Source organism: Ixodes scapularis, unplaced genomic scaffold (assembly GCF_016920785.2).
Source record: "Ixodes scapularis isolate PalLabHiFi unplaced genomic scaffold, ASM1692078v2 PGA_scaffold1__304_contigs__length_218370807, whole genome shotgun sequence".
NCBI lineage: Eukaryota > Metazoa > Arthropoda > Arachnida > Ixodida > Ixodidae > Ixodes > Ixodes scapularis.
In genome coordinates, this window is record NW_024609846.1 from 60,678,902 (window position 1) to 60,750,990 (window position 72,089).

A 72,089-nucleotide genomic window follows, 5' to 3' on the forward strand; every position below is an offset into this window, starting at 1 on the left:
TGCAGCGACAGTCTGCAGCGGCTCATGACCAGAAAAATGGTCCCACATCCATTTCTGTTTAATCCGTCCGAGGCAGTCTTCAAAACTCCAAAGGAGAGTACTTATTCGTACAGGATGCAGCTAAAACAATGCACCTTCTTTGCTTGTCAGGATAAACTCTTGTCTTTCAGTTTTGTTATATTGTCACGGATTCTTGGTCCAGTCCTTCTATCAATCTTTAGTATTCTGGAAAGTTCCAGGCCATGCTTCGCTATCATCGAATGTTCTGGTGGAGGTGCTGGGTGTTTTACCTTCAGCCCATTGCTCTGTCTTGACCATGGCGGCTCCTCAATCGAGTTTCCCAACAACTGGACACAGGTGGCGGACTGTCGCGCGTTTTACACTCCCGGCGAGGCGTGAACCGAGTTCAATCCCGAGCTCGGCAGAAAAACCGCAAGACGAGCGAGTCCCAGAAGGGCGCACCCCGCAAATACACCACTAAGAACCTGAAATCCGAGACAGTCGTTGCTACAAGGAAGGACCACCCGATTTTGGTCTCCTGCCAGAGGAACCAAAGCTGACTATGCCAACGATGACAAACCCGTAGCGGCAAACCGTTATTTGCACCATTATTTGCATTGCCGTCGCACCTCGCACTCCAACGCTCTTTCACGGAGAGGTTTTTAAGACGTGGAGGACTGGATTGAACAATATGACCGCGTCGCCCGCCACATAGGGTGGACAGATGACCAGTACCTGCAGAACGTATACTTGTCATGGAAGAAATGGCGAGGCATTGATTTGAAAACGACGCATCCTTCTCAGTGTCATGTGAAGTTTGCAAGATCGAGCTAAAGGTCACGTTCGACAGCCAACATCGGCGAGAGAGAGTCGAATACCTAATTTGGTCGAGGACATGGCCCCAACAAGAGCATTACCGCCTTCGTGGGGGATGTTTTTCATCTAATCGAGCGCCCCCGCCGACCCTCATGCTAAAGACGACAATTCTATGGCTGCCTGCACTTGAAAATATGATTCTAACATCCAATCCTGCATATAAACACGCACACCCCTAGCACCCCACAAAGTGGACTTCGACACCCTGTTCCATATCACCCAGAAATTTGTGGTACCACTCCAAAGTGAGAATGAACCTATTGCGTGGGAAACTCAAAATCAGTCAAGGGTGAAATGGTGCCAAGGCATGCCGTACCAATTCCAAAGTGGCGACCCTAAAAGTAAATATCTGACATTTTAAAAAGCGAGAAAACGTAGGCCATTCAGAGTGCTCTCAAACCAAACACCAGTCATACGTTTGGATATTGTCTGGAGAAACTCCACTGCTGAGGCCTAAATAGCCAAGAAGTGATAAGAAGAAAATGGTGTAAATCTTTACAACCAATGGGCATGTGGCCACAGTCGCCTGGAAAACCAAAGACTCCAGAACGATACTCCATAGTTTGCCTGCCAGCAGTCTACTAGGGGAGAGACGACCAAAATCGGCTTGACGTGATGAAGAAGAAAAATGGGGATAGGAAAACAGAGATTAATCTGGTTTGCTAGTCCCGGTTGGCTACTCTGCCTAGGAAGGGGGGGGGGGGGGGGGGGGGGGGACGGGGGGATATGAAAGCTAAAAGAGAAAACTGAAAAAAAGAAAAGAACAGTTTTGTCCTTCAACATGGAAGCAGACGTGAAAGCACAGGCCAGCTGGAGTACAAGTCCTCATCACAATCCTCAGATCGGGAGCAATGAAACGACGAACTATCACACACGTCTCAACCAATTTATGCCTACAAGAAGCAAGCTGGAAGAAGCTGTCAAGACAATACACAGAATGCCCGATCGAAGTTATGGTTTTGATCAGTTGCACAACGTGACTATCCGCGGGTACATCGACTGCATAGTAACCGCACATATGATTCCCTAAAACGGTGAAACCTGAACTAGAATAGCACAAGCAAAGAGCATAATTCAACTAGCTGCGGAACAGAAAGTGAGCTCGGCGTCTTTGTTCACAACCACTTTCACAGTAGAGAGCACTGCCATAGCGATGTTGGTTATGCGTGGAGCAACGGAACACAAGGCGATTATCGGTTGGCACACATCGTAAGAACGTAATAACCAACAAACGTAATAACCAACAAACTAATAACAGGCAGGGTCTCTGCGAAAATGGATTTTGCGGTTACCACAGTCCGGGGCTCACCGTCGAGACGCTCAAATAAATTCAAGCAGACTGGTGAGACCGTTACGCATCCACCATGGCCGGTGTACGTAGCACCATTTTGGAACTTGAGGCTTCATAACGCCTTCGTTCACTTTTTTGATGAAATTAATGGGAGAAACCAGTACACTGCTCGGCGTTCTTGGGAGAATATATATGGATGCCCTGTCGTTGACATAAAAAAGTGCACAATTTCGGGTAACTTATAGTGCTGAATGGGAATGCGCGGGCGTAAAAATACTGGTTATCAAACTGCGCGTGCACTATGTTAGCAAGAAAATAATAAAGTCATAAATCCTAGAGAAACTCATGAAGATAAGGTGGAATAACTTTCTTCCCGTCAGTCTCAGAAAGGGGGAAGACGCCTTGTACTTCCCCGCTTCTCGGACCAACTTGGGGGCGCGTCAGTGAAATGGAGGAAAACACGCTGTTGCTATCTTTCTGCTTTAAAGTGTGCAGTCACAACCTGTGACACGTGGAGCTCGGCGCTGTCCGCAGTGAACGCATCTGGAGCGAGGACCTCGGGGTCTCTAGACAACGTGTTGGCAGTGGCGAGGCTCTTGCCAGGAACACACTGCACCGTGAACTGGTAGCACAGCGGCCGGATGCGGAACCGCTGGACGCGGCGAGGCACGAGGTCGGTGGAGGCCAGCAACCGGACCTGCGGCTGGTAGTCGGTTTTGACAAAAGAGCTCAGATTGTGTGGAAGCTTTTTGAACGTCCGAATAGCCCACAGGACTCCCAGTGCTTCCTTCACGATTTGGCTGTACCGCTGTACCGCGACGCAAAGGCAACCGCTCGTCGCTCACCAGATGTTGCTCCTGCAGGAGGACGGCGCTCAGGCCGTATGAGCTGGTACCTGCAGAAATGGTTGCTGGATACTGTGTTCTATAGAGGCACGCAAGATCTGGGAGCCACCATCCTCTTTACCGCGTCTAAGGCTGAAGCTTAACCTGCGTCCCAGGTCCAGATCGCGTCCTTGTTTAGAACGAGCCTGATTTTCGCAGTGGAGGCGGACAAGCTCAGCAAGAAATTTCCAATGTGCTTCAGCATTTCCAGGATGTGCCGCACGCCTTGCACGTCTGTCGCAAATTCCATACTCGTGATGGCGGAGGTCCTTGTCGAGGTCTGGTGCTATGCCGTTGGTACTCAACACCACACCATGAAACTGGGGGGAGGACACCCCGAGATGGCACTTGGAGGCATTCGGCGTAACGCCCATTTGCTACAGTCTCTCGAGGGCCAACTAGAGTCTGCTGTCGGGTTTAGACCGGCCTCTGCGATACACCAGGATGTCGTCTACCATGTTCGCGCATCCTTTAATTCCCTCAAAAATCAGTAACATCGGGTTCTGGAACAGATGTGGGGCCCAAGTAATTCCGGAGGGCATGCAGCGACAATATAATTGCCGAAGGGTGTTATGAACGTCATGTGTTCCAGGCAGCTTTCGGAGAGGCCTACCTGGTAAAACCCAGACATCGCTCCCAGTTTCATGAAGACGGTGGTGCTTCCCAGCAACCCGAACGCCTGGTCGACGGTTGGCATAATATGCTGCTATCGGAGGATGACCTTGTTCAGCTTGGTTAAGTCGACGCGCAGTCGATAGCCTACCGGTGCCTTGGGATCCCCGACAAGGCGGGCGCACCATGCCGTAGGAGTCTCGACCCCCGACCACTAAGAAACACCACTGTTTGAACACAAGGACACGCCTCCTTTCCGCAGTAATTCAATGCTGTTCAGCCTTCTTTTCCGAGAGCACACAGAGTGCAACTTGCATGAAGTGACACGCAGACGACAGCGACATTGGCCATAGTACGATCGCAGTTACGGTCTAGATCAGCGTCACAACATGAATATTCGCAGGTTGATCGATTGTACCATAGTCGCACAAACGGTTCCCTCAAAACGCTGAAATCCGAAATAGAAGAGCAACAGGGAGCATATGCCATCTTGCTGTGAAACACACTGTGACCTGAGCGACGAGTCACGTCTTCTTTCACAACCAATTCCAGGATAGACAGCACTGTTTTAGCGATACTGGTGATGCAAAGAGACACAAACCAAGATGATCATGAGATAATAGCGCTTCATGCTACAAAGGACCGCAAAGGACGATACGAGTCACCGGAGCCATTACACAGCTCGGAGGGTGTCACGTGCCCTCCCGGTTGGGTAGAACGACGCGGGAAATGAGAAGTCACGAGACAGGTTACGAACTATGGATAGCCTCGTGTAGCTCGTAGCATCAATCGCAGTACGTCCCCAGGTGAAAATCCGACAGGCTAAATATCTATGAACAAAAAGTAAGGGCGCAAACGAGCTGGTGTACATTGCACATGGCTGAAAAAAACCCGAGACTGCGGGTAAACCACACAACACTAAAAGGTCTCTAGTGTTGTGTCGTTTACCTACAGTCTCGGTTTTTTTTCAACCATGTAAATATCTATTCTTCGTGTGGGCGTGTATCAGTGTGTGTGTGTGGGTTGTCTTGCTGCTATGCAATATTCCTCAAGGAAAGAAAAAGCGAACGTAAACATCAACATAAAAGCAAAATTTGCAGCCGTCGGCACGTTTGTTCCGCGGTGGCGAAATCTGGAGGCGCCAGAAGGCGAAAGCTGCGACGTGTTCGATACTGCGGCACCGGTCACCGGGACGCCAGTCGCCCAGACCACTGGACGCGGCTTGAACAATATTTTTTTGTGTTTGAGTTTTCTAGAAACAGGAAGTCGCCCCTTGTCTCTCTTATGTTCTTTCTTTTATCGTCTTTTGACCAGGCATCTGCAGTCTTTCCCCTCTTCAACTCAGTCGTTCGAGCAAGTCGTTCGGGCGTGCGGTGTGGGTAGTGGCCCTTTAGATCTGAATGAGCATCGTACTGGCGTGAGGTCGTTATCACTCAGTACTGCGTAGTGCCCTTTGAAGACCCCAGGCTATAGCAGTCGTACTGCACTGGCTAAATTTCTAATCTACATTGGGTAACAATGTCGCCAGACTCTCGCAGACTAGATTCCTGCGGTCTAAAGAACTAAACATCTACTTTGTTTTTGCGGGTAGTTTGCGAGTAGGTGCGTGCTACCATCATGGCGTCACTGTGTGTGCTCGCTCATTGACTTCACATGTGAGTACTGTATTTTGGCTTTTTCCAAGTGCTTGTATAACCATCTTTCATTTTTATTGAACGGTGTTTGCGTTAAGAATTCAAGATCACAAGACGAAATTAAGCATATACTTGTTTTGCTCTCCATGTTTCGCCGCGCGGCTTCTGATGACCTATTTTTTTTTCTTTTCTTTTTAAATATAGATGACGCTGCGTTGGACGCACCTTTTCTTCTTAACAATTGGCGGGGATTGTGGACTTGATTTTTTTAAGAACTGGTTTGAAGTGGTTCGCGCTTGGTGGAACAGTAACCGAACCGTTATTTCAAAAGCATCACTGAGCCAGATCCGAACCGGAACAAAATGCAAAGCTACTGAACTCAAACCCGAACCGAACCGTAATGATGACCGGTTCGACCCCTTGGACATTAAAAAAATGCCTGCGCGTTTACTTACGCGTAAAACACTCAAGGAGCGAATCTCTGCAAATTACGAAATCAGCTCAGCGAATGATGAGGCGGAGCATCCCTTTAGACGTAATAATGAAGTCTGCGCTGCGTCACTGCGCAATGCAAAGCGTCATACTTGTATTGCGCAATTCCGTGTTTTTTTCGGATAAGTAGATGCGCACTGCGCAGGCATTTTTTATAGTGTACTCTTGACCAGCCTATCGTCTAGTTTGGATGGAACACAAATAAAGAACTGGACTAAATGTGTTCAGAAATGGCAAGCATCGTACAGCAAAGGTAAAAGCTTAGGTTTTAAGGCACGCCCCATATTACGGTGCCACAATCCCTTCTGCTGGCGCCGTATACCAATTCCACTTTGTCAGCGGAATTCTGTTCTTGCCGCAATGCATGAAGATTAGGTCTGCTACCCGCGGCTTCGCTTCTAACAGCGCACTAACGGTGCTCTTATGCAGGTGTTCAAAGCAGAGAGCAAGATAGCTTCTTGCGCCACCCACGATGCCTCAACGGCGACTCGCCGACGCCAATTCATGCTGTACATAGGCATTTTATTGTTATAGACCTGTCTCCATGTCGTCGCTGCCATTTGTTTTGTCAAAACTGAGCCGCTCACACCACCATCGCGAATATTTATTTACTTCTCGCCATCAACTGCAAGGAAGGCGCGGCTCACATTTTATTACGCCGAAACGTTACCAATGAGCCCGTAACCGTCACGTGAGATTACGTTTCTGTTGCGCTTCGGGTTTAATATCAAATGTTTGATTTGGGTTGCAGTTTTGTTCCGGCTAAGTTAAAAATAATAATTTTGCTTCGGTTTCCGGTTTGGGCTCGGTTGGAAATTATTGTTAAAATCTACCTGCTAATTTCGTATGATTGTAACAGCCGCTTTGTCGCGTCTCGCGGCGGCAGGAACGGCACCTTGTTCGTCTGCAACTTTTCAGTCTTGGTTGCTTCACCGCGGACGTACCATTGTCATCCTCGAAGGAGCATATATTAGTGAAATGATCAAGCCGTCAGTCACCTCAAGTGCAATGGTGCTGTAGCAACTTTCCATGCTCTAGCGAATTGCGCCATCAGCACGTTGGCCCAAAATGAAGGCCGACACAGCTCGCATCAGAAGTGAGCCCCATTCCATCTCCTCTCCATTCCGGGAAAAAAGCATTTAATTCCATTTTCATTCCGCTCTTCGCAGCGCTGCTCTCATTCTATTCCCATTCGATTCCGGGTTTGCGTAAGTGTAGAATCATTTCAGCATCATTTCAACCTAGGACTGTAACTCTGCAATACCGATATGAACACCTCCGTTCTACAAAAAAAGAAAAAATCTTTATAAGGTAAGTTTTTCTTCTTTTTTTTTCTCATAAAAAACGAGACAAAAAAGGCATGCATCAGACCAGTTCGCACCGAAAAATGTTGTATATATAACGGGGTGTTCATGTTAACCGGGTGCGTACAAACGAGACGCGACTGTTTGAGGTCTGACAATAGCTCATCGTGACGCACATCCTGTTCATCCCACACATGGTGGGTAGTGTAGATGCGAGCCTGCTATTTTTTTCCGCACATATGAAACGAGTGGCATTGAAAAGGGTCTACTGTATTATAGCGGCGGTGTTTAAGTTTGAAAGCCAGCACGGGAATCAAGCTACATGGAAAGCGCCAGGTAAGTTTTATGTTTAACGTTTGCTCTCTTTATTTTCCCGCCAGCGAAACATTTGCATTAAATGGCATATACATAACGTCTCCCTACGTGTAGGCGGTCGCCATTCAACACTGATAACACGCATTTTGTGAGGAAAGCAAAATATGTCGTGAAGCAAATTACATGGGCTGATCTGGGTGCTATAGTATACAAGAACTGGTCACACGGGTGATTGTTATAATTCAAACAGACTAATGAAACTTCACATAGGCAAATGAGGAAAATTTTATTTTTCCGGCTAACACCAGGTTCAGCAACGACCGCGCTGTCGAGAGGTGCAGAATTTCTATAAAAAAGCATGTTGTGGATATATTGTTATTGAATTTATGCCGTGAAGAAAGTCGTGATTAAGACTATCAAGTAAGATGCTCGAATTCCAATAGGAGCGGTATGGTACTCCTGAAACGAAAGGGCAGTGGTATTGCCAGCTGGACAAACAACAAAGCAACTGTACGTGGCTAAGGGAGCTGTCAGCTCGGAATTAACGCGCGGCTCTATCTCCTTTTGTGTATCCACTTGAAATTAGCGCTTTGTGTGTAGGTCTCTCTTCCGCATTTCTGCCGTTGTTTGTCCCTACAATTCTCGAAGATTCCCTAGATTCCCGGTGTCTTAAATACGATGCGCAGTGGTGAAGCGATTTTAGGGAAATGAAGGTGGGGGGGGGGGGGGGGGGGGTAGCGTTATACACGCTTGCGAGCAGTCCCACTTCTAAAGCTAGTTTGGCTACCTTGACTAGGAATTGCTTTGTATGAGCGCCAGTCTGGAAAACACGAACACGCTTTAGCGAGGCTTGACTAGCAAACAACCTACAGACGCCGGCAGCAAGATGGCCGCTCCCGGAGGCAGCACTTGGAAACCTACAAAGAGTTGCTAAATCACTGATTTGCGAGATAACTCAAAGGAGAAATCCAGAGCGACGGTGTTTGTTTCCAGGCATCTATCAGGTGTTTCAGTAAATACGCTGTCCTGGTGCACTTCCGGTATGTTGTTCTTGGACACAAGAAGCGCCTAGGTTTCACATTGTGTACTGCGTCATCTTTCAGCGTGTACTTGGATCCAATCACCCGCTTCTGGCTGGAAACTACGTTCCCTCTATGAAAACCGCCAGTGTTGCTTGACGGGCATAGGTAAAGCGCCTACTGAATCATAAAGCGCCCATTGGAAAGCAGAACCGATTTGATGGCCAGTTGAGGAGATCCTTACATTAAAATAACACAATATAAGCGTCCTTAAAAGATACAGTAATGGATCGTCAATATAGAAACCTCCAATCACCCCCCTCCCCTTTCAATATGAGTGTTGGATAATAAAGAGGTAGGATTGCGTAGATATGCCCAGTTTTCCCCGGAAACGTCGCCCATTTCACGAGGCAGTCATATTATATATGTCTGTATCAACTAGACATAACTGTACATAGCTTGTTTATGACGGTAAGTGTTTATGATTAAAGTCTTTTACAATGAACCTACGGCCCCAAACAGCTTAGGAATCGCAAAGCGTGCCAAATTACGTTCATTCTTCATGCTCCGGGATTCGTTCTTCCCCATAATGTTGCAGTTTTACTGAATGCTAAGCGGTATTAAGATGACCACACATTGCTTTTTTTTTAAGTTGATAGTATCTAGCGTAAAAATCCTTCATTAACATCTGAGTTCTTTCTTTCCAGGTCGTGCATTACAATGCCCACCCTAAAGACACCCTTAAAAGCCAACAAGACAAACAAATATGTTCCGAGTGTGGACAACTGTTGGCATGTGGCCCTGATCACCTTTCTCATACTCCTCGTGGCGACCTTCTTGCTGAAAAATTCAGGCTTCATTCTGGTTGGAATGATGGACGAGTTCGGCGCTGATCGGGAACAGGCTTCGTGGCCCACAAGCGTTAGGGTGGCATCCAACCTGGCTTCAGGTCAATTGAACCTACGTTGAGAGCCTATATTTAAGAGAGAAACCAACTCGAAACTTAAAGAGCGTTTAGAATTTAACGGCGGACGCCTATAGCTCAGATTAGACACAAACGCGAATGCGGTGCCTTGCCGCGAGGCGAGGAGAAAACAGAGCGTAGAGGCGGAGTCGCTCTCGTCTCTTCCTCGCAGCTCGCGTTCCGAACGCGGCCTATAAACCACGTAACACCGATGAAGCGGTCGAAAACACTAAATTTTAGGTATACTAAACACGCGAATCCTGTCCTGGGCCGTCATATTGAATGAAAAATTATTCAATCGAAAATTCGGGCGATGGCTAAATGTATAGTTCACGCCCTAAAATCACACGTTATTATGACAACCTGAAAAATTTGTCATTCGCTTCGAAATTACAAACGAGTGTCTCCTATCTTTTAACGTAACTAAAAGACAACCGCAAATTTGCCCGATAAATTGTACCCTTAGCACGGTAAAAAACAGTATTCAGGGAATATATCAGCACTGTTCCTTAAATTTACTTTTATAGCCAATTACACTCCTTGTCACATCAAGAAAAAAAGAAGTCTTGCGTATGTCCTTGCCCTAACGAAGCAGTTTGTAGAAGATTTGGTTGCCAGAGGAAGAAACTATGCGCTTAGCGTTTCAAACGTGCACCTTTTGGTAAAATAACGGCAAGCCAATCTAAGATGTACTCACGTATATCTTAATTCAAGACATGAAGTAGTAATTCGGTAATAATCCGCGAGAAGCCAGACTTGTTTTACTATGTTTCTTGAGGTGAATACGAGTATGCGGAGCGCAAGTTCGTCTGCTTCTTGAGCAGGGGCGGCGGTGACGTCAGAACGCCGAACTCTCATTGGCTCCAATTGAAAGGATAGTTGGTAGACCTCACGGCAGGTGGTATTGAGGTTTAACCATCATCGCTCCGTCGGGGCCAACGAGAGCTCGGCGTTTTGTGTCATTGCGGCCCCTGCACACGAAGCAGACGAACTTGCACTCGGCATAGGCGATGACGGTTTAAGAGACGCATGGCGTGGCTTATTACGTTCACATTTCTTGTTTCCTGATTACTTCCTTGATGCATTGACCGCCTAATGCCGAAATCTGAGTAGAGAGTTTTAGGAATCCGCTTTTGAACGTTCGACACGGTACGACACGCCCTCCGGTACGAAATGAGCATGTGTGAGACTACCGCGGTAACACATACGCAGTTCGTACCGGAGGGCCTACCGCACTCTATCGGACGTGCAAAGAAGGTTCCTTAAGTCCCTCTATTGACTGCGGAGCGGCAACGAGATTCGTCGGACTTCCCACGCTCCGCGTTTTTCAAAGGTGCCCTGGGGAGCTTTCTGCCATCGCCTAAATATGGCGATAACCCGCTCTGCTGGATCTAAGCGTCCTAGAAATACCTAAGTCATGACAATACGGGGCTGATTTCCGTATTACAAGAAGCAATCAAGGATCGCAACACGAAAGGTCATCTCCGGTGAGGGGAGGAGCTTGTTCCGAAACCAGGACCACTGTCAGCCAGTAGCGAGTGAAGGTTCCTAGCGCCTCCGGCCGGTAGAACCGCGGAGTAATATCTCGAATGCGTGCGGCAAGAGCCTCCTTTCTACTGACAAAGCCTGGCAGATCAACCCAAGAAGCGGCTGCCGAAATTGAAAAGGTAGAGCGGCAAACAGCGGATGAGAGAAGAGCGACGTGACGGGCGCCCCGCTGCGCCGAGACGCCGAAATGCACTTCTCCCGGGAGATGGAATGCCCGGTCGTGCTCCTCGCGTTTTCGCGATACGGCTTCTTTTCTCGTCCGGGTTTGAAAACCATGTTTCGGGTCCTCGCCGCCGCAAAAGCTGTGCGCTGACGTCCAGGTTCCCCGAGAAGTGCTTTGTGCTACCAGATCTTCGCGCTCCAAATCTGCGACCGGGCACTCTATAGGGCCACCCACACTAGCGAGAAAACGCGCGTGGCACGCCGATCGCGGCAAGTAACAAAATGTCGCCGAAGCACAGTCAGCGCCAGGAGCGCGTGCAGAGACACGCCCTTTATCTTCTCGCTTAACCGATTTATCGGCGCGCCGGGCGCGTTTTCTCGCTAGTGTGGGCGGCCCTTATGGCTCCGTCATCGAACTGCCGCGCTTTGTGATCATAGAGGAGGCTATGGTGCGGCTTGTTGCCCATACAGCCCGGACAATGATACAACCAAGCGAGCGCGCGCTCGAGAGCTGATGACCGGACGCATCGCTCCCGTGGAAGACAAATAATATACTGTAAACGATTTTCGCAAGGGCCTAATTTTCGCGAATTTCGCGAATAGCCTACAGTTCGCGAAAAATAGGTCCCGCGAACAATTCCGGTAAAATGTAAACACATTGGAATCTATATTGAGATCCCACCGCGTCGCGAAATTTATAACCTGCGAATTATTCCAAAACTTTAGCTTTGACCTAAATCGCGGAATTTTGAGCCCGCGAAAAATAAGTCATTTAAAGTGTATATAAAGACAGAAACCTAGTGCGCTGTTTTTCAGACAATTGTTTCGGTGTTATATTTCCTCTCGGTGAAAAATTAACATTTTTCGACTGCCTCTTATTTCCTTTTATCATTTATAAATGCATGTACATTTTGTGATAACAGTGTTTGGAACCCCAACGAACTGCCGCATTTTCATTGGTCGCACATCGTCCTGGCTGCCGGAACAATGCCGCTACCATCGCTGCAGATGACCTCGGTGTGTTCGATCTTTGATCGCTTTTCAAAAGGGACATAGGCCGAGCATCGTTATAATTTATAAATTTCTAGGATGCTTAGTGCCCGCAAAGTGAGTTATCGCCATATTTAGGCAATCTCAGAAACCTCCTGATTACATCCTTAAGCTGGCATAATATAACTACATATCAAACCCATCAACTTTCTTAGTTCGATCTTCCAACCTCAAAATAAAATGAAGCTCACTGCACATCTATGTAGCACTACTTATTCCAAGATTGTATGGCGAAGGGGCGGTTTGTTTTAACTGTGTTTAGGCTAGAGGTGCAAAGTGGCTTTAATGTTTAGATAAGTTCAAAGACATGTTCTTTTTTTTTTTTTACATTCTGTGGTGTTCTTGATTGGGTCCATAATTCCTGGTCTTTCGTGTTCAGTTCTTTTAGTGGGGCTACTTCTGCGATGGTTTCGAGCCTACAGAGTTGCCCTTATAGGAAGCGTATTCCTCTGGGCTGGTATGATGGCTGCCGCCTTTGCAACGAACGTGGTCTGGATGACGTTTGCCTTCGGGCTTCACGGTAATTACCTTCAATTCTCACATCCAATATTTGGCGATTAAGCTTTTCCTGAAAGTATAGTGGTTTTCTACCAGCTAAAGCCCAGTTTCAATCATAGCATACTATTACTATGTATTTCAACGTATGCTTAGTTCGGCACCAGTGTGACCATCGCACCTCTTGCACGATAAAACCCGACACAAAAGCATTGTTCGCTATTAGGGTTGTAAATTGTACGAGTATGGTTCAACTCGAGGTTTATGTGCACAGCGCGTAGGCGTTTCTGTGGGGTATATCGAGGGTAAAATAATTATAGAAAATCAGTTTCTCACACACTTGAATGAAGTCAAAAATTTGCCTCATAAATTAGTACTTTATTTCCCTATTTGTGGATAGTACTGCCCTCATCTCATAGGAGGCCTCTTAGGAACGTTTCAACAATTTGGAAAAGAAACCCTGCAGGATATATACATAATGCATAAAAGCCTAATAGTACAAGAGCTTCCTAAATTTATTTCACATAACTTTTTACAATATTAAGGACCACTTTACTGTGTAAGATAACAATCATAGAGTCATTACTTTTTGTCAGATGTTTTAAAGCGATAGCTTGATATGGGAACCCTCCAGGGTCCTTTCTTTGTTGTGTTGGTCGCACCCATGACCTCAAAATGTCACACGACTTCAAGGCAGAACGCTACACCAAAGGGTCCCACAACGTCATGGTTTCACGTAACGTCAAAATGTATCGTGATGTCATGGGGTGATATGACTTCACATCGTCTCGTGCGTCCGTCCCACGTGACGTAACAGTCGCATGTAGCACGACGTCATGGCGTTATGAGGCATCTCATTGTCACGTGGTGTCACACCCTTACGCGATGTCAAAGCGTCACGGGACGTGACGTCAAAATGTTATCGTCTTATTTAGGAGGAATACTTCCTTTAAATTCCAATAAAAAATGCAGCGCTCGTCAAAAACCCTATCTCGTGTTACGGCACGTTCATTGCATTTGACGGAATGTCAAAACCAGCCGTTTTTTTATGACCGAAGTTGTTGAAACTTCATCAGGTTTCACACGATCGTGAAACCTACTTAAAATGCCTACCAGCTGGAAATCACTTTTCTTTTTTTTTTTAATTCTGCATGTAAGCGCGTATACTGACAACCTCATTAAAACGGTTTGTTAATATTCATTGATGTGGAATTATGCATTCGTCCGGAAATCTTACAGAAAGTAATATTCATTGAAAAAATGTGTGCTTATGAATGTGGTCTTACATTGAAATTTAAAAAAAAACATTCGACATGATTCTAAATTTAAAGCGTACGAAAATTTCACATGCAACCTTTCTACATTAAAATATCGAATTATTATGTCACTTTACTGCAGCTTTATTTCCCTGTGTCGTTTAGTCTGTTTGTTATATATATATATGTGGAATGTGTTTCCGCAGATAGTTGAAAAAATGCTTCAATATAGGCCAGGGTGGGCGGTTAAAAAGCATCTTTTTGTGTACAAACTGTCAGCCACGGCGATTATAAGGGATTGCAAAAACTCAGTAATGTCCTAATTAACTAAAAGTTTACTGCGTAACATTTTACGAGGGCTGATTGTTGGGCGAGTTGGTATTGTACATGAGAAAACATGATTGCGCTTTAAGGCAAGGAGAGAGGAAGAACAGACACCACAGAGCGCTAGCTTTCAAGTGATTTAATCCTAGAGCCTCAGCGTAAATACACACTACGTCACCAAACCACATCTCAACCAATCCGTAGCCCCGCCACAGACCGCAAGTACACTATCTCTCTTGCTGCAAAGGGAATTGAAGCCACGCTGGATACCACACGTGCCGGAACTATTGATGGCGTCCGCCTCAATAATCTCTCTAACATTCTTATCCTTGTGCCTAGCGAAAACACTGGAAGAAGCAATTAATGGTTTGCACCCGCAGTCATGACAGTGGTTTTAAATTAGTTGAAAGTTAGCGCTCTGTGGTGTCTGTTCTTTTTCATTGTCTTAAAGCGCAATCATGTTTTCTTACGTATAACATTTTATTCAGCACAATTTAGCGCAACGCCAAGTTTGTAGTTGCGGGCAAAGGGAAAATAATTCGTTTTATAGCGGAGAAAAATTCTCCCAAGCCCTGCAACATTACTGCGGGAGTTTTCACTGACGGCGATAGTAGTGCGTGCGACTGCTGGGCGCGTGCTGGTGGCGAGCTTCCACAGTTCTTTTGCAACGTGCATTCCACACCATCTCGATTGTATGTCTTAGCAGCCTATTAATATTAGCTTCTTTTAAGCTTGCACTCTCAACAGTGCCCTCAAATAAGGCGTCCAGTGAATACTCCCTATTCGCGGCAAGATGTTTGGGGTATCGTCATTTGGGGGAATTATTTCACAACCCAGAGTAAGGATACCTCAACTTCCTCTGCTGGTGCAAGCACGTGCGATGCCAATCTTCTAAGCACTATGCAAGTGAAAACATAACCGCGTTAATATTATGTGCACTACTGATGGTGAGGAAAACAGAAGCGCCCCTATTGAGCTTCTCACCGCGACAACATGTTTCCATAAAAGCGTATGAGGGCACGTTTATTGCTGTGTTTGTATGTTATGCACGCGCACTTTCTGGTTCTCCGTAATTGGGAGGTAGCGCTGGCTGGACTGTGAATTAGAACGTGTGGACTGTGCTTTTTGTAAATAGTTAAAACGTGTTTTGGGGGTATTTACCGCACTCGATATTTCAGGGCGATGTTTAGAGGGCATGTTCAGAGCGACCTTACATCAACAGCCTGCTAAGACCGGCAATATTAGACAGTTTTAGTATAGCGTTGCTGGATTTTACGTACGCAATATGCAATAGTATAGCGTACGCTAAAAATGACCTGCTCGGACAGAATTCAGTTGTGCGTTACGTTTTCGAGTGAACACCGCGCATGATCTTGGTTAAATTTGCTAGAGCTGTAGAATTACGTGTGCTTATAGCGCAACCATGCTCCTGGGAAGAAATATTGAAAAAGAAAAAGTGTCCAATCATTTTATTTTAGATTAAACCAAGCCACAGCTGCCTCGTCAAGCGCGCTTTTCTGCGGGGTACAGAGGCTACGAGTACGAGTGCGTAGCCAAATTCGATCACGGAGCCTCCGTCAGTCGTCCCGTGGAAACAGCACCTTTTATCAGTGCTATCGCGGAATGAAATTCATGACATACTGATGTCCAGTGCATAGAGAGAACTTCGGCGATTTCTTTTAGAGTCGTTCGTCCGTCGGCGATGAACTGTGGGAATAGGCTTAGCGTTGAGCAGATGGCAGCGTCGACGCACACTGCGAGCGGCGAACTTTTTCACTGTGCACTCCTTCAGCTGCAGGGCGATCTGATTCGACCGCGGTAGGTCCCAGAAAGAATCGCCGAGCTGAACACCGCGCATTTTCACGTAACACAGAACTTCGAAAACACCACGTCGCCCTTGCTGCGCCAGTCGAGGCAACCGCCATCTTGAAACTGGCGCTCTCGTTGGGTCCGAGATCTCTCGAGAGCGTCCCGCAAGGCCCGCTAGCCAGCAAAGCAAAATCCCCAGCGTTGCGTGCGTACGCAATACGCTAGCCCTTCTATTGCGTTCTGCGCATGCGCACTCATGACCCGTAATCTCCTTGCGTACGCAAAGCTATAGCGTACGGTCCACTAAAACTGTCTATTGATGGTGCGGAACGCACGTTCCAAAGTAACTGCGGAAGCTCGCCGTCAGCACGCGCTCAGCAGCCGCGCACACAGCTATGGCCACCAGTAAATACACCCTATGCTCTGTTTTCTACTTAGCATACAACGCTGTCAAAGCCTAGTAGTCTTTGTCAAAGCTACTGGCGCTAGCGCCTGGCTTAATCTATGGTTTAGTTTGCGCGAGAAGGGGTGGGAATTATCCACGAGATTAAACCCCATGCTCGCGCCAGCAGCTTAGACAGTGTTGTACGAGGTGTGGCTATGAAATATCGGGACTGGGCGCGTTGTGGGCGGTATGCTTATAGCAGTGGGAAGGGGATGCAAGTTAAGTTATTTCGAAGCTTTCCGAAGCAGACGACACAAACCGGATTCAGATCATACGAGCCGGGACGACACAAGCTGTGACAAAAGGAGACAATATAGCTCATTTTAAAATGGAGCAGCTGGTCAACATTAAATTTCTTGCGTAATTGACGTAATCGCAGAGTGGGTGTTTGAAACTGTTGCACGAGGTAAGCGGTGATAATGTGATATCACGTACGCGAGTAAGTATTTCAATGGTACAAAACAATTTACCGCGGGACGAAAAAACGTTGCAAACGACGAGTGATTGGGTCGCCCTGTCGCGACAAAGACTCAACAGAACACTGTAACAATTGGTAAAATGGTTCGCAACGATCCTCGATTAAGCACTCAGATGATAGAAAACATGTTGTATATTGATCAAGAAACTGTACGACAAATTGTACATGAAAAATTGAACATGCACAAAGTCTGCTCCAAAAGTGTGCTAAAAAAACCTGAGTGAGAACCAGAAGGACGCCAAGACAAACATTTTCAATGACTTCATGAAACGACACGCATCGTAACCTGACTTATTGGAAAATATGTTCACATATGAGACGAGACGTGGATTGTTCGATACGATCCAGAAAACAAAGGCAATCGATTCACTGCAAGTCTCACATCGCCAGTAATAAAAATGGCAATGATGAGCAAGCCGAAAGTGAAGGAAATGCTGATTGTTTTTTTATATTAATGAGGTGGTCATAGTTGAATGGGCACAACTAGATTAGGCAATTATTCAGCAGTATTACCTTGAAGTTCAATCCGAGCTGAGAGGACAAGTGAGGAAGAAGAGGCCCATGCTGTGGAAGAACAACGCGAGGATTCTTCACCAGGACAATTCTCCAGCTCACAGTCATATATCCCTAAAGCAGTTTCTAGCGAATAAAAACCCAGTGCTGGACCACCCACCTCACTCGCCCATTTTAGCTTCATGTGACTATTACCTGTTACCTAACGTAAAACCGCACTAAAGAGAACCCATTTTTGGACTTTGGACCAGGTAAAGGAAGAAACGGCAGCGCGTCTGATGAGCTTGACAGATGATGATCTGCACCGATGTTTCTAACAATCAAACATCGTATGCAGCGGTGCATAGATGGCAGAAGGGATTATGATGAAGGGGATTACTTTTAAGTGATAGGAGTTGAATAACAAATTACACTTTTTCCACCAGTCCCGTTATTTAGTAGCCACAGCTCGTACACTAAGTATGAAACAAAGAATAGTTAGCTAATTCTTATGTTTTCTTATAACCCCTGACGCCCGCTGTTGCTGGCAGTTTATTCCTACCTTTTTTTTAGACAATCTTCAAATGTATTTGCTGAAACACCCTGTATATTCCTTATTTAATTTTCACTAAAACAAATGAAAAAAAATTGCCTTGCAGACAATAATACCTGCACTTATTCCATCCTTCATTAGTATACGTAATCCCTACGAGCAATTTAAGAAGGCATTTGACGAAGATAAAAACATATAATTCACATATTGCGGTCTTATGTTGAAACATATGTGGTCGTCAGCATTAGCTTTGGGCAATATGATTCACCGTCTAGCAAGAACATTATCTTTGATAACCTTCGAAGAACCCAGTGAAAAATTGTTGGGACCTATGAGCACACACCGAACTTCAACACATATTCAGGATCGTTAGTAAGACAAAACTGATTGTTTTGTCTCACAAAACTAGTTGTTATTACGGATTATTGTGGTTATCTATATATTCGGAACTTTAAGTAGTCATTATGCCGGACATCTTTTTCTCTCAGTCTGTTTCATTCTGCATGCTTATCTTCGTCATCCTATCTTTGTATTATAACTTTTCTTCTCTTTCGACAGGTGTCGGAATGGGCGCAATGTACGTAACAGTTTCTGTTGCCATCTTCAAGTACTTTGACAAATACAAGGGCTTTGCGAACGGACTAGCCCGCGCTGGCGAGACAGCAGCCGGCATTGTGTCCCCGTTCGTCCTCGTCTTTCTTCAAGAATCGTACAGTTTCAGAGGCGCACTTTTCATCTTCGGGGCCCTTGCACTGCACGCCACAGTCTTATGCCTGCTTCTGAAGGTCCCACCGTGGATGGCGCCAAAGAAAACTAAAACAATTGGCCTAAAACCCGAGGCGTTAACGGTAGATCCTAGAAATGATGTGAACAACATAAATGAACCTGCTGGATCAAGAAGCGTGCAGCATGCCGACTCCCCTTATAGCATCGGTTATTTACTCACCATGTTTCGGAACCCAATGTTCTGTGTCTTTGTTGTTTTTAGTATGGTCGTTTATTTTTCTCAAAATGCGTTTTTCACTACAATAGTCGACTTTGCCATGGACAGAGGCTCTTCGCTGGCTGAAGCCTCGTCCATCGTAACCTACATATCGCCCGTTGACTTCGTTGGTCGTATGACACTGCCGCTCCTAGCAGATCGGAACTATATTCGTCGAAGTACTCTGGTGATGGTCCTCTTCTGCGTGATGGCAGTGTCAATGATATCTCTACCGCACACGGCGTCCTTCGCAGCCCTTCTTGCGATTTGCGTCTGCTTCGGTACCTGCCTCGGGAGTCTTCTGACAATGGAGGTTGTCATTGTGACAGATTACATCGGTTTGCAACTCTTCGCCGTCTGCTATGGCTTCTGTTGTTTGGCAAGCATTCCAGGGATATTAGCCAGCCCCCTACTTTTTGGTGAGTTCTGAATTTGATATAACCTTTATACTGCTGGTCAGGGTCAGTATTTAAATGGACAGTCCAACAACTTCGAGAAAAATCATTTCCAGTTTGTGTTTCGTTATACTGATTATTTTGATGCAAGCAACAGAACAGGTATTAGGCCCGCTTCAGACGGGGCAACTATTCAGCAATTTGAGGTTGCTGGCGGGTTGTTCCCTAGCTTTCCCTAGATCGACGAGAATTGCTGAGATCGGGTCCGGCTAGAACAAGCGAGCAACTCGGAGCAATTCGAAGACGGTTGAAGCGGCTGCAGCCAATCAGAGACGCGATATTATCACGTGACACCCCTGTGGTTGGATGACAGCTAAAGACTTAGTTCTGGTTTGGAAATAACAGTTTGAGAAAAATGAGTTAGTATTCTCAACGCCGTTCAAAATATAAGAACGCGTTTTTAGCGCGTAGCTGGGCGTCTAAATAGTGAAAGAAGAATCAAATTTAATGATGATGATGGCAAGTAGGAGCGATTCGGTTGCTGCGTGTCAACGCGGCCGGTCGGTGTCGCTGGTGTTGCGACGTCAAGTTGCTGGGTGAAATTGCTCCGTATGAAGCGGGCCTTACCTTCTCCCGAAATACCGTGATTCCGCGATCTGCAACCGTGTATGCGGCCATGGAAACCACAGCGCGAATCCGTGAGTCGTAGCTAGCAAGTGTGTCATTTTCTTATCAATTTAAGGTTCATTTTCAAAGGCCTTGCCATTTAAGCGTGAATAAATACCTTAGAGGCCTCGTATTAAACACAAGCCGGTATGAGCAATGATTTTTCATTAATTTGTAAGTTGAAAGTCAGCGCTAGTACTGTGTCCTCATATTTATTTGGGTCCCTCGCAGTTTCCGCGCGTGTCCTATTTTTTTCAAGTTTGCGTTTCCAAAGAAATTTAAAAAAAAAACGCCCTACTTATTTTGAAATCACATAGTTTTAAAAGGCTTCTAAATTAAAACATGTATGATACAAAAGTTGTACGGTCACATAAAGGAACTCTACACTTTTTGAAAATGATAATTTATTGAGGCTGGCTTATTCTGGCGCATGGTAGTTTGGAGTCGCCGATGCGTTTTCCTTCAATAGAGCGCATTTTCTAGAAAACTAAATTCGAATACATGACAAGGCATATTGTTACTATTAACTATGATTTTTACCATCACCTCTTCTTTTCGTTCGCAGGTTTCTTCAGGGACAGCATGGGCACTTACGACAATATGTACCGTCTGATAGGAGGAATTCACCTAGCAATGAGCCTACTTTTCGGCATAGTATCTTGGAGAGAAAGGCAGAGTGTAAGGTCCAATTAAACATTATTAACCTTTAATGTTAGAAAGCGCAAGCTTTTTTTTTTTTTTTTGCTATCTTGATGAGCTGGTGTGCGTACTTAAAAGTAAACAAGTTTTCAATGGAGGCAATCATCGTAGACTTAAACATATATCAAAATTGTTTTGTATCAGTGTAAATACTCCATTTTTAAAACCGTGAAGCTGCTGATACTTTAAAACATTACAAATCTTGGACGGCACAATAAAATCCACAGTCACACACTCTTACCTATCTCGAGCGTTAAAGTCATTATTTTAGCAACTGCGAATTAATAGCAGCGTTATTGAATCAAGTGAAGGTTCTTTTTTTTTTGTTATGTGGCGTTCAAGCACTAGCTATTGAAAATAATTAACAGTTTTCATCCTTAATTTGCAGTAAAGTTAGTCCTGAATGGGGATAATAAAGCCTATTGAATGTTTCGTGCTCATTTTACAAGTAGTTTTAAATTCTCCAGTGCACGTGGCCCGTGCCCCTCTGCGCCTTGGAAGCGAATGGTGGTGCAGAAATTGCTGGTGTTATGTGTTTTAGGTATTCGCACAATTATTGTCGGTACTTGCCGAAAACACGTTTTATCAAGAGGCTTTAGCAATGTGCAAAGTCTTACTCGAGTGGCTGAGGCACAATGTGAAAGACACAACTGGCAACAAAAAGCAGAGTATCGGACCTTGGCCAACAGCGGGCACGGCGGATCTGTACCTCACACCGTACCGCAGCATACGTCTCCATAGTCTTTGCGAATGACTTACTGCCCTAATTGCCCCCCGTGTGGACGTGATGCAGTAAATGCAGTATTCTCCTTTTTTATTTCATGAGAGGCGGTAGCTTATTCAGGGCGAAGCAAAACCACGTTCCAACAATGAAAGTGAATCATTTGATAACAAAAGTAATAGGGAAAAGACTATAGAAAGACGTTCTGAAAGCCCAATGCTAATCTTGGTGCGGGCTTTCCGTGAAGTAAGCCGAAGTAAAAAAAAACACGCGCGACGAGATTTTGGCAGACAGCAGGGTGCGCCAAAACCCGTGCATTGAATTTAGCTTTGTTGTTGCAACGGCGTGTATCTTTTGCCTTAATTTGTTTAACGTCGCATAAAGACACTAGAAAAAGAGTATCCTTAATTTATCACGTGCACACGTAAACACTACTTCAAGGTACGCTGCGGTGACGTGCAAAGTACAGGTATGCCTTTGCCGCGACTGGCGGCTGTACAATGGAGGAAAGTGAAACTCAGCTTTTAGAAATGATGCTGCGTGTATGTTTAGACAGCTGGAAGCTAGCTGACCCCAACAAACGTCCGGTGTCTCCCCTGTAGATGAAACATTTTAGCAACTGCAGGACTAGTACAGTGTTGGCGGAAACGCGCTACAAGTAACGCCGTCACCGGTAACGTGTTACTTTTCCCGCTAACGTAGTAACGTACTCGTTACGTCTTCGAAACAGTAACAGGTAATATACTTACGTTACCTATTTCGAGTAGCGCCCAACGTAGTTACGTTACTCGTTACTTATTCTTCCAACACTTTAATAAATTACTCTTATTATTTATTCATATTTTGGGCGCCGTAAATTTTCGGTTTTTGCGTTTTTCTTTGCGATTTTTTTTTGCGAGTATTTAGATGAAACAGTAAAAGAACATCAAGTAATTATGTTCAGTTTCCGCATGGACATAATATTTCTTGAAATATGGCGCCTAGGCATACCCGTAATGTAAAAAAAGTAGAGCGTGCTAATTTTTAATTAAAGGGAAACGTGTTCGTCTTATTTTGAAGTAACGGAGAACAGTAACGCGTTCCATTAATTCGCGAGTAATGAGAAACGTATTTCGTTTCTTTTTTTCGGTGACGCCTACAACACTGTGTACTACTGCGAGGGAATTTAAAAGGAACGTGAAAGGAATATTGAGCTCGGATAATTTTTAACTTTACTAACCGGATACCATTTAGTGCGCCGAAAGAAAACTAGGGCACATCGGTTGTTTTGTTCTAGCCATATGTTGCAGTAGAAAAAACTTTGTCCAAATCGCCAGCTAAGACCGTTTTCATATAAAGATCGTAAAGTATTAGGCGCTGGAGAAAATCACCTCTCTGCGTTAACTACTCATTTCGAACTCCTTTTGATGTCCTTCCCATTGAAGAGCGCGGCAAAAGAACCCAAGAACGCACCTGAACTCCCCACCCCGCAGTTTTCTTCCGCACGATAAAGTCCGTCTGCTATCGTGATGGAGGTAGAAAGCTTCTGGAGGCGACATGACACCGTCAGAGGTGAAGCCGGGGGATATTTCCGGTTTGGAGCGTCACACAAGTGTTGTGCAAAATATTCAACAACAAATATTTAAGATAAGATAGTGAATAACCAATTGAAAATTTATTGAGAGTTGTATTTAAGTTATTTTGGCTACGAACTATCATGAGCAGAGTGCAAATATTTTGAAAAACGAATTGAATGGCATTCGAAAATAGTTGGCCAGCTGGTAATGTGAGAATAAAAAAAAATTAAAGACGTTTACGACACCCTGTAGCGCCGAATTGGAGCGCAGCTCTTGAGGAGGATGAGGGAAGGGCACTGAGGAGAGGGTATACGCCTCCTCCCTCCTCCTCACCTCCTCATCCTCCCTGAAACTCCTCCTTCCCTCCTCCCTCCTCTTCCTCCTCCTCCTTCACCTCCTTCTCCCCTCCTCCTTCAAGCTCCTCCATCCTCGTCCCCCTCCCACCCCCTTCTCCTCCTCCCCTTCCTCCTCTGCTCCAGCTCCCCCTCCTCTTCCCCCCCCTCCTCCCCTCGCCCTCGTCCTCCTCTCACTCCTCCTCCTCCCCGAGCCGTGCATTATGGGACATTTCCCATAATGCACCGCGCAGTTACGCCTACGCCGACGGTGATGGTGACGGTGACGCCGTTCACGCCGAAAACGGGCGCCTAAGAGCTGCGCTCTAAAAAGTCACAAAGGAGTGCTTGAAATGGTAATCACTTCGCTGAAAGTCACAATCTGTTGTGGTATTTATGATTTTCTAGAAGCGACGTGGCTGCTGAAATTGATGTTTATTTTGAAATAATTCAGGATATAACCAGATAGTGGGTACCGAATGATTTCACGAACAATGGGGACCCACGTATTGTAGGCATGCCAACTGGCGTGCTCTAATATGGCGGTGGGCTCGGCTCATGACGCTTTCCTCAATAAGTTCGAAATATGCCTTGACTCAATTCGGCAGACTTGACACATAGTAGGCACTGCATTTTCCTAACAGCCAAACTAGTAGTTGCTCAGGCAGACAGACTTGATGAGGAGTAGACGATTGAAGGACGAACGTGCACGCATAGGAGTAACATCGGCTAGAGAACTGCAGCTCCTGGTGCTGATCAACAACCAAGAGCGAGTATATTGCCACCCCAGACAAGGACGAGGAGGAGCGCCAGTACATTCAAACTTTGAAGAAACATATTAGGAAGGTCAAGAGGGAAGCAAAAGTAACACAAGAGAGTCTCCATGAAACCGCCTTCAATTCCTGGCTCCACCTGGCGGAAAACTGGGTTGGAAGATACTGATAATGAAACAATATGCGCATTCGGAAAGAGATAAAAGAAACGCTTTTGAATTAGCTTGGGATCCAAAATTAATCCACAACAAGCGCACAAGGGGCTTCGAGAAAGCCCAGTCTAGGTCACTGCAGCTAAATACAACCAGCAAGATCTAGCTTTGCTAGACGAGGGAGTGTTCGCGGAAAGCGTGCTCGCGTATAGCCATACCTGAACCACCTGAACCGGCGATTTCGGAAAATTGTCCATCGTGACCATACCAAGCGTTGGCGTCACAATCTTCCGGTGACGGAGCCCCTCTAGCTTCAAACAGAAGGAGTAAAATCCCGATGATGTCGCCAGCACTTTGCTAGCCCCAAACATAACCTGCCATTCAAAAACAACTTGAAAAAAAAAAAGAAAGCGGGCACGAGTACGCACAATGGCGGGAGTATTGGGGGATATTCATTTGGTCTTTTTTTGGGGGGCATTCGGAGATTGCATTTGGCTCATGTATTACTTCCTGTCCTGTGTTTAGTTTGCCTCCCAGTCTGCAAGCGGTTCTACTGTGTCCTGGAGACTGACGATTCCTAGTGCTGTAGATTGTTCTGGCGAGAAATATTTTCGAAGGTTAGTAATGTATTTGGGATACTGAGTACAGTATAGTGTGAAATGTAATTAAGATGGAGTAGCAAATGCTCTAGACGAAATGTATTTGCAAGCCACCAAAAAACTACCAAAAGTATTTAAAATAGAGTATCTTGAGTAGAGTATTTAAGATAGGCACAGTACGGTTCACACGCAGCGGTGGCCAAAACCAAAAGACGTGATTGAGCGGACTTGGGCACTCTTGGATGCTATTGGAGGGACGAGGGCACTCTTAAAGGTGTTCCCATCGACCTTGACCTCTACATCCGGCTTCACTTGAGATTTTTTTGTTTGGCTGGCTTGAGCGGGCATGTTGCCTTCACTTATTTTTACCTCCATGGCTATGATCAGCGTGATCATGGCAACGAAGAGTCTTCTTGATAGAGGAACGCGCGACCACAGCGTCTGAAGCCGGCAACGGGAGACGCCATTTTTAGGAAAGTGGTCTGCTAACGTGAACGCCGCAGCACTAGGCAAAGTCGTACACGCCGTGCGGAAGGACCACTCTGATAGCGGAATGCGTTTGCCCCGTCCAACCCTTCCATCTTCCAAATGCCAGACGGTATTCGGAAAATGGCACGGCTGTAGCTGACTTCAGACCAGACATATACACGTTACCCAAAAAAGTAATTAAATACCGTTACTCTTTACCAGCTCAAAAAGTAACCGATTTTCAAAAAGAACGCATTACGTTACCTCAAAAGTAACCAGGTACTTTCCCGTTACTTTGACATTCAAATACACACCTGCGTTTGTTTCATGGTTAACGGTTTTATTTTCACTAGGTGCACTTAGTGCCACTAAATAAGCTACGCTTCAGAGTAACGACACTTGGCCATATTGTGTCTTAAAATCATGGTTGCCAGTTATCTGAAGCTTTATCTGAAATCACAGGAAACGCCTTTCCGCCCTCCACGAATGTTTAAACAGTTCGTGACAGAGCAAAGCAATATTGCGTGACCTTCTTAACAACGAATCTAAATCTGAGGAAGTCGAGCTTTTGAATCATGACGATCGGCAGTTGCGTCTGCTCTGCATACGAGCCAAAATGGCGGCGCCCACAACAATGCCGGGGAACGGAGTGCCGATACTCTAAGCGCAGCTCATTTAGTGACTCTAGGTGCACTTAAGCAATAGCTGCCTCTCAATGTTTTCGTCTGTAATGTCTCCCCGCTTTCTTGAGAATACATCTCCGGAGACGAAGAAGAGTTGTTTTACAGACGCGCTCGAAGGAAATGCTTGTGAATCTGGGATCCCCCTTTCTAGTTTGTTGTCACTGCTTCTAACGTTCCAAGTTGGCAATGAGATGAGTACGTTCCGGCGCCAGCAACCTCCGGGTTTGCATTCGTTCTGTACATGGTTTCATAAAAGTTCAACAGTCTTATACGTTATTGTGGTCGGTGGGTGAAGGACGTTCCCAGCTGCAGATTCGATTGACATGTTCAACTACAAATATTACTATAATCTCATACTTTTTATTTGTTGTTTGTTTGTTTTTTGGTGTTTTTTTTCGGGTCTGCCATCTGCTTTTGTCGCCCACGGTCACGCATACTCAGGTTAGTATTAAAACCAGGCTGCTTAAACGGTCTTGTACACGTTGTCAGTTTCCCTTTTGGGGTATTACTTAAAAACACAAGGTATTTTGGGTCCGGATAATGACGCCTTTATATGATGATAACGCCACACGTTTGTCCGAGGGCCAACAATGTCCGAGATAACGGCGCTGTCTCTTTTGACAGGGTCGCCAGTCGGAGTCGGCTCTGACGCTATTAACAATATCACGGATGGGGAGGATCAGTAAAATAAAGCAAGGCTCCGTCGAGTAGAGCCTCCCCCAGCGAGAATCTCCCGTTGGATTTGGCCCTTCTTATATAGCCTGCAGGAATGGACGCGCCCGGGGTGGTCGAATGGAGGTTGGCCCCCGAAGGGGGTCAACCTCCATTCCATCCAAAAGTAAGTAAATATGTTAACCGTTACCAAAAAAAAAGTGAAAGCTGCTTACAACTCCCTGTAACGCCGAATTAGAGCGCAGCTCTTGAGGAGGAGGAGGGAAGGGCACTGGGGGGGGGGGGGGGGGGGTTAAACTAACCAGGGTGGGTTTCGTGACCTTGGAGGTCACGTGACCCCCAATGCCGATGATGTCATCACTGACGTCACTGATGACGTCATCAGTGACGACGATGCGGGTACCGATGACGTCATTAGTGACGTCACTGATGACTTCACCAGTGATGATGACGATGACGATGCGAATGTCGGTAACGTCATCAGTGACGTCGCTGATGACGTCATCAGTGATGATGACGATGACGATGCGGATGTCGGTAACGTCATCAGTGATGATGACGATGACGATGCGGATGCCGGTGACGTCATCAGTGATGATGACGATGACGATGCGGATGCCGGTGACGTCATCAGTGACGATGACGATGTGGATGCCGGTGACGACATCAGTGACGTCACTGATGACGTCATCAGTGATGATGACGATGACGATGCGGATGTCGGTAACGTCATCAGTGATGATGACGATGACGATGCGGATGCCGGTGACGTCATCAGTGATGATGACGATGACGATGTGGATGCCGGTGACGTCATCAGTGATGACGATGACGATGTGGATGCCGGTGACGTCATCAGTGATGATGACGATGACGATGTGGATGCCGGTGACGTCATCAGTGACGATGACGTCATTGGGGGTCACGCGACATCGGCGGGGGTCACGTGACCTCAGGGGAGTCACGTGACCGGGGGTTCACGTGACCTCGGGGGGGTCACGTGCCCTCCCCTCCCCCCCGAGGTCACGTGACCCCGGTGGGGGGCTCGCGCGGTGCATTATGGGACATTTCCCATGATGCACCGGGGTCACGTGACCTCGGGGGGGTCACGTGCCCCCCACGAGGTCACGTGACCCTGGTGGGGGGGCTCGCGCGGTGCATTATGGGACATTTCCCATGATGCACCGCGCGGTTACGCCGACGCCGACGCCGTTCAAGCCGGAAACGGGCCCCTAAGAGCTGCGCTCTAAAAGTAACTAGGCAGAAGTAGAGTGGAAATTCCACAAAAGGCAAGGCCAGCAGTGCTGCTTGAGCTACACGACGCCCACTCTGGGATGGCCGCGATGAAGTCCCCAGCCAGATCGCTCTGCTGGTGGCCAAGCATAGACCGCAACATCGAGAACATGGCCCGCGACTGTCATCAGTGCAAGCAAGCGCAACCTATGCCAGCCTCAAGGGAGCCACTGTCGTGGCCAGCAGCGACTAGCAGCGACCATTCCATGGTCAAGAATCCATATCAGTATGCGGCGCTAGTCGACGGGCCAATGCTGCTAATTGTAGTAAGCAGCTATTTTAATTAAACTGAGGCTGTTCCGGTGACGAATGATGTTGTGAAGTGAAGTAAACATGCTGCGGCGCGGGCTGCACGCACTTGCACTGGGAATTGCATGACGTCTGGTTCGATTATGACAACTGGCCGAAGAGAGATAAACTCTAAAATATTGAGGCAGTGCCGGGACGCAGATATCGGGGAGAGATACCTAACAAGATGCCGCCCGTCGGGAAGCTGGAAGCGTTTGATGCAAATACAACTGTTTGCGGAATAACAGGAGCGTGTACAACTGTATTTCCTGGCCAACGATGTTGCCGAGAAAAAGAAATCGGCTGTATCTCTGACAAGCTGCAGGACAGCAACATACTCACTGTTGCGAAGTCTGCTCGCGCCAACGAAACCAGGGGAGGCGACGCTCACCGAAATCTTCGCAGCTCTCAATGCCCATTTCAAGCCGAGGATATCTGAAGTTGTTGCAAGCTTCAAATTCTCCTCAAGGCGACAGCACGAAGGAGAGGCTGTCAGTGACTATGTAATGGCTCTAAACAAGTTGGTAGATGACTGCAACTTCTGCACTTTGCGTGACCACATGATGAGGGACCAGATAGTGTCCGGGATTAACGACACGGAAATCCGGACGCGGTTATATGAATCGTCAAACCTGAACCTGGAGATGCAGTATGCCAAGCAACTGGTTATTGCAATGGAAGCCGCAAGAAAAGACGCCCACACCCTCTGTCCTCAGGCTGCGTCAGCGGGCTCAGTGGGGCCCACCAACTTTGTGGAACCGCCCAGATGAAATGCGGCTAACGCAGTCAAGCGTGGCTGTGATCGGTGTGGAGATAAACATGAAACGCCCCGGTGTCGCCACCGGGCAAGCACCTGTTTCAAGTGTGGACGTCAGGGGCACATTGCAAGTGCCTGCAGAGTGGCATCGACTGGCCCAAAGAATCGGAAAGACTCTCGTTCTGTGCACCGAATGGACGACCTCCAAGAAACACAGCCCGATGTAGACGAGTGCGCCATGTGGTCGCTGCGAAAAACCGGACCCGGGCCTGTGCAGATTAAGGCCATCGTGAACGACATGCCACTAGTCATGGAGCTGGACACCGGCGCCAGTGTTATTCAGCGTTATCATCATCGGTGAGCAAAAGTTCAATGAGCCGGCTCCTGGAACACCGTTAGAACACTCCGAAGTGAAACTGAAGAGCTATTCAGAGAGCTCTCATTGGTTCTGGGGAAGATTATTGCAGCAGCCAAGGCGGGAACACGTGAGGCGACACTACCGTTGTTTATGGTGAAGGGGACATGTTCGACACTGCTGGGCCGAGACTGGATGGAAGCATTCAAGATAACTATTTCGAAGCTTGATGGAGTGAATGCGGTCAGTTTCGTCACAAGCCTAGTAACAATTCAACAAAGTTTTTTTTCAGAAACGCTTGGAACAATGCGAGGTGTGTCGGCAAAGATCAACCTGAAGGAAGGGTCTAAACCGACTTTTTTTAAAGCACGTCCAGTGCCATTCGCACTCCGAGACAGGGTAGTAGAGGAACTACAGCGTATGCAGCGCGAATGCATCATACGCCCCGTCACGACGTCGCATTGGGCTGCACCCGTAGCCCCTGTGGTCAAGAAAGATGGCCGCGTACGCCTTTGTGGCGACTTCAAGATCACCATCAATCCAGTGACGGTCAGTGAAAGCTATCTGATTCCTAGGATTGAGGAGCTGTTCCCGAAACTGAGCGACGGGGTGAAGTTCACCAAGCTCGACTCAAAGAACGCGTATCAACAAGTCCAGCTGGATGCACAGTCACAAGAATTGGTCACGATCAACACCCTCAAAGGCCTGTTCTTGTTTACAAGGCTTCCATTTGGCGTGATGTCCGCCCCTGCCTTGTTCCAGCGAGAAATGGACAATCTCCTGGGCGATCTGCAGCACGTTGCGGTCTATTTTGATGACATTCTTGTGACCAGCGCAAGTGACGAAGATCACGGGAAGAATCTGTGCCGGCTCCTCGGCCGCCTCCAGGAGGAAGGCCTTCGTTTGAAGCTAGCCAAGTGCGAGTTTATGAAAGAGCGTGTGGAGTATTTAGGGCATAATATTACGCGCAAAGGGTTGCATCCCAGCCCTAAGAATGTCGAGGCTGTCCTCTTGGCTCCGGTACCACAGGCCGTCAAAAGCCTCCAAAGCTACCTGGGCCTTATTAACTTTTATCGCAAGTTTCATCCCCGATTTTCTGCAGTACTGCATCTGCTGAATTGTCTGCTGGTCCTGGACGTACCATGGACCTCGTCATCATCTGAAGAGGAGGCTTTCTCCCAGAGTAAGTCGCTGCTGGCCTCAGCAGAAACTGGCCCATTTCTACCCAAAGGAATGTACTGTTTTGGTCACGGACGCATCTCCGTACGGTCTCCGTGCGGTTCTTGCGCAGAGAGGGGCGTCGGGAGAAGAGCGATCTATCGCATTTGCGTCGCGGAGGCTGATTGCTGCCGAGCGAAACTAGAGGCGCTTGCTATAGTGTTTGGAGTGACACGTTTCAAGCAGTATCTTTGGGGGTTCGTTTGAGGTGGCCACTGACCAAACCCATTTCCGAGTCATGTTCGCCACGTATTTTACGCTGGGCATTGTTCTTGTCGGGGTTCGATTACACCTTGAAGTACAGGCCTGGCGGACAGTTTCCTCACGCAGACGGACTGAGTCGGCTGCCTGTACCTACAAGTGAGTTCCAGTTCGAGTGCCCCCCAGAAGTGTTCATGCTCTAAGGATTCTACCCAAGAGTATTGTCAGCACACACGGTTGAAGCAGCTACGAGCAGAGGTCCGTGCTTGTCACAACTGCGAGCAGAATTGTGAGCTGGTCAAAGGCCACCCTGTGGACAGCCGTGGAAGCCATCCGAAGCGCAGTTCAAAGAAATTAGCGTTCAGAGTGATTGCATTTTACTTGGAAGCCGAGTGGTAGTCCCCACGTCTTTGAAGACAGATGTGCTCCAGTCGTTACACGAAATTCATCCAAGAGTCCCGAAAATGAAAGCAGTGGCCCGAAGCCATGTATGGTGGCGAGCTCTGGATGAGGACATCACGGCGGCAGTGGAGGCATGCCGTACCTGTAAAGAACATCAGCGAGCAGGAACATCGGTACCAGTGAGGCCATGGCCTTTTCCGGAAAAGCCGTGGTGTCGACTGCATGTAGACTTTGCTGGCCCCTGAGAAACACCTTCCTTTTCTTTGCTCTCGACGCTTATTCCAAATGGATTGAGGTATTTCCAGTAAGCACATGCTCGACGTCTGTGACAGTTGATTGTCTGAGGAACATGTTTGCTATTCAGGGACTTCCGGGATGTAGTTATACCAGACAATGGTCCGGCATTCGTGAGCGAAGAATTCAAGACATTCTTACGGAAGAATGGCATATAACAAGTACTGTAGCCCCGTACCATCCCGCGTCCAATGGAGCGGCCGAGCGAGCAGTGCAGACGATAAAGCAGAAGTTGAAGAAGGCCGGATAGGGGCCGTTCATACACAGATAGCCAGACTAATGCTGTCATACAGGACGACGCCGCATAAAGGGACGGGCTGTAGTCCTGCCGAACTTTTGATGGGTAGGAAGCTTAAGACTACGCTGGGCTTGCTGCAACCCGATCTTCGCACCACAGCGAATCTAAAACAGCTCCAGCAGGACGTGCGGAAAAATGGACCATACACGAGGGTCACGGATATTGAGCCCGAAATGCCAGTCTTTGCTTGGAATTTCCGACCCGGCCCTAGGTGGGTGCCGGCTACGGTAGAGTCTGATTAGGGGTTTGCGTCGACGCTGCAGCTGCCAGATGGCAGTGTGGACAAGGCACCACGGTCACATCCGCGTAGCACCGAGATCCCACAGGTTTGCTGGTAGCGTGGAACTCCCAGTAACAGCAGGTCCATGCACACCAAGTGTCGACCAGCACTATGTAGGCACCACCGCTGCTGACACAACCGGTCTTGACGACAGTAATCTCTCCGGATGTGGGCACAAATTCAACTGCTATTTCTGGGGAAGATATCCACCAAGCCGCTCAGCCCAGTGCGACTACTGGCCTTGCAGTCAGTCCGGACGCTGCTGACTCAACAGCCTTGACTACGGTGACACATCAGCAGACCCCAGTATGTTGAGGTACTCGAGCGCGGAAGCCCGTGGTGCAGTTTTCGCCCTAAGCAGTGGATGAACATTTTGATGTGCATTATATTTCTTTTTGTTGTTTTCTGACAAACATTTTGCCGGGCATGTTTTCTGCATTTTTATTATTATTATTATATAATTCACCACTCGTCGTGAGAAAGGAAGAAGTGTTGTGAAGTGAAGAAGTAAACGTGCTGCGGCGCGGGCTGCACGCACTTGCACTGGGACTTGCATGGCGTATGGTTCGGTATTAGTTCGGTAATGACAAATGCTACTTCAGAAAGACCCGTATTAGTAATTCGGTGATTATTTGTTTGTTTTGGAGTACCATACTGTGTCGCTTCGAAAAATGGGACTCCCTTCGCCTACTTTAGGCTCCTACGGCGAAGGGAGCGTAGCATTGTATAAAGGTTTGCCCATTCGGAACTCTCCCTACGTTTCTTTGGAAACACTACTGTCATCCCGCGGTTTTTGAAACTTGTACTCGACCGTAGCATTGTATAAAAGCCACCCGCGTTCATCTGTAAAAGTTTTCCCTGACGAACGCTGGACTCCGGCCGAAACGTCGAAAAATAAACCGCCCGTTGCTGCTGTTTTCACCAAGGGTTGTCTTTTCTTCACAGTTATATAGGAAGTATTCACTGGCGGCCATAGCTGTGTGCGCGACTGCTGAGCGCGTGCTGATGGCGAGCTTTCACAGTTCTTTTGTAACGTGCGTTCCGCACCCTCAAGATTGCCGGTCTTAGCAGCCTATTAATGTAGGCTTGTTCTGAGCATGCGCTGTAGACAGCACCCACAAATATGGCGCCCAGTGAATACTCCTTATACCCACGCGTTTGGCCCCCCACCACCATGCCCGTTGTATATATATCTATATACATATGTATATATATATATATATAGGAGGAAGACGAGGTTTTCGAACGGCGATAGGACGTGTTTCTTCGCTGCTCCCAAATTTTCAACCTAGCGCTCGCTTCACTATCCTACGGGACCCCTGCGGTTCCGGCCCTGGCCTCGGGCCACCCCTGCCCGGGTGGTGACCCACCACAACCACCACTGGATGCCTCCAGTGCCGAAATAACCACCATAAACCAGCAGCAGCAGCCACCCCGAGCCCATTCCACCTATATATAATGACAGAAGACTGGAAGGGACCTCGCACCCGCAGCACGTAAGCCTTCCACCATCCTGTGGACAACCACAGAGGTTATCATCATCGGTTATGGAGCATACCCTTAATGTTCTTGCGACCATAATTGAGAAGAACCCGGCATTTCTTGTGGCACTGAACCAGCTTGTCGCGCAGTTCATGCCACCTCCGCAACCTGAGAGCAGTCCACCTCCACAGACGCGGCAACATATCCCACGACTGCGATGTTCATCGAGAAGCAGAAATGAAAGGTCCCGCTCTCCTAGATCAGCGCCTGGGCAAAACGACACGATGCCTACTTAAGGTCACCGGCAAATCCAAGATGGCGACCATTCCACTCCGGCCCACCTGCCGGCACAAGATGGCGGCTGGCCCTCGCAAGGAACGCCCCAATACAGCACGTCGGGGAGTAACGGCGGCTCATCTACAAAACACGGGATGGAACAGCCCGGCCTGCGGAATGCTGAAGATATAGACTTCGAAGAATGGCCACTCCTGGGTGCAACACCTAAGAAAATAAGGTGGAATCCATTAGCTACAGAAACCGCGGGAAGGTCAACACCCACCACACATGCGACGCAGACTGTCGTGCTGCGCTCCATTGAAAAGAAAGAGGTGAACTCTTCCACTGGAAAAGAAATACGAGAAGCAGTCAAGAAGGCTGGAACACAAAATCTAGACGGCTATGCCGTCCATCGCAATGAAAAAGCGAACACAATCGCCATTACAACACGGGACCCTCTCATGCTGGAGAAACTTCTGCAAGTGAAAGAAATAAGGAAAGGCGAGGATACACACGCACTACAGCCGTACAAAGCTTTGGCGGGAAACCAATGCCGGGGAGTTATTTACCTCCTGGGCCAAGGAAACACGGTGACGCCTGAATCACTACAGGCCGGCATCACCTGCAAGGGTCGAAAAATCGCATCAGCGAGGCCCATTGGGACAAAAGGCAACACCGTTCTAGTGACATTCGAAGGCAAGATTCTTCCGAAGAAAGTGACCTACATGTGTGAGGTCCTAAAGGTCCGCGAGTATCGCCCGCGTCCATTGGTGTGTTTTCGTTGTCACACGATCGGACACAAAATAGATGTATGCCCCCGAAGCGCTGCGCGCTGTGGAACGTGCGGCTCTGAGCATGATGCTATGGAAACATGCTCGCGGAGCCCACAGTGCGTGAATTGCAGCGGAGCTCACCTGGCCACGAGCAATGACTGCCCGAAAAGAGCAATCCCAGAACGGCGCAACAAGCGGCCAAGGGCCAGACAAGAACAAGGAAAGGGTAAGCTCCCGCCTCCCGAAGCACATATGGCACCACCGATGCTGCAAAGTGGTGGGACATCGTATGCAGCGGTAACCGCAGCAACTTCCGAGCCAGTAGCAACACCTGCTCACCAACTGGAACAACACGACATCACGCTACAAACCTTGCAAGCTCAGCAAGCAAGTTTTGCACGAATGGAGAAACAATTGGCCGCGCTCACTGCGGCAATACACAGGCTCATTGACACACATAATGATAAATATTAATACACAAAACATATCCGGAACCACTCAAAAGACACAATCCTCACGTACACAGAACAAACGCTGCTCAAACACTTCACCGTGGATCCTACTATGGAACTGTGGAGGGTTGCAACAAAAGCTACCAGAACTTAAAGTTCGTCTGCAAAAACTTAAAAACCGCGCACCCGACATTATCCTCCTTCAGGAAGCTAATGTCAATAAAATCAGACTACGGGGATACAAAACATTCATATATCCAAGTATTCAGAGACAAACAAATAACTACGGCATCGTAGCAACACTAATTAAGAAAACACATCCACACACGCAATTAGATTCCGAGTCGGCGTGTTCAGGCGACCGTGAGGTCGTCTCTACACAGGTCAAGCTCGGTGACACTGTAATTATAATCCACAACATATACACACGGCCGTCCGTGGGCCCCAACGAGGCCGATTGGATCGAGGGACTCGTAACACCTGGACAACATACCATCCTGGCCGGTGATTTCAATGCTCGTCACACTGCGTGGGGGTACCCAGACGAGAACGCCCGCGGAAGGAACATCAAGAAAGCCTGTGCCACAGCCAAACTCAAGCTATGCAACAACCCCTGCGTTCCCACCCGGTTGGCCCAGTCCACCAGCCAAAATGACACGTCACCCGACTTAACGTGGGCATCCCCGAGATTTAGACTTCAATGGCAGATCCAGTCAGATCACATGGGTAGCGATCACCTGCCCATTTATCTCAAACTCGGCATCCGTACTTCCCCGAGACGGCGAGTAACCCTCACCAAATGGGACAACTACCGCACGGCGATGAGCCGGCACTGTGACATTCCATTCACCGAGAGAATTCAGCGCGCCTTGGAAGAAGCACGCACGGAATACCAGGTGAAAGAAGACACTCCTCAGCCAGATCTTCACCTGACCAACCTATGGGACAACCGTTTAACCGCCCTCCAGCACTACAGAGTTCGACGGTCACCGACCAACAAGATCCGCCTCAATCAAGCTACAGCCGAAGCTAAGAAGTACACGATAGAGCTCTGCCGAACAACATGGCGTGGCCTGTGTGACTCTTTCAACTACAGAACGGGCTACTACAAAGTATGGCACGCATACAAAGGCCTTTCCGGTAAAACGAAAACACGAAACACGGGAAGCAACCTTGCCCTCCGCCTCAAAATAAGCGAAGAACGACTGGCAGATGAAGCGGGAGAACATTTTTTCCCACAGCAACCCAACCCTCCGCCAACCGAAACTTACACTCGACAGCCTATCTTGCACGAACAGCCAGCAGACGCACCATTTACTCTTGCGGAGCTTGTTGACGCTCTTAGCTCGGCGAACACGAAGTCCGCGCCTGGCCCAGACAAATCACCGTTACGGCGCTCCGGAACCTTCCCACAGACGCCATGGAAGAACTCTTAGAAACTTTTAACAAGATATGGTCCGAAGGGGAAATTCCCGCTGATTGGAAACGATCGACCGTGATTCCCATCCCGAAGGCCGGCAAAACACCACACACGGTCGCTAACCTTAGGCCTATCTCCCTCACCTCTAATCTGTGCAAGGTGATGGAACGTATGGTCACCACTCGCCTTTCATGGATCCTCGAGACCTCCAAAGCCTTCCACCCCACACAAACTGGCTTCAGAACACACATGTCAGCACAAGATAGCCTCCTCATGATACACTACCACATGTATGAGCGACGGCTATTCAAGAGTCAACCCCGCACACTTGTCGCCATCGACCTACGGAAGGCGTTTGACTCTGTTCCCCATCACACCGTGGTAGATGCTGCTAAGAAGCTCGGGATCCAAGGACGCCTTCTGAACTTCATTAAGACGTTCCTGCAGGATCGTACCTACCAAATAATGATCGGCAACACAAAAGGAAAATGGAAGCCCAACAACGTTGGAGTACCACAGGGTGCGGTCCTGTCGCCGCTACTCTGCAATATTGTTATGACGGATTTTGCTCGAGCCCTCGATAATGTCCCACAAGTTCTGCACACCATCTACGCAGACGATATCACCCTATGGACTACGGCCGGGGGAGCTGAACAACAGCAGCACTACATGCAGCGAGCATTGAATATTGTCACCACCTTTGCCTGCACCACTGGAATGGAAATATCTAAAGATAAAACTACCTACATGGTCATCCCAAGCAGGCGCAGGAAATCTAGCGTCAACATCAAACTTCATCTCGACGGAGATCCTATCACACCATCTAACAACGTGAAGATCCTGGGTGTCCCTTTTAACCAGAACGGGGGCGCCACTACATGGATTAAGCAAGTCAAAGGACAATGGAAGAAAGGTCTTGAACTCCTCAAAGCCATCTCCAGCAAGTCTTGGGGGGCAGAAGAAGAACTACTACGCCGCCTAGTCCGAGCCCTGCTCGTATCCAAAGTGGTTTATGGTATCAATTATCTTCGATTAACGCGTGCACAGGAAGCGACCTTAGTTACAATGAACCGAGCAGCGATGCGAATTGTCACTGGCCTGCCCCGCTTCACCACCGTGGAACAGCTCGAACGTGCAGCGCAAATGAATACCATCCGAGAAATCGCACAAGAGATGGCCATCAGCCAGGAGCGCCGACTAGCGCGCACACCCCATGGACGAGTCATTCTCGAAAAGAGCGGGAAAAGTCATCTAGCGAAAGGCCCACTAATTCCCATCACACCTCCCCCGTGGGACACAGAACTGGTCACCTCAATCAAACCTACTCCCAAGCACCAAGGAATCGACAACTCGGGACGTCGCGGCACACAGATCAAAATGCATCTCGCAGAAATTGGCTCCCTCAAAGCGAACGTTGAGGTCTTTTACACCGATGCGGCTCGCGACGAGAGTGGCCGCACAGCCATCGCCTGGCATTCCACCACCAGGAAAGAAACCCAGCAACAACTAGCCGCAAGCACGCGAAGTGCTTGCGCCGCAGAGCTACTCGCAATACAGATGGCAGTCCATGCATCGACGACAACACGCCAGGCAGGAATTACTGAATCTCGAATCTACACGGACTCGCAAGAAGCATTACGCGAACTTAGACGCTCAGACGCTTGCAACACCACAGTCACAAAAATTCGAACGCTGGTCCGCCAAGCGAAACCACAACAGGCAATCACGGTCTCGTGGATTCCGGGCCACGCGAGCATCCCGGGGAACGAGCAGGCGGACGGGGCCGCGAGGGCGCAGCTACAAGCAGAAAAATTGCTCTCAAAAGGTCTCGTCTTCTCGCCCGTTCAACGGGACGAGCAAGAGGAAGACGACTTCGACATCTTCGAAGTCAAACGAGAAGAAAGAATTGCAAGAAAGGCAAGACTCGCCGCCCTGCTGCCACATAATCCCCATCCGATCCCTCGCGGATTTCCGCGCTGGGAAAGGTGGCTCTCCACCGTATACAAACGCTGACGATGATGACCCCCGTGTGAAGAGCCAGGATACACCGTCCAGCCGACACCCAAGATATCGGACCAAACCCGAACTGCGTGTGCTGCAAAGTCCCTGCAACGTGCCAACACTTAATGTGGGATCGTAGGGCGACCTCGCGGGAGCGGACTGCCGTCATCGCAGACCTCCCAAGCCACTTACGCCCTACCTCCTTTGAGGAATGGACCCAGCCGGCCACGACTGAGGAAGTGGAACTCAAGCTTATATACTCATCCATCATAACATTCCTCCGATCTTCCGGGGTCAGGACTTTCATTTGACATAATCACCCCATTTCCCTCTTCCCTTACCCCCGCCCACCTCGAGGCCTTATCAGCCAGAGGGCGGTTTCATTAAAGACGTGTTTAATCAAAAATTATATATATATACCGTCTCGAAAAAGATATGTCTCAGGCGGAAACGTCGAAGAACTTTACGAATATGTTTTCAAAACTCCAACAACCGTCTCAAGTGCGTTTTCTTCCGTATATATATACATATCGATTCACTATTTATTACATTATTATTTATATAAGGAGGAGGAGTAAAAAGAGAAGGGGAGGGTACGAAGGACCATGGCAACCTCCTCCTCATCTATATCCTCCCCTCCTCCCAGTTTCCCCGCTATATATAGCGGGAAAAATGATGTCACAGGACTTTGTGTCACGTCCCCAAAAAGGATATTATTCAGGGCGAAAAACGGATCGACGGACTCTGGAGCGTAGTACGATCGAGGTTTCCGATGTGCTGTCTGGTGTTTCCTTGTGAAGCAACTGCAGCTGTTCTCGAAGGCGATGGTGGGTTCCTGCGTCGCTTTTGACTGCGTAAATTGTTTGAAAACGCCAGGAATTACTTTGCACGAGTACGTATGCAGCAAGCACGTGGCAACAGATCTCGCTCGCTCGCTATTGCCGGCGAGATGTTTTGGTGTCGCTCTCCTGTGATCACCTTTCCTGACGTTATTATCTTGCGAACAAGAAGTTCGATGGTGTTTATTTTGAGCATGGTGGAAGCTTGAGATCATCGCGCTCTGAAAGCAACGCTCCAAACACCGTCAGAATTGAAGTTCTTAGATTATTCTTATTGCTGTCGATGAGAAATCCTTTGCTGACGTCATAGTCAGCGTTCGGCCAATCGGAACAGCCCGACCACAGCGACGCTATCGATCGCTCACGTTGCCAATAGCTTACTACTGTGTGTGAGCAGGCTCAACGAAGAAAGATCGATTATTATGTGCATTTGAATGGAAAAATAAAGCCTTAAACGCCTTAAACACCTTTGCACGTCGCAGGTTTCCTAAAGACAGCACTCATCGTGCTGCGTGAGAGCGTCTCTCTCGGTCGTACTCGGTTGCTACGGAAAGCAGTGAGTGTCGCAGCGATTGTGAAGGCTTATTTTGTAGTTCAGTTAGTTGCATCGAAAACTCGAGATGGTGCGCTTATAACAGCCGTGCATTTACAAAACAAGTACGATATGACTTAATTTTCTCGAGCTTGATATTTCTCTAATTTCTCAAAGTTCCGGTTTCGGTGATAGTTCACCTGTACGACTTTTCGCTATCGTGAGATGTACGCTATGTATTCATTACGAAAATATTAAATAGGCTAAATACAACTGGATAACGAGGTGCTGTGAAGGAAAATTATGGTAATAAATACGCCTAAAAACACGGACAAAGAAAGAAGCACACAGGACGAGGCGTAACTTGCAACTGAACTTTACTGAAGGAAACACATAAAAAGAAGAATAAAACCACCCTGGGAAGCCTGCCATCACTGTTGAGTGACCAATAAAAGCCTGCTCCTTATGGGATAAGGCAAGATGAAAGTTCAGTAACATTCAGTTGCAAGTTACGCCTCGTCCTGTGTGCATCTTTCTTTGCCCGTGTTTTTTAGACGTATTTACCACCATGCATAAAAACCAACTAGCCCAACTCGCAGTTTTAAAACGAAAAGTAGTTTGAATTGAATATAATTTGAGTGTTTGATAACTGTTTTCTGAAAACGTTTAATATTTTTTTACCAATTTTGCCTTTATCAGAAGCCTGCCGCGGAGCAATGGTTTTTTCAACTTTTTTGGTTAATTTACTCTATTCAGCTCATCATCGTGAGCGTTATGTTTTTGCAGCGAATCTGTTATGTGCTAGGACCTGAGAAAAAATGCGTGCGTGGAGGTTGACACAAAACTCCCCATTGGTCGAGGCAAGTAAGAATAAATAAAAATAAAGAGGGACAACCAGCGTTGGTCAGCCTTCCTTGGAATTATTAGATAGTGAGGTCCTGATCCCTTGTTATTATCTCTAAGCATCGTCCTCAAGGTCGTCCTAGAAGTCGTCGTTGAGGTCGTTGGAGGCGTCCTCCTGGAGGTCATTCTAGAAGTCGTCCTCCCGGAGGTCATTCTAGAAGTCGTCCTTGAGGTCGTCCTAGGCGCCATTCTCAATGTCATTTTATTGACGCGATCAATACGGCGACAAAAAGAGGAAGAAAATTGGAGGAGACCAACGATTAAAAGGGGAAGAGAAAGAAGTCGAGGAGAACGTGGAGATTCAGGGCTGAGAGCGAACGGATTCGGAAAAGCTTGGCTCTGGAATGCACCGGCGAAGCTGTTATTCATAGACGTCTGCTGACCTGTCCTCACCGTCAATTCCGAACGGCAAGCCTGGCTCAAAAGCGACCCGGCAAAGCGTTTCACCCCCCGCCCACACCCGAAGACGTCGGCCCTGATCCGCTTCCAGCCACGTGCATCCATCTCGTCTGGACGTACGAGGGGGTGGCAGAGCATTGTAACGACGCCATAAACTCACTCCCTGAAGAAGCAAGACCAGCTACGTACGAGGACTGGACCCGCCCAGGCTCGAGCACCAGGACCGCAAACACATTCTCGATTCCCTTAGTTTCGTGCACTCTTCGGGGATCACCGGCTACATTTAGCCTCCCCCCTACCCTTCCCACAATCCCCTTCCCCCATCACGATTGGATGACTTTATCAAGAAATCATGATGTATCCCATTCCTTTAATAAATACGTTTTCTCATTCATTCATCCCAAAAAACCGGTTGACTCGTCACCATCTGTACACCGGCAGCTGGAGCCAAACGAGACCGCTGTCTGCCACCGGGAAGGCGCCTAAAACCAGCGTAAGTCAGTGCCAACCACGGCAATTCGAACTTTGGAGGTATGCCCTTTTCTTTTATTTATTTGCTAAACAGTTTCCTTTTTTTCCTTTACGTGGATTCGGAAAGAAGAACAACTAGGTGCAAATATATTTCTTGATATCAAAAATCAGACGGACCTTTCAGTTTCCTTTCTTTTTACCATAAAGAACCTGACAGTCGTCCTGGGCCCGTTTTCTCGAACGTGAACCGTGGGTTAAAGTTAACTATTGTCCCTAGAAGGGGGAATTCTAGGTCACGTGACTGGAGAGAGCAGGGGCGCCGAGAAAGGAGGAGTACCTAGAAGCAAAATGGCCGCGACATCGCTTAATCAGGGCTAATAGTTCTGCTTGGTTCTGCTGAACATTCATTTCGATCCGGCTGTTATATTAATGGCGCACCATACACCAATTAGCACGTCAAGCAAAGTGGTAGTTCAGAGGGACTACTAAACTAACCGACGGCAGCATTCTGCGAACGCATCACTCTTCAGCAGTCCGGGATCCAAGACATATGACGGTACGTAAGCCTTGCAAGTGTTTTTATGGTGAGTAAAAGAATGTTTTGCGAAGGAGTGTTGGTATATATTAATACTAAGACGTTTAATTTGTTACACTATGCACGCCAGCTCGTGAGCAGCGATTACTTTGCGGAGAAAGGGGGTTATCCTCGATAAAGTCTTCGTTCCGGGTGAACAGCTGGGGCATTGTACTGTTTTTTTTTTTTTTTGTTCGCAGTGCGCTGACAGTATGCCGACAGCATCGAGGTTTCTACATATCCCCGGTGGCCAGCAATTCAACGGTGACGAGAAGCTTGGCTTCTCGTCACCGGTGGATCGGTTGGGCAAAAGGAAAAGGGGGCAAACAGTTGAGATCAGCAGGAATCGCAGAAACGTGCGTCGCAAGCAACAAAAACGAGACTACAGCACCGGCGTTGCCAGACTGGAAGGCACACGGGAAAGTTATGCGTTATTTATGGCGAAACATATCGAAGGAAATGTTTCTTGCATTTTCGAATATTCGTCGACACTCTAGCATAGTATCTAAAATTTCTTCGTACCATCTGAAGCAAATAAATTGGTCTTCAAGTACAACATTACTATATTTTGAATTAAAATACCATGCTAAAACGATAACAGTCAGCGGAAAAAGAGGATAAACAAAATGACTGGCTTGTTTCACCGATAGATGGCGCATCTTCCTGCCCAATCAAAAATAGCAATTGTTGTTTTATATCCAGCCGTTTATTACAGTACCTAGGTACTTTTTCCTTCCTAGGCACCGTGGTTTACCAAAATGGGTTTACCATCGCTTCGAGAAAACCGGCCCAGGAAGTCGTCCTTTAGGTCGCCCAAAATGTCGTCCTTGAGGTCGCCCTAGACGTCCTTGAGGTCGTCCTAGAAGACGCCCAAGAGGTCATCATCTAGGCGTCGTCCTCGAGGTCGTCCTAGACGTCGTCCTTGAGGTCGTCCTAGAAGTCGTCTTCGTGGTCGTCCTAGTCGTCGTTGTTGAGGTCGTCCTAGAGGTCGTCCAGGAGGTCGTCGCCGCTGCAAAAGCTCTGCGCTGACGTCCAGGTTCCCCTGGGTTTTAGGTTCCCCGAGAAATGGCTCTTTGATGTTCTGTGCTACCAGATCCTTGCGCTCCAAATCTGCGACCGGGCACTCTTTGGCTCCGTCGTCGAACTGCCAGGCTTTTTGAGTATGGCTGGACACCATATTTGATGGCGATGTTTAGAAAGCGTGCTGAGAATGAGCTCACATTTATAGGCTGCTGTTGCAGACAATACTAACGGTGCGGAATGCACTTGGCGGAAGAACTGTGGAAGCTCACCATCAGCACCCGCTCAGAAGTCGCGCACACAGCTATGGCCACCAACGAATACTCCCTATAAGACGTCAATACTTACGATTTTTATGGTGTGTAAAGCTAGTTACAACAGCTCTGTAGGAGTTCACCGGCAGCTCGCGCTTAGCAGCCCCGGACTCAACTATGACTGCCAGTGCGTACCCTCCATATTGGTGACAAAAAATCAGTCAAATATACTTTATCATATGCATGTAACAAAGGCAGCCCCAATTGGGTTTCGTTTTTTTATCCCGGAAAAGAAAATTTTCTCATTATTTGGGTGTAGCAATGTTTACCTTAAATATACTTCGCCAATATACTTCTCCTTGACCCGTGCAAATAAGAGGAAGAAGCTCTCGTGTATCGGCACGGGGCAGTTGGATTCGACGCCAGTCGAACCTCGGACGGGCACCATGGCTGATGTCCAGCACCAGCAGCAGAAGGAACAGCTGCAGCAGCAACACTCAGAGCAACAGCAGCAACAGCTGCAGCAGCAAAAACGCCAGTCCATCTCCACGGGCTCCCTGCCGGTGGATACGGCCAGGCGCGGCCCAACCTCGCACGAAATGTCCGGCACAGGCGCCAGGGCCAAGACAGCTTCGAGCTACACGCTGCCCTACCCTCCGGATGCGAGGCGCCGTGGTTCGAGGGACTTGCTGTCTCGGTCCCTGGGCGCCCAGGACTACCGCTATCACCAGCAAGCGGTACCCCCCTTCTTTTTCCTTGTTAAACAGATACTGAACCAAGGAATTTAGTGTCCATAATAAGTGGCGCACGTTCTTTCCACAAGCCAGCAGTCGCCGGCGTGCGCGAGCACGCGCAACCAAAATGACGTCAGAGACCTCCATTTGCGGTTAAGATGACTGTGAAATGTATGGGCTTCGGGTCAAAGGAGAATAAAAACAGGTTTTTCATCTCCACAGTGGTGTCTGGTGTAAAAGGTAAGCGATTAATTGGTGTAACAAGGACGTAGCTTTCACTTGTGAAGATGAAAAGCCTGTCTTAATTCTCCATTGGCTTCAAGCCCATGCATTTCACTGTCTTCTTCAGTGCGAATGGAGGTCTTTGACGTCATTATCGTTGAGTGTGCTCGCGCACACCGGTGGCTGCTGGCTCGCGGAAAGAACGTGCACCACTTATTGTGGGCACTAAAATCTTTGGTTCAGTATCTCTTTAAACAAAAAGGTGTATAAGCACAGGCGTTTCTCTAGAGATCTCCTAATTAATCAGCGTGCTCGCATAAGTGAAAATGCTTTGGCGCTTTTCATTGGGGCGATGAACAGTTTTTGTCCTTTCTCTAAGTACCGCTTTGAAATACTTCTTGACATCTAAAACATTAAAGCGCGTTAGTTCTCCTTCCTCGCAATTTTAGTCGCCAACAAAATGAAAACAGTTGCAGGGATTAGAACGTTTGAAGACGAAATCCTGGGAATGAAATCGATTACAGTGCCAGTATTGCGATAACACAAGTTTGTCATCGCGTTTTGTAAAAAAGAGACTGAAATAAAATATATGCCTTTATTACCCACATTACATGGAAACAAAAAAGCGTTTTGGTCGGTGGCATCACGCGGAGTATACTCGGGTTCTGCTAGAGCCAGTGAGCTAGCTTAAAGCGAGAAACATTCCTCTCTAATAATGTTTCATGACCTTTTTAAAGCAAACTAAAACAAACTACTTTAAAGAAATACCAGATTATGTAGCTTTTAAAATACGTCGTTCGCCAGGAAGTTGAAAAATTCAGTAGCATTTACGATTCCACAGAATATAATGACCTCGTCTATTTTAGAGACCCGAAGTCTTACATTCTATATAGCGTCCAAGTGACAAAAAATGAATCAAATGAGTTTTCTGATATCGCAATATCGGCCATAGTATTACTAACGAAAAAAGTTCAAGTAAAATTGATATGGACGGGAGCTTTGAAAATCTGGTGAATAAGATTTGTTGGGAAGATATAGGCGTTTGCGGAACCAATTGCGTCAAAGCTTTGATGGCTACAAATATTTTTACTCAGAGTTAACCGTGTTTACAACACAAAAAGAAAAGAACGCGCGCCCTCACGCGTTTTTTTCTTTTAACCGCCTCGATCCTTTTTTTTTTTTTTAGTCCTATCCGCTGAAAACTTTCTATATCCACCCCCCAAAAGGAACAAAAATCATTTTCTCAATGCTTTGCAGCCCTCATACACGCTGTATTGGTCGTTTCACAACCGTGCCAAAAGAAAGTCGAATCTCACATGCGCGCACTCTGCCATCTCTTCCAGGAAACAGTCTCCGTACTACTGCCATATACCAGAGCAGGTGTGGCTGCAGGCTGCCGTGTAGTATGACCAGGTCTCCAATTTTTAGAGGTCACTTCGATCGCTTCGTTATGTAAAGCTACCGGAGTTCGGTTAAGCATTGCGTTGACTATCATTGCCAAAACGTTTACAGGAACTCTTCTCTCAGGTTTCAAAGCTTCCACAGTAACTCTGCATCGCTGCTTTCCAGATCGGTACCGGACGGTTTTGGCAGCGATGTAAGTCTTTTTCCCCGAAGTGAAGTGCGATGTGCGAAGTGGTTGAAGATCTTGGGTTTTGTTTTACGTGTACGAGAAGGGTCTCCAACACTTCTTCCGCCAGAACTCTCCGGCCGATGGTTTTCTATGAAGAGATCTTAACTGACCTAACTAGTCGCTAATAAAACCCACACCACCACGGGGCACGTTTTAAAATATACTTCCATTGTATCCGACTATTAGCGAAATGATTTCTTAGTTTTGCATCGCGTAGAATATTTCAAAGGTCACTTCGTACCTTTAGGTCCTCTTAAAAGTCATCGCATTGTCAGAATAAACAACTCCCGGTACGCCTTGTTCCGAAACGAGCAATAAGAAAACCCGCACAAACGCCTTGGCCGTCATGTCCTTTATCAGTTCCAAGCGAACTGCTAAAGTGGTTCCGTGGTTTCTTCCTCTTTGTAACCCAGAAAGTCCCTGCGAAGTCCACACGAACGACCTCAAAGGCAACTGTTGCTGTTACGTGATCCAAAAGAAGGTGCGCTCCTACCTCCGACGTTGGTTTGGCTTTTAGTCTCTGACAGGAAATACATTTTCTTGATTTCATTTTAAGCATCTGGCCGGCTCGTACGATCCAGTAGTGCTCCCTTAATTTGCACCAAAGTGTCTCTCAATCTTGCATGAAGTAATCGACGGTGTGCTTCTCATATCAGCAGCATTGAAAGGTGATAATCTTTCTGTAGGAGAACCGGATGCCGTATTTAGTAAGATTTATGGGAGAACTTCAGTATTCCTTGCACACAAAGTAGTTCCATTGTGATCTAGAAAAAATTAAAAAAAAGCCTGGATACCCGAGGGAAGCTTCATATGAATTCATCTGGTCGTTCTGTTGCGCGCCGGGATCGACTTTTCTGGAGAGCGCGTATTTTACTCGGCGATCGGGATCGAGATGGACGTGTTCAATAGGTCGTTCTGGATCAGCTCCTACTCCAGACCTCGATACGGATAGGAGAAAGGTCGCTCCATCGATTTCGGCGGATTTGGCCGGAGGCCGGCCTGGCCAGCCCTCGACGCGCTCGCGTGACTTTCTTTATTGCCCGACATCCTGCCTCGGAAGAATTTATAATGGCCGCTCACGAAGTGCCGCCCGCTTTAGTGCTAATGATGCTTGATGACAGTTCGCCGTCAAATTTCTCGAGCAACTTCTCCAGCAGCAGCGGCTCGAGTAGCAGCGACGACAAAGATTGCTTATATGTCTAACATGAGTTCGACTGCCTTTTTGAACCTCCGCAGATGAGGCCGAAAATCGAGACGTATATGGACACCGATCGCGAGCTTTCCAATTGAAAGACAACTGGGCTACGCTGATGCCCATTCCTTATCGGCACGTATCTTTATCATCACGATTAACTTTGCTCGTGCGTTGAACAAGTGTTCTTAGGACCGCGATTCAGACAACATGTGCTTCGAGATCCGGGACTGCGGGAAGGGGATTCCAGGGAAGTCGAATGGCGAGAAGGCATACGCCGATCCCGGAGGAGTGGTGATGTTGAACTGGGGATCCGGCAGCGGAACGACTCCGTTTGGAACGCCTGCTCCATCTCGAATCTGGTCTAGTGATCCCGGCGCGCTCCAAAACAACCGTTGGAATTCGCAATAAGTACGCTACTGCTCTATAGGCCTTGCTACTTGCGTCATCAAAAACATCAAGGATTGATTTGACCGGTACTCCCTCAATTCCGCGTTAGTAGAAGGGTGGTATTGTAACCTCAGATATCAATGGCACACCTTCGCACCACTTGCGCCGTTCGTTACACAGGTCACGAGGCAATTGATCCCTCCGGTCAACCTTCTGTCGCCGGATTCGCTGAAATAAGATATTGGAACATGCCACACAAGGCTCAATGAATCCTAAAGGGTCATAAAGCCTGGCTGTTGCCTGTAGGGCGAACCTCTTTGAGTCGGGGTGCCTGTTCATGAAATTAACGACGTCGTCTGCTGCGAACATTAGGAGATCCGTACAAGGGTTCAATAAGAGTCGCAACGCTTTTAAGACTCCTACAATCTGTCCCAAGGGTTGTTCCTCACGATGTTTAGCGTCGAGTTTGTCCAAGGGATCTTTGAAGCTGGGCACCCACTTGTATAGCATTATTGATGATTGATCGAAAGTAGTTGTTGTTACTTCAAAGATCATCGTAGCTCCTTCATCACTGATACACACGTTGAAATATCATCGACTAAAATGGAATCACGCAGCGATGCTGTTGTCTTTGGATACACTGACTTCATGGTTCCCAAGTGCTGTGTTATCGTCGCAGACAACAAAAACGGGCACGATGTCGTTCGTTCGTTTGTCGTTCTTCAAGTGAGAATTGGAGGATGTGGATTTCCCATTTCTGGGGCGGTTTCATGCCACAAACACGTAGGGCATCTCGGTCTTCTTCTTTGATGCTTATCTGAAGAAATACCTTCTCTACATCGGCTATCAGTACAACGCGATGTCCCCGAAAGTTGAGCAACAATGCCACAATGTCCGGGTAAATGTTCGGCCCGCTTTCCAAGCAGTCGTTTTGTGACTTGGAGCCTCGGTTGTGAAAAGAAGCGTCAAACAACCACTCGCAATTTGGTTGTAGTGCTTCTTTCTCGACGAACCGCTTGGTGTGGCCTGTAGAAAAGCCTTCGTTCGGCGCTTCCTTGTGACATATTTTCTGCTATCCGTCTTCGGTATGCTTCCGGATAGCGGTGTCATAAATAGTAATTAATTTAAGGTTCTGTGACAGCTTTCTTGTTTGTTGATAGAGCCTCCTCTGAGAAGTTTGTTGTCTTCGAATGAAACTATAGGCTTCCATGGAAGCGCCACCTCATGGCGGAGTCCAATCTTTTTGACTGTTTCCTCGTGAGAGGCAGTTACGGGCTACCCCTCAGGATAAATTTCCTCATGCACGCTCACTGATTCGAGGTCCAAAAACTTCCGCATGACTTAAGATACATCTGCACTGTCTGTCTTGGCCTTCAGCACGACTACTGTGAACACTGAATCTCAGATGCGGAGGGTTTTGTAGGATTCTGTGTAGTCCAGCCAAGGGACGTCTCGATCGCTCGTAGTTTTCCGCTGAGTCTCCTTACATCGCCCGTGACAATATCCCACTAGCAACCTGCACCAAGCAAGACATTCACGCCTGTTGGTTCATCATGGTCAAAAAGGTCTGCCGCCGTGTACCCCATCTCTTATAGTTCCTAACATAATTATTGCTTTGGGTGGGGCAGGCGTTGACCGCAAATCCTACATGTTTCGAGTGTTCTCGGATTGAAAACTTCTTATTTTTTGTATTCAAGAGCTACGATAACTATGCAGAAGTTTCTTTTCGTTTCATGGTCATCGAACGCTCCGACTGTCAGACTTTTTTTGCTCAGATGCTTGCATTTATCCGTTTGAGACAGTTCTGTGATAAATTATCTCTGACTCCCGCCGTTAAATGGAACTCTTACAAAAACCGGTTGGTGATGTCCCAAGTTCCAAACTGTCGCGGTTTGCAGGAGTACAGATTTATCTACCCTTTCGGTAACTAGATCTCAGGTCGACAAGAGTGAGGCAAGTCTCTTTTTTCCTTTGGATTACTTTGTTCGTTCATGACCTTGCTTAAAACGCTGGATCACTCATGACCATTGCATGTCGTACTTGGCGGCGAAGCAATAAACTGTTTGCCTACACTGTTTAGCAAGATTATCTTCTTTTTTTTTCTTTTTTTTTTTTGCCCCTAAAGCACTGTCCAGCGCTCATTAGGATATTTCTTATCTCTTGAGAAGTCCGCCTTGGTTCGTACAGTTCTTTGCTGTAGTCTGGTTACTTGCATGAAAAAACAACGCGGCTAGCCAGTCTGCTGTTAAATCGTTGTGGCCGTTTTTCTGCAAGCCTCTAGTTTTGCCCGAGGCTTCTCAGCTCGAGATGCTGCTCCACTTCCTGTACCTGCCGCATGTCTTGACATTTCAAAATTCCTTTTCAAAACTTTTAGTTTTTTTGTTTGTTTGTTTTTTCAGCTTGAATACGTTAGAATCCCAGGAGTCCAGGCAGATGTTTTGGCTGTGGTTGTTCCCGAGTTCGCTAGCTTTCTTCGCCTGCCCCGTGTACATTCTGAATGTCCGCGCGACTTCACTCCTTTTCCGCAACGACGCATCTATTGAAGGTCAATTCAAGATCCCCTGGAATCAGCCGAAGTATCATAGCAGAGTCAAAAATCTTCACTCAGCCCAAGCCATTTCAGTCTGCGTATGTGTGTTTGTAGGTCGTCATGTAGCCGCCAGAATCCTCGAAGATCTTGCGCAGAACGAATTGGCTGCCATTTTACTAGTTTTATTATGTGGTCATCCACAAGCACCGCCTCGTCGCGCTATTGTGTCCTCAAGGTCCGGCTTTCATCTTCGTAGCAGATTTCTCATAGTATCAATCCGGCAATCGCTGCTGGCTTATCCTGACATTGCAGATCTGAGGTGGAACTTATTGACCGATGACAATTCTGGGTTCCCGTGGATAACATGATCGAACTGCTCCCAAAATTGTCTACACTATAGACGTTGTCTGTGTAACTTGAGTAGTTCGAGTTTGGGCAGCTTTACTTTAATTGACGCAACAAGTACTTGGTTGCCGATCGCACTCGATGACTCTCGTGTTGGAGCTCTTCCCTGAAGAGCCCTCACTTTTAAGGCAAATCTTGCGGAATGAGTGACGATTCCGTCATTGTATTTGATGTAGCGGTTGTAATCTTGTTCCTCATTACTGGCTACCAGCAACGGTTCGAAGGAACTATCTGTTTCAGTCAGCTGACTCTGCAGTGGGTTGAGACGAGTCAGTAAGATGCTGAACTCTTTTTCAACCCAAACTTCGTTTTGGTGGGCTGGAATACAATCGGTAAAAAGCTTGGTTACCTGAAAACGCAGGGCTTTTTTCTTATATTTTAGCCTTAAGACCCATACGCACAGTTGTGTTTTAAAGCGTTTAAGTGCGTTTGGCTGCGTTGTGGCTGAGAGAACCCGGGACATTCATTGTCGAGTGCCAAGATATTCCTTGAATTAGATTGTACGCTTCATACGAAGCACATATATGCCGGTGACTCGCTTTCGTTTCGTGACGCAACGCAGTGAAACTATTGTACCTGGAGCGCGTCTCCGACTGGTGTGTTCAGCGTCCTATTCCCCCCATACATCGGAAGTGGTCCCGAAGTGGCAACAAAAGGACGTCACAGGAGCCGGAGTGTAATGCTGTTGCATGTCGCGATCCTGGCGGTTGGTCGTAGAAATGCTGGCGAAAAATAACATGCGAACGCGAGTGTCGCTGTCGTCACAACGTCCCAGGAGTCCCAACTTCCAGCTGCTCTAGCTTCCGTGGACTGTCCCAATGGAGAGCGACCTGCGGCAGAACAGGTGTCTGGTACATCCAACACAGCTGCTGGGACACCACCAGGGTCGCGACCGGCGACAGCACGACCCTTCTATAACGTCATCAGGTGGAAATCGAGGAACCACTTTTTTGGACGCGGTAAACACACCAGTCGGAGACGCGTTCCAGGCACCATAGTGAAAAGCACTCAAACGCTCTCATACGCAAATGTGCGTAGGGGCCTTTACCAAGGCGGAGTTGTTGTGTCCCTTGGCGTTATCAAGCTTGAGGGTGTTTTATCGGTAGCTTCGTTCCGTCAACACTTGTGACACCTTCAATTCTGGCACTGCGGTGTCTGATTCTCTTCTTTGTGTACTTGTGTTTTGAGCGCTAAAATGAATTCCAAACTTCAAAAAAGTTTTTGAGTTTTGGCACCATAAATGTCGAAACGAATTACGTCCAGGCGTTGACGGCTACAAATTCAAAACATCTTTAATCAGCGGAAACAGCGTCAGTTCGACCGTTCCGTTTCCTTCACAAACACACAGAGAAAAAAAAAACGCGGGACCTCACGTGCTGTCTCTAACGGCTTCGATCTTCTTTCTCTTTATTTCTGTCCGCTGAAGTGTTTGTTTAGGCGTGTAGGTTTTTGCTAGGACTTTCTATATAAAATAGCCTGTAATCTAGTTCATGATTGAAACATTACAGCCTATTATTCACTTGCTCTCGAGCAGAATCATTCAGATTTACGGCGTCATATAGTGGTACTTATTTAGAGCCCTGTGCCGCGGTTCGAGAAAAAAAAACTTGGGAGTTTTGGTCCTCTGGAAACATTTAATGGTTCTAGTATTCTGCATACTCAAACTTACAGATGAACATAGTACTTCTGAATTTAGGTATGGTCAATGCAATAAATACCATATCTGTGAGTACGCTAAACTAATGAGCCAAACATCTAGTTGCTGATGAACAAACGAGTTGCATAAATTAATGATATCTGTCTTGTCAGGTAAAACAAGTGTACAACCAAACTTCGTAAATGTTTACAATTAATTTATCGCCTACATTCACGCATTTTCTCAGCACTATTCAAGCTATTAAAATTTGTGTAGTACTCAGCTGTCGTCTTTTTGGAGCCGAGAAACGTCAGTTTAATAACTAAAAGTAGAACCCTTAATGGCTAAACCTGGAGTTCCATAGGACGCGGCATTTTTCTGATATACTTCTTCGTTGTTTTCTTTTTCTTTTTTCAAACAGATAAGTTAACAGGTTACCTGCTCATTCATAGTCAATGTAGACTGCTCTAACCAAAGGAAGAGCTGAACATTACGCTTGGTGCTACGTCTCTTGTTGCGCTGAGTTGCAAGTAGAGCGCAGCCACCGCTCCCGCCCTCTTCACAATAACTTACCACAGCACCTACACATACGTGAAGCTCCTGTGTAGAGGTCAGGGTTTATAAATGAAATATATTTTGTGCCAAAATAAAATAAATAAACTGTATATTCAAAAAGAAAAAAAACGAAAACCACCACACACACAAAACATAGCAAGTGAAATATTACATTTTGAATGTATCCCTCGTTTAAGTTAATAGGACGAAATGCATGCGTGATGCTACTTTTTATGCATACCATTTACCACTTTTCCAAACCCGTGTTGATAATGCTAGTTCGACGACCCAGAGGCGTGCTTCCAAAAATGCTTACGCCGATTTTTAAATAGCTTTATTATTTATTTGCGCCTGGCATTTCAAGGTCCTAATGCGTGAAGAAGAGCCACCTGGAATTCCAGTGGCCACAAGGGCCGGTCATATTGCCGCAGGCCAGTACCAGAGATCAGCAAGGTAAGTCACTTCCAGCGCCTTCTTCTGCGTACGCGTCACATCACACGTTATCTTCGCGTTCTAAAGAACTTCTTGTCTACTTTCCCTCAAAGCAGACGGAGAGCCAAAAACTACCTAATCCGAGAGAAGGATGAATAATTCTAAAATGATTTTAACATAAAAATACTGTTTGCATTGAAGCACTAAGCAAGTGAAAACTTAAGTGTTGTGTCACAGCGCAGGTCGCTACATTACAGACTTGGACACTGACGAAGCCAAGATATTTTCTCAGCTTATTAGTGATACGGCAGCTCCGTAAAGCTCTGAGATTGTTCCTCCACGTGCTTTGTGGTGCAGTTCACAGGCGGGCATTTCTTGAAGACCGCATCTACTGGATCATTTGTACAATACGTGTGGCAATCATATATCTATGAATACTGTGGCCCGGTTACACAAATTAAGGTACCCAATTTTCACAAAAATTCCTTTAAACCAATTGTCTAATTGAGTGGAGTAAACGAAAGGATGGCCCATCAAGCACCGAGGAGTTTTCGTGATGTTATTTAGTTGCGGAATGTACAGCTATTACAATGTGTCGCTTAAAGAATTTCTTTTGGGCGTTAAAGGGAATAATTATGTATTAAAATCGCATTTGAAATTTTGATATCTGTCTTTATGTTTGCCACTTCAAGACAAACGTCGACCCCCTTAATTCAAAATACTGGCTACTAAGGCGACTGTGGTTCTGTCGGATAGTATCGCTATAATCTGGCGCAGGTATAAGTACATAAGAATCATTCGTAGAATACCAGGCAAACTGACAAATATCACTGTCATGCGTACTTAACGACTCTTGATACACGGTCTGCTGATGCCACTTTTTTAAGAGATTACCCGGCCAGGAAGCACGTGCCCCAGGACTACCAACGCAAGGAGTACCCTGGAGTCTACTACTACGCCACGGAACAGTCATACGTGCCAGAACACCCGTACGGCGCCACACCCATGCCTTACGCCGCGGACCCTTACTTGATGGCCGGCGCCTATGATTGGAAGGTGCGGGCACTCGCCTTGAAGCCAAAGTACCGGGGTATATAAAGTCATGGGTCGTGAGCTTCAGTCGAAGCAAGCGCGAACGATTTCAAAATGTCTGATCTCACCAAGTTTTCAGCGCAGCTGGGACGCTGCCATCACTTTAATTCACGGAAAACTAGTGCTGTTGTTGAAAAGGTTTAATTGCGCATCACAGGAAAGAATAGGGAAGGGGAAGGGGACTCAGAGGGATAGGGAGTGGATGTATGCCCTCATTCCAGGGCTCCAATTGCGGCTTGGGCATGCAGCGTGCGTGTCACCAGCCGCTTTTGCACACAGATGACGTCGCTCTGCAACTCCGCTTCCCACTCTTAAGGATTGGGAGTGCACGATACGGCTCGTGCCGCCTCGTGCTCTGAACGTAAAAGCTACAGCGAGCTTGTCCCACGTGCAGAAAGGCTAAAGCTTCCTGGGTGCATTACGGCAACGGTGGCATAACCAACATTGGGCGTAACGAACATTGCTGGTTTTTAAAAGAAACACTAATTATTTCTTTTATAATGTGATTTGCTTTTAAAGCGAGTAGCTTAGGATCTTCAGCCACTTTGAGGTATGTTTGTGGTCATTTATTTTCCCCGCTAAATTTAGCCAAGAAAAATGACGTCACGTGACTTGATGTCACGTGATATATACACAAATATGGTTTCCCCTCTAGATTTAGCGGAAAAGTTGAAGTCACGTGACCTCAACAGCAATTACATTGCCCGCTAGATTTGAGCGGGAAAAAGATGTTACATGATCTTGTCAGGTGATCTATGCGAAAATTCAATATCCATGCTAAATCTAGCAAATAAATTGATGTTACGCGACTCAGTGTAACGTGACCTGTACACAAATTCAGTTTCCCCACTAGATTTAGCGGGAAAATTGACGTCACGAGATTTCAACACAACTTCAATTTCCCCGGATAAATTTAGCGATAAAAATGACGTCGTATAATTTGATGTCCCATGGCCTCAACACCAATTCAGTTACCCCGCTAAATTTAGCGAGTAAAATAATGTCACTTGGCTTGATGCCACATGAACCACACATAAATTAAGTTTACCCTCTAAATTTAGCGAGAAAATTGAAACGCGACCGGCCGCGGCTCTTTCAGTTCTGCTACCTGCCATTCGTCAAACTCAACTCCTAGCAGGTCACTTGGCAACAGGGCAGTTCGTCAAAAAGGCTATTTCGTCATTGTGCAATTCGACGCGGTCACAGTTTGTCAGACTATTTCAATAACGCTGTTTTTCAGAGCCTTCTTTTGTGCCAAGTATTTAACTTTCAAGTGAAAAGCCTCGGGTGAAGCCCTATTCACACAAATCTTCGAGGTCTTTTACAATAGCTGGATGAATAGCCGTTACTTGCGCAATAGACGCTTTATGATCTCCCGGGACTCCAACACAATCCGGGTACAAGCTAAGTGATCGTAAGAGAGCTCAGAAAACCTGCAAGTTTGTCAAAAAGAATTTATTTAGAAATTGACACTTTACTTTATAGATACATCTGATCGAAATTAAGCCCAGCTGCAAGCGAAGTCGTCTCAACAAGGGTGTTGAGGATGCAAGGAGCACGGGACAAGCGCCTTCAAGCAATTCGTCGACGCTGCAATGGAACCGACAGCAGAGTCATCTTCAAGGCGTGGTCCTGAAACATTTCACTATAAGTCGATGTATCTATAGGGTAGGGTGACCACTTCTAAATACATTCGTTTGGACAAATTTGCACATGTGCCGCTGTTTTCCGATTAGTTTCCGGGACGACTCGTTTACTCGTATTGTGTTGGAGTACCGGGAAATCAGAGAGCGTCTATGCGGAAGTAACGGCTATTCAACCAGCTATTAAGAGAGAGTGTAAATGTTTGCGTCAATAGGGCCTTACCCGAGTTTCTTTTTTTTTCTTTTGGGAACGAAATGCTCGGCAGAAGGAAAATGGCACGGAAAAACAAAGTTCCTTCGATAGTCTAACGAACTGTCACCGCGACGAATTGCCCCAGGACGAAATGTCCTACGTGACTAACTGCCCTGCTACCAAGTGGCCTGCTACAAATTGTCTTTCGACGAACAGTCCTACGGCCCTTTTGATTATGTGTGTAGCGAATCGCTTAATTAGACAGCAACGTAATTGGTTCTTACCGATTTTACTTTTCCATTTTTCCCTTTTCCAACATTATCTGTGCCTCTTTAACACCCTTTTTGTATACAGGCTGTTCTAGGAAACGCGAAAAACTCCCGCGAAATCTAAACATCGCACAGAAAGGAGATTGGTGCCGTGGTGGTTGTTAGTTCTCAATATAATAAGCCTTTCTGGAGACGCCAGCGCCATCAATAAGCGCTCCGGGCATTATGGGATCTGTGAGGGTGTAGCGCCCTTTAGCCAAGCCAAGTCTAGCCTCGTCGAGCTTCTGCATGCCAGGTGGCCCACGCTACACTTTCAGGAAAAAGGGTATGGATAGTCCTGCCTATGGGTAAGAATGGTCTTGTAACCTATGCTTCTTCAGAAAGGGAAAAACTTTCGTCCCTGAAGCAGGGAGGCAAAGTTCCTTCGTCGCCTGCATCTCATTATGACGGCCCAAATCAAGCAAATCGAGCTAATCAAGCTCAATAAGGCTTAACGCGGACGCTAAGTCTCTTCTACGGGACGAGAGGAGCACCAAATAAAAGCGTAACACAAGCTTTCCGAGAAATGTGTTTATTTCCGAAGGCAGACTCCTCCCGCGGGTAGAGAAACTTGCGTTTCAAGAGCAGTTGCTCCGTCTTCTCGCCGTCAGCACTGCGGTGTTAAACGGAGACAACCGATACCCAGTTACTTCGCGCACTTTACGTCTTAGCTTTGCTATTCCTCGAGTCACAATTCCTTAGTCAACCGCACATCACAGAGGAATGACAAACCAATCCGCGAAATCAAAGACCGCTCTCAAGAGAACAAACTCGAAGCCGCAATTTATCGCGCAGCGTGAAAGAAGGTTAAATCGCTTACCACCTGATGGCAGGGTCAAGCGGAGTTATTGCAAGTAGCTGGGCTAGGTGGCCCTAGGTACCGCCCAATTCATGTCCTACAAAAAATATCTTATTTTCCTCACGCCACCAGTGCGCTTCGGGATCTGCGAGAACCGTTGTTATACACACATATAGACAAATTACGCATACTACTAGCATCAGCTGAACGTGCGTTGAGCGCATACACATACATGGCACATACAAACATCGATACAACAGCACACTAACCCGATCACTACTCCCAAGTTCTGCGTTTCCATCTCTTATACTGGTCGTTTTCAACGTACGGAATTTCTCGGTGACTGCATGCCTAAGCAATAAAACATATTCCCAGCATGTTGATACTTTTCCAGCAATGTCATACCTCTGAGATTGTTTTGGACGGCTCAGGGGATGAATCTCTTACTAAAAAGTAAACGGTCGATTATGCCGTAATTATTTGAAAGCCAATAAATCAAGCCACTACAATGCGGTTCCAAGCCTTGTGTTTGCTTCCCCGCACGGCGCGTCGTAACCAGTATTTCTATTGTAGTGTTTGTTTTTCTATTTGTGTTGTTCGCGCACGGCTGCAACTGTCGTCTTGAATTGACCTTTGTAGAGCGGATATTCACTCTGCTGGAAGTGATGCTTCACGGGCAGAGAAATCGCTTTTCGCTCAACTTGAATGCAGCCAAAGCCGCGACTTGCGGCAGGTGTCAAGTGTACAGAGCTACGCCGTGTGTAGCTCGAAAACTTCTAGCGCTTATCCCAGCGCGCCACTTGAAGGGCAGTTTCTCCAGGAACCGTAGTATATTTAAACAGCAACATGAAGGATAGCTTTTTTTTTCGATTTTTCTTAATGAAAAATCGAAAAATTGTGACATATTTTTTTAATGATAAAATCCCAAACTGTAAATATACGTGCTTTTCGTCATATTTTCGTACTGTTCTGTCCTTTCCCGAGAGCGCAATCACTAGGGAGGAGACAACCGACAGTCACATTGGCCACTGTACGATAGGAGCTTACGGTTCAGACCACCGTTCCAACACGACTATCCGCACGTCGATGGATTGCTCATAATCCCTCAAGGGGTCTTAAACACTTCAATGTAAAGCGGAATGTCAACCTGCGACACCCCGCCTCCTCCGATCACGGCCCGACCAGCGGCATCAATGCCGGACAGTTTACGATATCATCTTGTTGTTACATCAGTGATACGCGAACACACGGTCCCATCGGCGATAATTCCAGTCTTCTGTTCACAACGCACAACACTGCAATCACGATGCTGCTGCTATGTTGCTGACAAGCAGAAATACAGAACCATGTTGATTGCCGGCTGGCACTCGGCATCGGAAATCAGAACCGTACTCAGCACAGAAGGCACCCGGCAGTAAAACCTGCTTGTCTTAGACGCAGTGTCTGCGATTTCCATAAAGTCGTCAACGTCGACACATCCACAGCGGAGATATCGTTCCGCGTGACCCGCATGGTTCCGCGTGGGTTCTGCAATCGGGAGACGGCCACCTTACCCAGTGTACGTAGCGCTGCTCGCGCTTATCCGGAACTTCGCTGATTCTAGCGGCTTCGTTTGCTCGTTTAATCAAATTTGCGGTAAAAACGTCGATGCGACTGAAATGTTCTGCGCGTTTGGACTGGGAGATTGAATTACAGGCGGCCTTTGCTGCCGCTGAAGCTCAATCAACTCAACAAGATTTATTAAACAACGTGTGCGACGTGGTCGCAAAACGAAACCGAAAGAAAATGAGTCGGGTGGGCGGAAGCTTTCTCCCGTCTGCTTGGAGAAGTAGAAAAGCGTCTCGGAGTTCGTTCCTTCCTTCCTTCTCGCGGCCGCTTGGGGGCGCATCAGTAGAAGGGAGGAAAATGCGCCGTTGCTACCATTTTCCTCCATTTTTTCTTAGACTCTACCGCCCGAACTGCAGCGCCGTTCTTAATTCATTCGTGCATTCATGCGAGCTAACGGTCTTCGAACGTTGTTAGAACAAGCTGCGTTCTATTTTTTGTTTGTTTTAGCGAAAAAAATAAATAGTACCAACTAGCTCAAATGATTCCCGTATCAAAATTAAAAAAGCCCGTTGAATGCGTGAGTGATGCCACGTTCTTTTGTCGCTTGACCCACGCACGATGGCCCATTAACAAGAGAACGGAGGACCATCCAGAACGATGGCCCGTCCAAAAAGGGGCAGTGGGCAGACGTGCTGTGATTGAGTGTTGGTACCCTCATGCGGACAACGCAGCGCAGCACAGGGCGCTGCAAGGATTGCCGTCTGCCGTACACAGGGACAAAACGCGAACGTGGGCAACATCGTTCTCGCAGGCGGTACGGCGGTAGCAGCAGATGACAGAACAGCGACCTCCCCATAATACTTCACGCGCACCGCTTGAGGGCGCGCGATGCTTTCCAGAAAGACGTTCTCTGTGTCTGTTCCTTCTACTGACGTTCTCTGTGTCTGTTCCTTCTACTGAAAGTTCTTCCGATTTCTTCCACCGCAGTTTCAGGTGTAATACGACATGATCAGAAAGATTCATCGGGTAATTAATCGATTTTGAGTAACTAAATTGTTAATTTTTGATTTCAACAGGCTGGTTTCAAACAGCATCTTGCTGAGCATCATCGGAAGCTACTAAATTCACCCACATTAAAATGATATAAGGCACGCTTAAAATCTTACGGCGTTTCGAAAAAAAAAAAAAAAATGTCAATTTGGACGAGTTTTTGAGTTTCGGTTTCTTACCGGAGTAAATCTGAGTGCAGGCGACCCCCCCCCCCCCCCCCCTCCCGGTGTGTCGAAAACGCGCAACGTGCGTGCGCCTCTACGCGTCGCACGTCAAGCTGATTCTTCACAGTTGCACCGACGTCAAAAAGGCGTGCTCTGGCGCGTAACGTGCGCGCCAGAGCACGCACGTTACGCGTTTTAGACACGGGGCGGGATGGCCCGCGCGGAGTTGCGCTCCGATAAGGTACCTAAACCGAGAAACGAGTCCAAATTAAGCATTTTTTCTGGACGTAGTCAAATGCTGCGCGTGGCATATATCATTGAAACGTGGGTCTATGTATTAGTTTTCGATGATGCCCAGCAATTTTCTACTTGAAAGCATGCCTCTAAAATCAATAATTAACAATTTAGTTACTCACAAATAATTAATTACCCGATAACAATGAAAGCTAATAATTTTCCTTAATGGGCCCTTTGATGCAGACCAGTACGGCACCAACCTTTTTTTTTTGTGCAGTGCGTAGTTTTCGCAGGAGCGATTTCGCCCGAGTTTTCGGAAACACCCGACACTCTAAAAAAGAGAGTACACTTGGATCCCAAAACTTCAGTTCGACGAACAACGCACTGACGTTGATCCGACGGCACAAACTTACACGAACGACTTGGTAGGCGAGTTGTACAACTTATTAAAATAGCAAATGCACGTGTGACTGACTGCAAAAACGTAATTGAGGTTTTCTTAACCCTACTGGCGATACCTCTGTGTTTTTCTTTTTTTCTTTATGTAGACTTTGATACGTACTTTAGCTTTTTATTGTGCCATATCGCACCGTCATCAGGCCTCTCGTAAAAGTTGGGGCCGTCAGTTTGACGTCAGTGCGCTGTACGTAGAACTGAAGTTTTGGGGTGCATTATATAAAACAAAAGGGTCTAAGACTACACCCTTCTTATACTCTCTTTTTTCAGATCGTATTTTTAAAATTCTACCTACACAATCTTGTTTGCACAAGTTAAATTTCTTCTTTTTTTTTACTGAAGTTTATTAGTGCGTACATGGAGAGTCAACGGGAAACCTGTGCTTTATATGGAGTGTGGAAACCAAATCAACGAGTTGCCTTGCACCCGACCTACGAAGCACAAATGACGAAAATAATCCCCGGAGAAGGGGAACAAGAGGGACAAAGGACAAACACAAATCTACAACCACAGCTAGGTGACTAGAGCACGAATGGTCCGGTGATTCATAACGTAACGAGAAAAAGCCTTACCAAACGCTCTTGTTTGAATGGGCCTTTATATTCTGAGCCACCCAAACATCCGTGCTTCGTGTGTCTTGTGCAGAGCAACTCCTTGGAATGATACCTATGCTTTACACAAAGCACAGATGTTTCGGTGATCTGCGACGTAAGCTATTGTAAGCTCCGGTAACACAATACGTAAGCGACGGTATTGTGTGAATCAGTGTTAACACTTCCTTAAAAAAAAAATTATAACGACAACGAAACCAAAATCTAGAATGACTGTTGAATTGCATTTCATAAAGCACTTCTGAAAGAGGTCGTGCAACAATATTGGGTTGTAGAGTAACTGTAATACAGTTACTCTATTGAGTTGGAATGTTTTTCACCATGCACTACCGACTTGCGCTAGACCCAAGTATGCTCGCACGCGACGCCACTGATCAAGAAGCTTCTTTGTCGTGGTGAAATTTCAAGAACAAAAGTGGACTTCTTCTTTCATTCTCTCCTTTGCAAACCTTGATGACGTACGTCCTTGTGAGTACCATTGTTGACATTGGGCACCCGTGGTGAAAATGTTCAAAGGCAGCTTATAGATTGCACGTGAGTACTGCGTGAACACTTAGCTTGGGCTCGTTTTATTCAACGCCTCGACCATTGTAGCTTAAGTCCACTGGCTGCAATTACGGAAAGCGGAAATAGCGGAATCTCAACAACGTATCCAAATCGGCTTTTTTTGTTGTTGTTTTTTTGGCGTTTCCAGCCTCGGTGCGTGGCTATGTTGAACATCGTTGCGTATAATTTCACCAGATCGTGTGGCCGCTTGCTCTGACAGAGTTGAGGGGTAGAACGCTGCTTATTTCCCTCTCATTTTCTATTCGACTGCCATTGCGTATAGATGAATTACGTCTTCTGTCGGTTATAAACGTCAAAATGAATCCTAACTGGTATTTAGTGAAAGTACCAAAACTTGTTTCACCACCCTTTTAAACAAAACCGTAACAGAAATAAACCAATAGAACTAGACACTAAATGCTCACTCACAAAATAGTGTTTTATTACATCTGACTACGTTATAAGTAACGACCAGAAGTCACTAGGACATCAGGGCATGGCATGAGGCGTGGCAGTCAATTCATGGGGACCTTTACACGACATTCTAAGCACAGATTGGTCGGCAACTCTGGGTGGCGTCATAAGATAAAGTAATCAATCGATAGTGTAGGGTGCCTCAATGCTTTTATAATAAGGGAGATGCCAAACTTCATAGTACTAGAGAGATTTGTGTGGGATTTGTGTGTCATGTCCTTTTTGTTCTCAGTATCAACGGTTAAAACGATCGCATTAATTCAGCTCGACTTCATTATTGCGTCAACTTTTTTTTGTACTTCAATTTTGAACACTCGTGTGGGATGCAGGAGGCATTTCTGTCTTACCCTGAAGAATTTTCTTGACCATGCCACCAATAATCCTAAACAGTGTGCGAGCAATCGATATTAACATTTTTATTGTTAGTTCTGAGGCAAAAACAGCTCACTGGTGCAAAAAATCTAGAAATATGTATTCCACAGAACTGTCGTGCTGCCCTGATGTGACAAGTACGACGGATGAAACAATTAGAGCTGTGATTTAGATCATTCAGCCTTAATAAGCAATTTGACAAAAAATACAAATCTAACAGCTATGTCTTAAACGCTTAATGTATTTCTTTGCGGATCTTGCTCGAAGGAGGCACCGACTACCCACAAGATGCGACCCCCGGCGTTGACTCAAGTGGGAATGATGTACCAGGCAGGAGACGTGGCTGCTCAAATGCCGCCAAAACTGGCACCTCCCGCTCCCCAGGAGAAGGTAGGCTCAGAAAGCTGGAACTCATTCTTATCATCTTTCGTAATAAAAAAACAAATGTCACTTTTCAATATATTTTATTGTGAGCGATCGCCTAGATGAAAGGCTGAGGATCGAAGCTTACTTCGACTGGCAAGAGAGAGAGTTCAGGGTACGTTCGTAAAAATCCTGGTTAAATTTGAACCGACATTCAAGATTCTGCCGGGCTTCTTAACGACCCAGAAATAAGCCAAAGTACGTACAAATTTTTAGGCTTCCTTACCTTTTGTGACAGACGCTAGTATGTGCCACTCTGTCCTTTGGTCGTGTAAAGAACGGCTACGGTCTCTCGTGTAGACGAAGTTTACATTTTTCGGGATTCATAACCCAATACTTTTTTGTACACATTTTCAATGTACGTGTATTTTTTTTATTAATATTTTGGCCAAATATTTCATCAGCATAGGGAACCTGCTCACATTTGGGGAGTTCAGAGTTGAGAATGTTCTTAGCGCAGTTTGCGTCCCTGAATTTTGGGATATGTGAACTAAAAAAGCGTATTTTGCGAACAAAATGTTACCCGTACGATCCGTACAGCCTTGTTTTGGAACGGTGCATAGCTATTTAGATATATTGTCTCAAACCTCCGCTTATCGCGCTTACGGCAAAACGAACAATGGGTTCAAAAGCGGCGAGAGCATTTAACATTGGTAACCAGTTGGGGAAAAGCGGCGTCGTGAATTTTATGCCATGAGTCATGTTATTCGCTGAGGCGAATGAGCCACGTCAGCTTCATGTTTGCACCACGATTAAGGACCGCGCTCGAGAACATCCGAGAGCAACAGCTGCAGTCGTCGAATCAGGCAGCATTGCAAAATCGCGAAGGGAACAATGCAGCGTCTGCTTAGTTTTCAACAAAACTTTGTTCGTTCATTCCTGTTTTGCTTTTCTTTTGGTGGAATATCGCGGGGGGGGGGGGGGGGTAGAGATTGCCTTTAAGAGCACTTTCCCCCTAAAAAAACTCTGGGGAACAAGGACTTTAAGGTAAAATAAAACAAAATGCGCGATTGGTATATTTCTGATGTACTAATTAGCCATCTTTCAGTCTCCCAAATATTCATGTGTGCTATTCATTTAAGCGGAAGGGCATGCTCTGGATTTATGTATTCTGGAAATTGTTTAACAATAGACCGATCTCAGCATCCAGTTTGGCTACACCACTGTCACCGCGAAGCGTCGAGGGTACATTAGTCTTTCTGCACGTGCAACAACCTCACTTGTGAACTTAAGTTATAACGGCTTCGGGCATGCCCAGAACACATGGTGAGATCGGACTATTGTCTTTTTTCTTGTTTGAACTTTTCGTTTTTATTTGTGAATGAAGAACCAATCGGCTAGCCTGCCAACTGACTATGAAACTGATAGACTACTGGTTTACTTAGCGATGGGTAAAGACCGCCAGAACTGTTAATATCTGGAGCTGCCGACGTTGACGGTGGTAAAAACATAAACACTGCGTGCGATTCTGATAACGAGAACTTTTATCAGTGTTAACGCGTTCCGTTTACCGCACTACCGGAGCCTTTGAAGCATGTTTTTAAGCGAGTGCCCGGGTGATACCATGACCGTCGGGCGAGCGCTTAAAAGCAAGCTTCAAGGGCTCTGGTAGTGCGGTACGCCGAAGACGATAACGGTTTTCTAAAGTCCCCAATGAGAACGCAGCAGTTGCCCCATAACCGTTTTATTGGATGGGATGAAATGTGATATGAACAGTGTTGCGAACTCAACTTTAAAGTTTTGAGCCATGAATAATGACACTCTATGTACTGCTTACACTCCTTTCGCCAACAGGCCGATGCACCCGCGACCATGGAGGGTCAGCAGGCCTCCACAGACGATCAACCCCCAGTATCATCCGAGTGGTCTCCCACCAAGGAACTGATGAAAGAGGACTCTCGCTCTGTGCTCTACTACGCGGGCCCCTCTTCAGAGGTGTCCAGCGACGCTCGAGCCAATCGTGAACACAGCAGCGACGGCAGTACCTCTGGATCCACCACCAGCAGTAGCAGTGAATCAACCGAGAGCTCGGCTCACAGCGATCAAGCCCTGCAGGAGGATGAGCTGAAGGAGCAGGAGTTGCAACAACAACAGATCATGATGCAGCATCACCAGCTGCAACAAAAACAATTGCAGCAACAGATGGTGCAGCAGCAGCAACTGCAGCAGCAGCAATTGCACCAACAGCAGATGCATCAGCAGCAAATGCAGCAACAGCAAATTCAGCAGCTGCAGCAGCAGCAGTTGGAACAGCAACAGCAGTTCCAGCAGCAGCAGGCGATGAAGCAGCAAGTGATTCAGCAGCAAAAAATGAGACAACAGCAATTACAGCATGAGCAGCTGCAGAAGCAGCAGCTTCAACAACACGAGTTTCATCAGCAACAACAGATGCAGTTGATACACCAACAGGTTCTGTATCAGAGTTAAATAAGGATACTAAAGCGAGTTGTACTAAGACTGACCCTATTATCATCTACACTTGAAGTTACAGGAAGCCAGGTCCTACTACGTGGGAGAAAGTTAGGACCCACGTTGTATATTTTTCCACGTGCCTAAACAGACCACCGGAACACTATACAATGTGGTTCCTGTGGTTTCAGTGGAGATGGCGCAACGTAACTTTGGTTGTAGTTGAATATAAGGTCTGACGAAACTTCGTGAAAGCTTGAGGTTCCAATAATATTGCACACGGATACAGTTTCCTAGTTATATTACTAGGAAATTAAACACGGTGTTTGTTTTTTTTTTTTTTTTTCTCAACCTTTATCAGATTTGGGTAAAAAAGCCACGAAATCTACTCTAATTTGGTTTATACACGTGAGCGCGACCAGGGGGTCATCATACTAGGTGCTGACTGTCAAGAGAAATCTAATAAACAAATTTTTAATCAAAATTTGAATGATTGAGAAGATACGTATGTTTCCTATTATAAACTTATTGAGTGTCATCAAAAACCATTATATCAGTAATTATTATGAGTACCTTTAGCGCGTGGGAAGCGCAGTGATGCGCTAAAGTGACCACTCGTGCATCAGGTGCAAGGCTGGGGCTATGATAAGAGACGGAAAAACCGCGCGGGCGCTTTATCACACCGGAAGTCTTGCTCCTGCAGCACGAGTGGTAACTTTCGCGCACTACTGCGGTTCTCACGTGCTCCAAGTCTTCCTAATACTGAGTCCTGATTGAGTGGTTTTCAGTGACGCTCACCAAGTTCCTAATTAGAACCTTGTGTATTTTCAGTAATTAAAGCGCTAATTAACACGTTTTAGTTAATTAGCCGACTCGTCTTAACGACTAGTCCCTTAAACTATGTCCGTTTTGCCGCATAATTCACCGGCACAAACCGCATTAATGTAGCTTTCAGGGCATTTTTAACAAAATTATTAAGCTTAAAAAGAAGCACAGGGCATATCTTAGGAGCTTATTCTAATATACCTTAAAAGATGAATACGAGGAATTGATTATCAGAAGGGGGTTTAAATATAACTTTATTTAAAAAAGTAAAAGCGTGAACTGAACACGGACAAAAAAAGAAACGCGTGCAATGAAAACAGGCACTGCCTACAACTGATTTTACTGAAACATTACCTCAGCTAGACTGTTTTTCACGGTACTGTAACAGTAGATTCACCAAAAACATCTCAGCACATTTTCTTATTCAGCAGAAGAACAGACGGCATGCTCAGACTTTTCTCACGTATTATTGATAACGAATGCATCAACAATTGCTCTCTCCTCTATATTCGCCTAAAAAAAAAAGAATGCGTGGAATTTAAATGCGGTTGTAACCTCAACGTTTACAATGCTCCGCAAGAGTGCCCCCCCCCCCTCCTCCTCCCCTCCCTCCGAATTGCCATGTACAGCCAGTACAGCGAGACTGTGCTCCCCCGCCCTGTCAGTAAAACAATGCCCCGTCTGTCCGGTTTTAGCAGGGTAAAACTGAAGGGAATTTCGTAGAACAGATTTGTACCATGCTCAGTGTACTTCATGACATGTTTCTTGGAGCACAGGACATCTTTTTTCTCGACAAGGGAGAACAGATCTTAGAAAGTTTGCAAGGGGCTGAAAACACAACATTGGCTTTGTGCTTGGAAGCTAACTCCTTTAAATTGGTCGACACTTGCACTGCTCTCCTATCTCTGCTCTTGACAGTTTCCGTCGCTTGGACGTTTGATTTCTTGTAGGAGCTTTTCACAGATATTCGACACTAGGTAAAACGTGTATGCAACTTTCTTCAAGCGTTCAACCTGAAGAACAAAGTTGTTTGGCAGTCTATGTTGGCAGCTCTTGGGGATTGCTGCGCATAGCCATGGTTCATGTCCTTTTAGATGATATGAAGGAACTAGACCCAACCAAAGTATTATGACTATTTATTTTATTGTTTTCTTAGACCGTAATTCTACATAATACTGTCTGTTTCGTTATAATCGTACGCCATCAATACTGCTGGACTTCCGGGGGAATAGAGTGCAGGCATGAGGCGGTATTATGTTTCCCTTCCATGTCATAAACAATTGAGCTGTGTGTATGCTTATACAGCCTAGAACTTAGTCTGTCTCAAAGGGGCGACTTGTCTCCCAGCTGTAGATGAGAAATATAGCCAGTATGGTACAACCGCTAGCCTGGGGTCTTCGACGTGCATTACACAGTAGTCATACACGACCGCACGCTAGTACGATGTTCAATTAGATCGAAACTGGCACGGGTGGGGCCCCTTCCATGTTATATATTAATTACCAACGGAAAGTCACGATTTGAGAACATAAGTTACTACCAAAGGCGCATGTGCAATTTTTTTAATTGTAAGAATCGGCGTAATTTTTCTAAATTACTTCATCTAAAAAGTACTTTGTATAAATTTACGGGGCTGCTAATTTGCATTCCAACTTTGGCAAAATGTACAGCCAAGCCTAATGACGCAACTCTGCAGCTTCCAAAATACTTGCACATCGCTTCTTTTTTTTTATTTTATAAAGAATGAATTGGGGGGATGGGGGGGGGGGGGTTGTGCTGCAACTATTGGACTAATACCCCATTTACACGGCCAGCATAAAGGTACCTTCAGCACAGGTCCCTTTGCAGTCGGCGAATCATCCCGCTCCCTTAGATCGCGAGCAAATACCACGCGCTTAGGATCGCGAGCAGATATGCCGCCGTCCATAAAGGTGCGTTAGCTGAAGGTTCCTTTATGATCGTGTAAATTTTGTATAAGACTGCATATGAACTCAAAACGGAGACCTCGCAAAAGAGTTGTTTTATAACAGGAAGTTATTTCTTTGGATTGCGTGCAGTTGCAGCAACAAGCCATGTCGCAGCATCCCCAGACTCAACGTCAGCCTTCGCAACACCAACATCAGGTGGCAAACCAGCAGCAACAACAACAGCAGCAGCAGCAGCTGGAGAACCAACAGGCGACAGAATCGCAGGCGCAGCGAACGCAACAACGCGTGACGAATCCGCCCGTCCGCTCTGTTGGTGAGTTCCAACCGATCCGTCTTCACATCCCCACATAGATTGAGGCGCTCCGAACCAAAGCTTGGTTCGTTTCGCGTGGCGTCACGCCAGCGTGATGCGATAGTTTTTAGGCCGCAGCATCTAGAAGGCAATGACGCAGCGTTTGCGCCGGCGTATTTGCGGTATTGTGAGAAGTGTGAGGGCTGTTCAGAGTAGAAAAGGTGCGACACCTTGTCTGCAGCTCCATGGCGCTGTTTGTGACTATACTTCGTTTCAAGGTCCGCGGCCGATGTTATGAGCCGAAGGGCCAATCTAACAGCGAAAGAGGCACAACGTCATTGCGTGCTCTCTGCAGTTGATAATACCAGCCCCAGCCGGTATTCGCCATGTCTCTGTGCATCTTCCCCCGCCGGCTAGTCAAGCGCAGAGAGCACGCCATGACGTTGCGCGTTTTGCGCTGCTTGATTGGCGTGTCGGCTCATAACATCGTCCGCGCTCAGACCTTAGCTTAAACGAAGTATACAGACAATTCAATAATTATCTTTTGAGCGCTGCAGCACTCTAAACACAGCCCGTGCGTCTACTTTCCTGCAGAATACCCCGGAGAGCCAATCACCGCAACTTACAGAGGCAGCTCAGCGAAGGACGATGCCGAAGCACATGTTTAGACCAAAAAACGCAGTATGAGTTGTTACATTAAGCAATGCAAGACGCTACGCTTGGATTGCTTAATGTGACAACTCAGACTGAATTTTTTGGTCCAAACAGATGTTTCGGCGTCGTCATTCGCTGAGCTCCCACCGTAAGTGTCATTGATTGGCTCTCCGAGTTTTGTGCGGGGAAAGTAGACGCACGGGCCTTTTTTAGAGTGGTGCCACTACTCCGTTCACCTTTCAGTTGAGAAGCTCCTCCTTCAGAGCGAGCTTTCTGCCCTTGCTAACACAAGTGTAAACGCGCACACACGCGCAACCAAGGCACTCCGGAAGCCAGCGAGCTCTCGCTGAAGAAAGATCTATTCAGCTTAAAGGTGAACGAAATAGAGCCGCGCACGCGTTCACAGACCAGTGGCTATCATGGGTGACAGGCTGAGAATTAAGTAGATGCTCTTCCTCCCGTGCAAGTTTTCTGCCTTTGACATATCGTCGCATGCGCCACCATATCCCGGTAGAAGGCTACGAGGGCGTGCTGGGAGCGGAGCGCGTACTGGATTCTTAACCTGTCACCGACTACAGGCATTTTACGGCTGGGCGATATGCATTAGAAAGGTGTATACTTTGTTTACCTTCGCTCTTTTTTGGGGCCCGCGGCTGAGCCCTATGGATACTGTAGTGTGGGTCTTTCTGGGATTAAAACAAACTCAACTGTACGCAAACCGACATGCTGCAGGCCGTGTGGCCACCTCGGGCCCTCCACCCCCCGTAGGACCACCGCCGGCCTACTACGCGCGGCCATCGATTAGCCGCCAGTCCAGTCTCAAAGGTTCGACTACCAGCAACCGCAGCTATTTCTCAGTAGCCAGCCTGACCGCGCCACTGCTTCCGGCCAGGGGCGCCAGACTCGCTAACCGCAGCGCCGTGGAGAATGGCTGCATCCTGATCAATGTGGTGCTACTCAGCATCTTGTCTGGTGTGGTGTCTGCAGTCCTGGTACGCCAGCTTACTTAAAAATCATCGCTCAGCAGTGCCCAGTTAGGTCCCTGTCTTGGCCAGCTACTCGAGGGCACGAGTGAAGACTGCCGATGGCTTTTTTTGTGCATCTGGTAAAATGTTCGACACTTCAAAACCGCTGTGTACGTGTCGACTTCGTTTCAAAATAAAATTGATATCGGCAAGGATTAGAAGTCTTCCGTCTTCTTTTTATAAGCAAAAACAACGTTTCTGGCGCCTAGGGGCATGGAAGTCGCCACATATAGTGTAGCTATACAGGGGAGCAAACGAAGATGATTTCAACACCGGCAAGCTCAAGCCTGCACGAAAGATGTGATATATTTCCTGTGCCGAGCTTGGTAAATTTGCACATCAACAAATAAGTACACGAGCAGCACGTGCTGAAAATTTGTAGTTCACTGAATAATTTATGGTTCAGTGGGTGGCTATGGCAGCATCTAAACAACTTGCAAATTTTCTGCAGGTTAGTAACTGAGCTTCGGCTTTTGACTTGTATTTACTGTTGCTGCTGCTGGTGCCTTGCTTGTTTCTAACTGTATTGTTTACTGAATATCTTTTTTACTGAAATACTGAATCTCTTTTGGGGAATCCTTGAATTATTTTGTAATGGCGTCTTGCGTGTGTTGTGACGAACCACTCGATAAAAATAATTCAATGATGTGTTCGGAATGTAATTATTTATACCATCTGGGAACCTGCTGTGTCTCTGAATCAATTTACAAATCGAAAGGTGAAACATGGCGAAATGCATGGCGGTACCCGACATGCAGAACAGCTAAGTCAAGGAGCAGTCAAAGTGGGAAACAGAAATCAGATGACAGCGATGCGACCGCTATACTCGTTGGAATTCATGAAAAACTGGAGTCGCTCATGACAATAAAGGCAAATGTTTTTGCCATCGAACTGTCTGTGAGCATGATGTCGGCGAAATACGATGAGATGCTCCAACATATGCGCCAACATGACACCAACATAAAAGATCTAAAAAAAAAAGGTGACAAACATCGAAAACCGTGAAAGAGAAGTAAACGTTCCACATATTGCCCAGGACCTGAATGCACTCGAATGGCAAACTAGGAAAATGAACATTGAGATACACGTAATTCTAATGTCTGAGCATGAAAACCTTCTTGACAAGTTGAAGCAGGTAGCTGTAAAACTGGACGTGCCGGCACTTCCCGAGAATAAGGTTGTTGCGTTGCACAGGCTACCAGCACGAGCAGACAAAGCACTCGGTATCATCGTTCGCTTTGCAAGACAGGACACCCGTGAAGAGTTTTTTTAATCAACGGAAGAGACTTAATCACACAGGGGAAGACCACATACATTCTCGAGAACTTGAATACCAAAAACCGTGCTCTGCTCTGGAAAACTAGAGAATGGGCAAAGCAAAATGATTACCGCTACACGTGGCATCGAAACGGTAATATTTTCGTGACACGAACCGACGATAATGAGACCATTTTTATCAGGAGCGAGATGAACTTGCAGCATTTCAACTGAAAAATGTTACTGTTTTTTCTTCACGACTGGTTCATAAAATTATGCCAGAGCTAAACTATTGGCCTCTGAATTAAAATCCTATCTCGGTAATGAGTATAGTAAGTCGTTCAAATGTATCCACTTAAGCACTGGTTCAGCCCAGAACAAAACTAAAGAGCTTGCTTTATTTTTGAATGAATTTTGTTCCTGTTCGATTTTATTATGTTTTCAAAAAACATGATATTCAGACGACAGTGATGTTTTTGAACTGCCAATGTATAATGGATACTTCCTGAATAGAACAACTGGGTGTGGAGGAGGAGTGTCGTTAATGCTGAGAGATAATATGTGTGACGAG

The 72,089-nt window shown here is 46.8% G+C and overlaps 1 protein-coding gene across 1 annotated transcript; it reads left to right on the plus strand.

Moving 5' to 3' along the window:
* The first annotated feature begins 1,657 nt into the window (after nt 1–1,657).
* Nucleotides 1,658–20,739, plus strand: LOC121048331 (monocarboxylate transporter 5). Its single transcript, XM_040504542.2, has 5 exons — nt 1,658–1,815; nt 1,927–1,983; nt 16,925–16,980; nt 18,562–19,404; nt 20,612–20,739. Exons 1-5 carry the CDS (start codon nt 1,658–1,660, stop codon nt 20,737–20,739), a joined length of 1,242 nt encoding a protein of 413 aa, XP_040360476.2.
* Nucleotides 20,740–72,089: the final 51,350 nt, after the last annotated feature.

What these genes read in the sequence shown, in the direction of transcription:
- LOC121048331 (XM_040504542.2), top strand. Translation starts at nt 1,658, where the DNA reads ATGGAAGCAGACGTGAAAGCACAGGCCAGCTGGAGTACAAGTCCTCAT. An exon ending in GAACAGAAAGTGAGCTCGGC is followed by an intron (nt 1,984 to 16,924) that starts GTCTTTGTTCAC and finishes TACGCGAGTAAG; the next exon opens with TATTTCAATGGTACAAAACA. An exon ending in AAAAACGTTGCAAACGACGA is followed by an intron (nt 16,981 to 18,561) that starts GTGATTGGGTCG and finishes CTCTTTCGACAG; the next exon opens with GTGTCGGAATGGGCGCAATG.